Source organism: Ochotona princeps, chromosome 13 (genome assembly GCF_030435755.1).
Source record: "Ochotona princeps isolate mOchPri1 chromosome 13, mOchPri1.hap1, whole genome shotgun sequence".
In the NCBI taxonomy this organism is placed as follows: Eukaryota; Metazoa; Chordata; class Mammalia; order Lagomorpha; family Ochotonidae; genus Ochotona; species Ochotona princeps.
The window spans coordinates 58,331,911-58,403,999 of record NC_080844.1 but is presented as its reverse complement, the minus strand read 5'-3'; the positions used below and the strand labels follow the sequence as shown (position 1 = coordinate 58,403,999).

Genomic DNA, 72,089 nt, shown 5'->3' with positions numbered 1-72,089 from the left:
CTATTAAAGTATCAGTAGGCTGTGTGAAGAAATACATATATTGATTTTTTTAATTCATATGGAAATACAAAGGTTACCGAATGCTGAAGGTAACTCGAAATACAAGCAGATGGTAGATTGTTCTGATGGTTTTAAGACCCATTACCTAAGACTACTACAATCAAGACATCGTGATGCTGACTTAAGCAGCCATGTAGATCAATGGTACAAAACAGAGAGGTAGACCAAGGCACCTAAGCAATCCAATGGGAATAGAAGTCTTTGCAAATATTGCTCAGAAAAGTGGTTTTACATAATGAACTTAAATCCCAAGATAACCACCTACACAAAAATTATTTGAAATGGATTACACACCTAACTGCCAAACCCAGCATTAAAGACCTTTGTAAAAAGAAATCACAGGAGAACATCTAACAGCTTTGGAGTAGATGTGATTATTGAACAAGACACAAAAAGTACACCTCATGAAAGGACAGTGATAAACTGGTTTCACCAAAATTGAAAATTTATGTCCCTCAAAAGTTATTTTTAAAATGAAAAGCCAAATATTCACAGCTCCTATAGCTAACATACACATGCTTCTAGAAATATATAAAGTTCTGTGAATTAGCATCTAAAACTAAATATGATTTTTCTAATGTGCAAAAGATTTGAAGAAATTATTTACTTTCCTGGTACTAAGTTAGGCATTAGAGTTAATTTAACCTCATAATAACAAGCTCAGCACTCTTCTCTCCTAGGTTATTTTATTGGCTTTATGTCTTACTGCAGTGTGTGGTAGAATTCACTAATGAAGCTCTCTAAGCCGTAGTTTCTTTGTAGCACAGTTCCTGGTAATGATTCTTTAATACATGACTGTTTAGATGTACTATTATATTAGCTTTGGTACTTTATGTCTAGAAATTTTTAAAATTTTTTAAATTTTTTAAAATTTTCTTTTTGAGGACAAACCAACTGATACAGAAATTCACGACACTCACTTACACTTAGAAAGCCTAGAGAATCTACGGTGTGGTCCACTTCTCATTCCAGATGTAGGTGACTTGCGTTTCTTTTCTTTTTCATTAATCAAAATTGTTAAGTATGTATCAATTTTTGTTAATCTTTTTAAAGAATCAACTTTTGACTATATTGAACTTTTTCTGTCAATTTTCTAATTAATTCCCATTTCTATGTGTATTATTTTATTTCTTACTATTTTCCGTTTAACATATTCTTTTAAGTTAGGAACTTAATTTCTTTTTTTCTAATACAAGCATTTAAAGCTATTAGGCTATCCCCTAAACACTGCTTTCACTATATCCCACAAAGTTTGAAATGCTGTGCTTTCATTATCACCCAGTTAAAAGTATTTCCTCATTTTCCTTGTGGTTTATGAGTATTTGATTTTTAGAAATTTGCAACATTCCCTAAGTATTTATCATTGTTTTCTCATTTTAAGCTATCTTAGTTAAACATGTTCTATATTATTTCAATGTTTGATAGTTAATGAAATTTGCTTTATGTGACATTCTATATTTTGCTGAATGTGTTAAATACACTTGGAAAAAATACGTATTCTGATACAACTGAGTATAGAGTTCTATAACTTTTATTTGGTCAAATACAAACAATGTATTTCCTCCTTATTTTTTTATCCACTTGTTCTATCAACTAGTGAGAGAAGGTGTTAAATCTTCAATTATGATTGAAGATTTATCTATTTCTTTCTTGAACTTCATGGGTCAAAACAAGTAAAATTTGTTTTAATTGCTTTGGTATGATTCCTCAGTGAGTAAATCATTGGCAACAAGTTTAATTTAATTATAAAATTGCACTCAATGCTGAATACTATAGCAGAAACCATTGTTCACTTCCAGACTTTTGATAACTTGATTAAAATACAGATATGTGCACATGTAGCAGAATAACACCCTGACTACAAGCTCATGACGCATGCGCCTTCTGCCAGCTGGACACAGCAAGGAAGCAGTCTCTTCTAGACCTTCTAGAAGGAATGCAGCCCTGCAGATGTCTTGATTCAGTGAAAACCGTTTCTTACCTCTAACCTCTAGAACCATAATATAGTATGTGTTGCTTTGTGGCATTAAATACAATTATCACAGCAACTATAGGAAACCAGTTAAAATACGTCACCATCCATTCACCAATACCTAAGAGCTACACATGCATACATTTATACACATTATGTATACCTAACATCTATACACACAGATGTTTACACATTATGGTCTGAAGTACCCCATTGTTGCTTAAAATACAAATATATTTTTAAATTCCCCCTTTTCTTAAAGATATACCATGGGATTTCCCCAAATTGATATTAAATATTTCTCAATTGTTAACAGTTGTATAACGTGAACTTGATGCCCATTTTCAAATTTTTTAAACTGCAGATGACGCTGAATTCTATTTACAAACATTCACACTACCTGTAAGTTCTGAGTTATTATAAGTTATTAGTTTTGGTTATCAGTTATAAATTATGAATTTTGTCACTCTATAAATACTGTAACATAGAAGCATGTCCATTTCTCTAATTCACAAATACTGGTATAATCCTTCGGTTTAATTTTTGCCAACTTATAGGAAAACTTTATCTTTATTTGTATACTTTAATTATAAATGAGTTTGAGCATCTTTTCATATGAATATTAGCCTTTGTATCTTTTCCTATTAATTATTGATATCCCATGCATTTTTCTATTATTTCCTTTTTATTACTTTTTTTAGGGTCTCTAAATTATTGATGTCAGCTCTTACTGGTTGTTGCAAATATGTTTTCTTTTCCCAGTTTTTCCTCTGTGGATGTGTGTGTATGGTGTTGGACGTTCTTGGTTTTAAATATTAGAATTATTTGGATGTTGATAAAGTCTATGGCAAAGCATATACCCCATAAGAGGCATTCAATGCATGGAGCTATTATTCCTGTTCTGTGAATGGAGCAGATGGTGGATTCTGTAAGCATCCCACATACTTGTAACACTGAAGTCTTTTAGGAAGCTGACTGCTTCATTTTCTATACATTTCTGACTTAACATGAGACCCCCTACTTGTGAATACTAGAGAACTGCTTCTTAGTTTCACATTCTGTTAATAAAATGACTATAAACTGACACTTTTTACATTGACAGTTTTTTTTAAATATTTTTTTATTTAATTGAAAGGCAGGACGATAAAGAGACACTTCTATCTGCCAAATCATTCCCCAAATGGCCAGGCAATGATTAGGCTGTGCCAAACTGAAGCCAGGAGTCGGGGGCCCAACACTTCCACTACATTACTAGGAAACTGGACTGGAAACAACAGCAGTGACTCTAACCAGTGTTCCAATACAGGATGCTGAGGTCTCGAGTTGCAGCTTAACCTGAAGCTCCAGAGCACAAAACCCCAAGACTGAGTTTTATGGTGATTTAAACTTACTTACTCTGAAACAGTATACTATTCTTGATGTCAAGCAGCAAATAATCAAGTGGCTCATCCTTGACAGCAAAATGCTCTACCTGGAGCAGAGGTAGAACAGAAATCAGTCAGCCCTGTAGTCACTGGCTGATGCCTCTTGGATAAGATACCCTGGATAAGAAATGAAGAATGCTAGTGCCATTTTTGCATTCACTGCATGTACCTTCTTCCATATGAAAACTATTTTAGTGGACTATCTTTCTAGGCTTGATACAGCAGGCCACATTCAATACATAAATAAGTTCCATAAGAGCTAGTCAGATGAGCACTTTTTAAAAAATAACAGGCTCGTGTTAACCTAAATGAAAGAAGCAGTAGAATTGTCAGGAAGAATCAAGGAGAATGAGAGATGTGAGCAAGACAGACCTTGCAAGTCAGAGCTACTAATCACCCTTATTTGCTCTGCTAATAAAAGGCGCCATCCCTTGGCCTGAGTTAATTTAGCTGAAAGCAGTATCTCAGTGAGATGTTCAGGCACTGAGAGTCACAGGCTTCTGAGTGAACATCAGCATTCCAAACGTTATGCGTCCTCATGTTTCATCCCATCTTATCATCCTGGAACAATTTATTTAGCTACTCATTCATTCAAGAAACATCTATTAACTACTTACTACAGGTTTTTACCCTAGCACTGAGATAGGCACAATAGCTGATGTTTATTAGCCATTTATTTAACAAGAAGAAAAATAGTGAGTGAGGACATGCGCTGTGCTGGGCAGAAAGGACATGTTTTAGCACTTACCTTTTCTCATAGCTGCTCACTCCTTCCTTTTTGAAAGTTCTACTTCTAGACTTTGTCAAAGTCACACTCACTCAATGTTTTCCTCTTAGGACAGTTATTCTTTGCTGGCTCTGTGTCATCTACTTGACCCTGAAATTTGGTATTTCCTCTAGAGACTGGTTTTTTTGTTCATATATTTTAATGATTTATCCATCTATTCTGAAATTCAAAGTTATAGAGAGGAAGGTAAGGATACAGGGAGAGACAGACAAGCAGGCAGGCAGGCTGACTGACAGAGAGATTTTCCATCCACCGGTTCACTCTCTAGAAGACCATAATGGCCAGTGCTGAACCAGGTCAAAGCCAGGAGCCAGGAGCCAGGAGCCAGGAGCCTCATCCAGGTCTCCCACATGGTTGGAAGGAGTTCAAATACATGGATCATCCTCCACAGTTTTTCCAAAGCTATTAGCAGGGATGTGGATCAGAAGTGGAGCTGCCTGGATATGAACCAACACTCATATGCAATGCCAACATCACAGACAGCAGATTTACTGGCTAAGCTACAACACCAGCCCCACAGGTTTTCTTCTAAGCCACTCACTCTAAGTAGGCAGTTTCATATCCATGACTTCAGTATCTGTAAATTGACAACAAATCTATTTCCAAGTCTGTTTCCTAATTGAAATACCCTCATATATCCAATCAGTTCTCAATTTCCCTACTTCCATGTCTTGTAGAACTTCACAGTAATCATAATAAAACTGGAACTCACCATCTTCCATCCCACCCTAACCCACTCCCAGTTTCACCTCACTTCAGCCCCCATTGTTCCATAGCACCTATTTCAACAAACAGAACTCCTGTGTAACCTACTGTTCAAACTGGAAGTCATGTATGGTTTTTACATCTCATCATTTCCACTTTCTTCCTTCCAATCCATTACGAAGTTCTCTTAATTGTCGTGCTTAAACGTTCTTCAAAATCTAAAAGTTTTTGCCTACCGAATCCAATCATTTCCATGTGGTCTTGGTGCAAGCCATATTCAATTTTCACTTCCTACTGCTGCAATAGCCTTTAGTATCCTTGCCTTCCAGTTTTTCTCCTCTTCAAATCCTTTCTGATGCTGTGGTCAAAATAATCTGGAACAAACTACTATGTTACACTCTTATCAGATTTTTTGGTCCATTATCCTTAAGGAAAAAACCCAATTTGTCTGTTTATAATACATTACAAGATCTGGCTTACCTTCATAGATTCTGTATTACATGGGATTCAGATCCTTCAAACAGGCCCCTTTCTCTTCCTAAAACAGCACACTATCCACTTCCTCTCCATCCTTCATCATTCCCTCATCCTCTGTCTGCGCTCACAGTGCCATTTAAAAAGCATGTATCGCAATATTTTCTTCTTTATTAATTCACTATCTACACTAAAAACAAGCATTATAGTACAGGAATGTGTACAGTAATGTGTATTTTGGACTCCAATTTTCTTTCTAACATTAGCACTATGTCTGGTACATGGTAACCACTCAATAAATATTTATTGACTAGATGAATCAATAAATGGAATTCACACAAAAATGAAAACAGTCTGTGCCCTCAAGGACCATGGAGGACACATGAAGACAAAAAAAGTTGACTATAATCAAGTACAATTTATGTGTCATAATATAGATACATGCAAAAGTTTGCAATAAATTAAAAGGTTGACTAATGTTGTCTATAGCTGAGCAAGGCACAAAAAAAAGCTTTAGAGAAAATGATCCCTGAATCAAACATTGAAAAATAAGTTAGACATTCAGAATACTTGGAATGTATTAAGTGCTTCTGCTGCTAATATCTAACATTCCTTCTTCCTTCTGGTGATATCAGTGCCCCACTTTCACTCGGAGAAATATGTTTCCCCTTCCCCTTTCTCAGCACATGAGGTTTGTTTTCACGGAGCTGATCTTGCCTGCCCAGGTTGGAATCACAGAGATTGGTTCCCTAGTTCAAAGCCGGTCAACAGTTACGAGCCTTGTAGAACTACGAGAGCAAGGTGCTTCTTTACAGGGCCATGTAAAGCAAGCCTGGAACTCCCATAAATGTCTTTATCACCCTGTGTGTAGTCTACCTAAGACGCAACCAACCTTGGGCAGGGACACTGCACTGGCAACTTTGAGCCCCTATATGCAGCTGCACTTAAGATCAGGCTGCATCCCAAGACTCCTCAGATCAGCGAGAGTAAAGCCTTATATTGCTTGTTTGCTTGTTTGTTTGTTTTTCAGAACTACTTTGAGTTGGGTATGGTCATATGAGTTTGAATTGTAGGCAGTTGCAAATGAAAGTGTCCCAATTTATTCAATGCTCAATAAATACGAAAATGGATAAAGAATTAACAGACAAAAATAATGATGTGTGATTCTGGGTAACAGAAATAAACAGTACAAGCAAAGGTTTTACATAGTTTAAACTTAAAAATGAAAGATGCTGGGAATGTGGGTTTTTGCCTTCTCCATAAGGATATCTGTCTCACTCAGTTCCGCTTAACACCCTCTTCCCCACCCCATGTAAATGCAATGGAAAAACAGCCCCAGGATCACCTCATATTTCTCTGAGTTAATGATTCTATCTGACCTCAGTGCCCCCAAAGCAGTTGCCTTAGATATCTGTCACTTTCAGTGTTAGGACAAGTCTAATCACACTCAAAGTTGAAGCATAAAGAATTATTTGACTCCATAAGCTTTCACTTGAGTAAAACTAGAAACTAAAGAAAAAACCCAGACTATCTCCCTTTTATTATTTATTTCTAGAATAGAAATAGAAATAGAAATAGAAATAGAAATAGAAATAGAAATAGAAATAGAAATAGAAATAGAACAGCCAAGATCCTAGAGACAGAAATGATGCCTTAGCCATGTTCCCATTCCAGGGCTTTGGTTTCAACACAGTAATGTGTCCATTGTAATAAATAATTATTTAAGTGCGTGAATGATCAAATAACTGAAAGAATACTAAATATTCTAAAAACTCTTTCAACATTTTTTGATTCTCCACTCACCTTGCCCCATAGGATAAATGAAGGGATTGGATGGCTAGTTTAACTTGTGCACACACACACATACATACACAAACATACATACATAAATTCATAAACAAAACAGATTCAGGTAAATATACATTGTTTATAATTTTATTCCATAAAGTTTAAGTACAGAAAATAATCTACAGTGGAAAACATCACAACAGTGGTTCCCAGAGGTGGCAGGGGTGGCACAGGGACTGAAGCAGGGAGACACGGGGGCCTTCCTGCCGAGTGCACACCTTGTCAACTGTCCACTTGATTTCTGTGCATTTTATTATGCAATTTACAAAAATCAATTTGCACTGATTTTAAAAAAGAAAATATGGAACTCTATGCTGAGCTTTTCATGTAAGTCAGAAGGTCTTTCCCCTGAAGCACACTAAAAAAATTAAATACTGTGTAATATTGTTGGAGTTATATCGTAAACTACTTCAAATCGGCTTCAAAGAATCGTTCATTAGGCTTCAGGTTCAGACCCAACGCAATGGCTCAGTGGCTAAATTCTCGCTTTTGTGCCCAGAACCCCTTATGGATGCTGATTCATGTCCCAGCTGCTCCATTTCCCATCCACCTCCCTGCTGTGGGATGGGGAACCGGTAGGGGATGGCCCAATGCCTTGGGACCCGGTACTTGCATGGGGGACCCAGAAGAAGATCCTGATTCCTGGCTTTGGATCAGCTTAGTCCCAGCCATCATGGCCACTTGTGGAGTGAACCAGCAGAAATAAGATCTTTCTCTGTATCTCCTTCTCTCTCTCTAAACCTGCCTTTTCATTAAAATAAATAAATCTTTTTAAAAAGTTTCAGGTTTACTGAGCATTACATTCACATGGGTGGCACCTAACAACCCCGGGCCTCACTCCAGGTTCATTTGCTCGGACTGTGTCATTGAGAAACCTTTCCACAGTCTCATTTTTTTGGACTTGTGAGAGTTCACAGAGAGGACACGCCAACCTTGTGCGGAGAGCAGTGGCTTACAAACTGCAGTATTAGCATTACCTGCAGAACTAACTGAAAACTCAGATTTCAGGCCTGCATCTCCTATTCCTCAATCCATACGTCTGGGGCAGGGCCCAAATATTTGGTACCGCCACTGTTGGCTTGCACCCACGCTTTGAAGAATACTGGCCTAAAGGATAAATACGTGACTGTACAAAGGAGACCAAACTTAAAATAAAATGGTTGGGAATTAGAGCATTCAAACACCTGATGCCCTTGTCCAGAGATGCTCCATTTTGTATTTTCCAGAAAACACATGTATAATCTGCCAAGGCTGGGGAGAGGCAGCTTCCAGCTAGAGTTAAGGCACAAGATCTGAGGATGCCATTTCTTACACATATTACACCAATGCCTTTCCATCACACCTTTCTCCCTTCCAGAGGTACTTAGTACTCCCACTTCCTAAGTGTTTCCACAATTCTGTAGGGGCCAATCAACAGGTTCTCCTTTGATGATTTGGAAGCCACTTTATCAAATTTGCTAAATCCTTCCCCACTTGACACTCCACTTACAGCTTTTTACAGTTTTGTTGCTATCAACTCTCAACTTATCTCCTCTTCATCCTTAAGTCTATAAAAGAACTAACTTAGCTACCTTATTAGTGGGCTTCAGGGGAAAGAGTAGAGTCTAAGGTTGTGTTAATTCTGTCACCAACTACGGAAATTTAAACGCCTTCACTTTCCAAAAAGCTCGTTTCCAGACTCTGATTATATCTTCAGTATAAAATAAAGTAGGACTTTCCCAAAAGTAAATTGATCCACCTGCAAGAGTCCCCCTAGGTTGGTCAGTTCAGTTATTTCAGGCTTAAAACATGCCATTTATGCTTCCATAAGGCAATCTGTTTCACAGCTTCATACTCATCTCTATCACAGCCAAGCACCACAGATCTTGGATACAAGCCATACAGGAAGCTCCACTGATTCCAAGCAAGTGATCAAAATGTAGGAAGCGATTAGTCCATTTTACATACAGAGCACCACTGTAAGCATTAATGCCATGCTCAGGTATCCTACTTCCATACTGTCTTCTGCTCAACAACAACTAAAATGACTACAATCCACTGAGCATGTATTGAATGTCAGAATTATGCTACAACATTTATGCATGTTTATACAGACTCTTTAAAACAGCCCCACAAAATACATATTTTTTATAAAGATTTATTTTATTTTTATTACAAAATCAGATATACTGAGAGGAGGAGGGATAGAGAGGAAGTGGAGCTGCCAGGATTAGAACCAGCGGCCATATGGGATCAAGGTGAGGACCTTAGCCACTAGACCACGCTGCCGAGCCCAAAATAGATATTATTTTATATCTATCACTTAGAAAACTAAAACTCAGAAAAGTTAGTAGCTTACCTAATGCCAGATGGGAAGTACTAAGCCAGAACAGAATTATAAGTATGTCTCATTCTAAGGCCATTTTAAGTAAAATGAGAGAAAGCAAATCAATATATTATTTTGAAAATAAAACCCAAACTGATTTTGTTATGTAACACAGCCTATTTGAATTCAAACTCTTTACACATTTGAGCCATTACTACGACTTATTCCAATGATTTATTACTACTTTATTTTATCTCTATTATTTTTGTTTGTGATTCATCCAACACCTACCATAACAAAACTTCAAGAAATATGCATTACATTAAATACTATTACAATATATTTAATAGCTTTGTAAGTTTACAAAAAGAACAAGTTCATTCAAGATTATCGATTATGTATGGTGAGTCATTACGTGGATTTCTGCCAAGATTATCTGCACCACAAAGAACACTTCACAGTCACACAGGTTTTGTTACATAACACTGCTTTACAATATCCTTTGTCTTTTAAAATAAACAGATTCTACACATTTTCATCAATAACATGGCTTTCCCAAAATGTGTTTTCAAGGTGCATTTTCTTACTTTCATTTATATAGATCACATCAAAAAATGCTCAGGTTCCCTAGATCTTCATGAAATACAAATAAAAACCATGTTGAGATTTCACCTAACTCCAGTGAGACTGTCCTACATTCAAAAATCTACTAACTGCTTGGATGTGGGGGAAAAGGTAGCGTACTCCACTGTTGGTGAAAGTGTAGACTACTGCCGACACTATGGAAGTCAGTATGCAGAGTGCTGACAACTGAAAATTGATCTACCATATGACCCAGCTATCCCACTCCTGGAAATACATCCAAAGAAAATGAAATGTGCATAAGGGAAAGTGATCTGCAACTCTACATTTATAGCAGCACCAATCCACAAATCAAAGACATGGAAACAACCCAGAGACCCATCGAAAGAGCAATGGATAAACATACTGTACCTACTCCTTAGAATACTACTCACCCGGCGGCATGGCCTAGCGCCTAAGGTCCTCACCTTGAACGCCCCGGGATCCCATATGGGCACCGGTTCTAATCCTGGCAGCTCCACTTCCCTTCTAGCTTCCTGCTTGTGGCCTGGGAAAGCAGTCAAAGACAGCCCAAAGCCTTGGGACCCTGCACCCGTGTGGGAGACTTGGAAGAGTTTCCTGGTTCCCAGCTTCGGATCGGCACAGCACTGGCTGTTGCGGTTACTTGGGGGAGTGAATCATCAGACAGAAGGTTTTCCTCTCTGTCTCTCCTCCTCTCTGTATATCTGACTTTGTAATAATAATAAATAAATCTTTAAAAAAAATACTACTCACACATTAAAAAGAATGAAATTCAACCATTTGCAACAAAAGGATCCTAACCAAAGATCATTATTCTCAATAAAATAAGCCAATCCCAAAAGAACAAATATCGTGTGTTCTCTATGATATAAGGCAACTTTCGTGCATAATACAAAATGAATAGATACATAGGTAAACATGTATATACAAATATCCTCATAAATAAACTATTTAATGGGGACTACCACACCAAGAAGTGAAGATATGAATTTCTGCTCCTAAATAAAAGTCCCTACAAAATTATTAAATATATTTTGACAATATGATATTAGATTTTCTACCATTGCCTATGCTTACACTGCCATGATACACTTAAATAACAGAATATTGGGCTTGTGCCTGCTGGCGCGGTCTACACTATTGTAATAATATGGGGATTACAGAGAAGAGTGGGGAGGGAGAAAGGAAAGGTAGAGGGGAAATCCCTGTATCTACAAAATGATACCACGGAAAATAATAAAAACTAAGTAAGTAAAGTTGGAGGGGAAAAAAAGAAATACCAAGAAATTTAAATTAAAATAAGATTAATAAAAAATTGAAATTCAGAGCAGCAATTTAGGTATATTACACTGAACTTCTCATAGGTATTTATATGATGTGACTGATATTATCCTTAATAAGACTTTCAAATGTTTTCTAATTTTTAATAAAATTATAATTAGAGGCTGGTGTGAATGCTCAATTGGCTAATCCTGCAGGACACAAACACATCATTGATGTGATATGCAAAACTGTGCCTTTCTTCACTGAGGTCACATCCTTAGCTACAAATCTGTGACTGTGTCCTGTTACCTGACAATGGGAAGTCAGGCTGCAGAGAGAATTCCTGCAGCTGCTCAGCAGATCTTAGGATGAGAAGATTGTCCTGGATGCATCCAGTCTCAACAACAGGAAGGTCCTTATCAGGAGAGGCAGGTAGAACAACCAGGGAAATGCAATTCTGAAGACGGTGGGAGTAAGGCATGCATCACAGAGTGCAAGCAACCTCTGGATGCTGGAAAAATCAAGAACTGAGGTTGTCTTTCAGAGTCTCCAGAAGTAATTTACATCTTGACTTTGTGTCAGTGTGACATCCAGAACCATACTATCTATACATAGTTCAAAGCCACTGTAGTTAACTTGTCATCGAACCAACAGGAACCTACTACAATTGGCACAATATATGCAAACTTGCTGTCTTCTCATTTCCCTTGAAGAAAGCCAAAAGATCCTCACTTAAGTACTCAAGTAAAATTAAAATTAGCATTTTTCTTATGAAAAAATGGTCCTATTTTTCTATATTCTCAATGAAACCTAATCCATGAAGATTTATGAAAAGACAAATTAGAACGGAAGTTAAGCGTATATATGTGTATATAGCCCATTTAATGTGGCATTTTTACACTGGCAGAATGCCGTTACAACCAAGCCTTTACTAAGAACTTCTTCCACTAATCTCTACGTATGAATTGGTTATTTAATTCTGAGAATCTGTCATCAGCCAATCCTTCCAGATGCTTCGTCTATTTTTTTTACGATGTTCTCATGCCAGTGATGATTTCCCTTTTACCATTCTCACAAAGTTCCGGAGAAAGGCAAACAGTAATTGACTGTACAAATCTGAGTTCTCAGGGGAAAAATCACCAGAACAAGCATTTGAGAAAGAAATAAAGGCAGACCTGCTAGTGTTCAAAAGTTTCTAATTTGGTTACCTGAATTTACAGCGTATCTTCTGACACCAAGAACAGTAAAAATAATTAGGCTCTAGGCCAGTATGGAAAACCTAATAAAACCCTTGACAATATAAAGTGTAACTCAATCGTGTGCGTAGTCTTCCACACTTAGCACCTGCTATGTATTTTGGCAAATGTGGGAAACAAAAAGGTAAATAAATGAAAATTCTTGTCTTTATATAATTCACTACCCAATGGAGACTTGTCATTATATCATTCCCAGATAACACGCAAACGTACATTCAGAAAATTCCATGGAGCACAAATGCATGCTCAACTTACCTGACAGAAGGAACATGTGTAAGTAGGAAAGGAACCAATATCTCCATTCCAACAACTTTCACACTTGACTGGAGGGAATTAGCAAAGAACTCCATTCAGTAAGAGGAAGTTTAAAGTTCCCTGGGGCATAGAAAACTGCTCTCTGCAATTGTGAAAGAAATGGTTCTTCACTGCATTTCCAAGCCACACATACTCAGTCCCCAGGTATTCTGAGTAGAGAAATACTGAGTTCAGGCAGTCCTGGGTTCAGCTCAGCTATGAAACTGACAGTGTGTTATCTCAGCAATTTGCTTAGTCTTGCAGGTTCTGTTTGATTCGCTACAAAATCTACCAATCTTCCTATCTTTCAGGCTAATGATAAAGACCAAAATGATTTATTTACAGCCAAATTAAGAAGATCAGGAAATTTTGAAATGAGTTGTCCCCAACCTCTCTGAAACAGAGCACAAAGTTTGGGGGTGGGGGCAAGAGGAAATTCGGTACAGTGGTTATAGAGCGCCTGGGCCCAAGTCGCGACTTTTATCTGATTCCACATTCCTGCCAGAATGTCTCCTGAGAAGCAGCAGGTGACTCTTACACACAGAGAACGAGGGGCGGGAGGCCTGGATGGATTTCAGCTTCCTGGAGTTGGCCTGGCCGAATCCAAAGTAATGCAAGCATATGGAGGGTGAGCCAGAAGATGGAAGATATCTTTCCTTTTGCTTTACAAATAAATAAAATACAGACTAAAACATAAGTTTACCTTGCTACTGAAAAATGTGAAATATATAATTTTTTCATAATATGCATTTTCCACAAACTTCTTCAAGACTTCACATGTGTACCTATTTAAAACTTTCCTGCACCAAAAAACATTTTAAGTCCATTTTTCCACACAATTTATTGAAGTATGTATATAAATAAATACATATATGTACATACACATATATACATGTGTATGTACACACATATGTGTATATTGTATACATGTAAGCACATATATGATTAACATTCATGGTTCAGGAAACAGAATATGAGAATCCTTGTCAATTTCAACTGGTGCCCTTCAGAAAAATAAAACAAACTGAAATGAAGCTAGACTTACCTAGTTTCATTGAAGAATAACCCTAGTAGTTCAAAATCCAGACTGTATCGTTTTCACAGCTCCTTAACATTCTGTAAGAAGATCAATATATTCCTCAAGCACCAAGACTGGGTGTGACTCACCCCTGGTCTTACACAGTTATCGGCATACCCTGCTTAATGGGTACTGGTTTTTCATTTAAAATATAGTAAGCTACAGTCAAATCGAGTGTAAAAATGAAAAAAAAAACCTGATTTGGACATCATAATTTGGAGTTGGCAAAAGTACTAAGAATACTTCCCTACCAATATATCTGAAAATACTTATGTTTTATCTATGAGAGAGTAAAATCACTCAAAGAAAACTGATTCATTGAAGAAGTGAGTCTTAGCATATACCGCGTGTCAAGCACTGTCCAGACACTGGTAGTAGAGCAATGAACTAGAGACAGTGCAAGCACTCATGAAACATACACCATAGTCCTAAAGGCAGATGAAGATAAAACAAAAAAATACATCAAATATGTAAGCTCAAAGAAGAAAAATCCACCATGAAGAAAGACAGGCAGTAACAGAAGCCTGTGGCAGGGTAGTACCCAAACGATGATGAGAAGGGTTTCCGGATTTTGTGAGTACTTTCAATGTAGAAACTAGAGGATTTGCTGATGGGTTGGACACATGAAGCACTGTTGCCTCCATCAACAACATTCAGGTAGAAAACAATTCAGCCATTTATACTCATGAAACAATATCAATTTCCATATGTGTTACATGGTAAAGACATGAAAAAAATGTTGGTTTTTAAATTTGAAAGACAAAGAGAAAGAGAGCTCTCATGCACTGGTTCAAGACCCAAATGCCTGCAATGTCCGGGGCATGTGCCAGGAGCCAGGACTTCAGGTCAGGTCTTCTGCAGGTGGCAGGAACCCCACAACTTGAGCCATCACCTGTGTGCGTTAGCAGGAAGCTGGAACTGAGAAAAGAGCCAGGGAACGAACCTAGGCATTCTTAGATCATATGTGGGCACTGGTCCAAATAACCCTAGTGAGCTGACAATTAACAACAAATTTAAGGAAAACATGTACCCAGTGATAACGTTAATTGACAGGTCAGTTATCAAAGATTCTAAGTAGAATGGCTTCATTCCATTTCACATACCAGCAATCCATGAGTGGATCTGAAGATGAAAGGCTTCAGCACCAAGCAAATCGGCATTTTGTCCACCTTGCTCAATGTGGTGCCAGGTATATCCAGCAGATGGCACTCATATATTTTTCTAAATGTGGTTGAATAAAAACAGGATTGCTAAGACTTTGTACTTCCATTCAGACCAGAAAGACTAAATAAATCATAGAGGCAAACTCATTTCAAAATTTTCTATTACCATGGAGAAATAATGCTTTTAAAGCACTCTAATGCACATTCATAGCTTGCAAGCAACTTACAATTTTCACTTCCTATTCGAGCAGCTACTGGAAAGTCAATGTTCATAACCATTATCTGCCAATCAACAGCTTGATAATAGAAAGCTATAAGTGACCATGGAAAGACTCACAAACTTTCTTCTTGATGGGATTGGGGATCATTATTTTCTTCTACTTTATTTATTGTTTTTTCTATATACACAAGTTTTGAAATTAACAAAGAAACCACTACCACTTTGTTTCAGCCAGGAAAATACAAGCTCAGAAAAAGCAAAAATGAGAAGACCAGGTAATCCAATCAATAAAAGATAATTGGCAATAAGTTAATCCAGTTCTCTAAGCAATAATTTATACTTAAAGCTTCAATTAAGATGGTTTAATATACAAGTTAATTCAAGCCATATTTCAGCACTTCCTCTATTTCAGTCAGTGTTCCATCTGAGAGAAAAGCAGCATGCAATACAAACACTACCCTTTTCTTATGAAACCTATATGTTAATGGCAATAAATTAAAAAAACAAAATTAATCAAGAAAGATATCAGAAAGTCTGAGAAGCATGAAGAGAGTTTAGCTGGCATGTAAGAAAGGAATACCTGTCTGGGAGGGTGACATTACACTGGGCACTGAATGACAGATGCAGACAGCCACGCAGAGACCAGTGGGAAGAACAGCTGAGGTGCAGAGGACACTGTTGGTGAATGATCCCAAGGCCAGGACGAGTTAGGTGTTTCAGAGAGCAGAAAGGAGGTCTGGGGCTGCAGAGGAGTGTGTGGGAATGAATGGCGTGCATTTCTGGGGTAGACAGGAAACGAGATCGTTGGTGAAGCCATGCCGTGCATTTCTGGGGTGGACAGGAAACGAGATCGTTGGTGAAGCCAGAGTGAATTGAACAAGAATGTGAGACTCAGTTTAATCAGAGATTCTTTCACATGTTTATATTTCTGGGAGTTTTCTGTTAGACTATATTTCTGCCTTAGTAAGAACTGAAGAAGAAATACGACTCTTACTATTTGGTATTTCAGGAAGGTACCATTTCTCAGGCTACCACCTTACATGACCACAGGGGAGCACTGGAAAAATAGTGTAGAACATCAAGAGCAAAGAATAGGTATTACATTCAAGAAATACCAAGAAGGTAAATTTTCAGTAATATTTGCTGCTTTCTTCTGATTTATCCTTTATTTCATTTGTTTTAAAGATTTATTTATTTTTATTTGAAAGGCAGATACACAGAGACAAGGAGAAACAGATAAAGGTATTCCATCCACTGGTTTACTCCCTAAACTGCCTCAATGGTTGGAGCTGTGCTGATCCAAAATAAGCAGCCTGGAACCTCTTCCCAGTCTCCCATGTGGGTACAGAGTCCCAAAGACTACGGCCATCCTCCTCCACTGCTTTTCCAGGTCATCAGCAGAGAGCTGGATGGAAAGTGGAGAAGCCAGGACATAAACTGTCACCCATGCGGGATGTCGCCACTTGCAGGTGCAAGATCATCCTTGCTGGGTCACAGCGCCAGGCCCTGAAACATTCTTCATTAATTCAAGATTCATTATCACTGATTCTGAGTAACCAATGTTTTCTGGGATCAAAAGATGATTTAAAAAACTCATGTTAATCTGATACAAGATTGCAACATATACAAAGTGTCAACAGCCATATATTTTTTTTAAATGTGTAAGAACTGAAGCCTAAGCAACTAATCTGGGAGAAAAAAAAAAATCCATCCCCACTCCCCTCTCGAAAAACGCCACTGCTGCTCTCCAAGAGTTCACACAAATCAGATCATCCAGCAAACCTATATCTTCTGTAAAACTGGGCTATGTGCTTAATCTCCAAAGAGTCAACAGAGTCTTGATACTATTGGGTAAAACCATTTTAATATATCCTCGGTGTCTTACTTCGTACCAGATTTCAGCACGAAATTTTGTCGCCAGATATTTTATAGTTGACAATACACTGACTTTTGAACCTTACCCTATTGTCACCCAATCCCAAGTAAGAGCTGTTTTGTCAAAAGCGCATAAAAACTATTTCTACACCACAATTGTCAATGGTGACTTGAATTTGTAAGTACTTTCTCTAGTAATCACAAAGTCATATCCTGGAATATTCATTAGTAATTATATTTGCATCTATTACATTCAGATTAAGAGGATTTTATTTTAATAAGATTTTATTTATCAACTAATTAGAATGACAATTTAGTGTAAGTATAAAAATAATTAACTTAGGTTATTAGAGTAGTATAGCTCTTCTGGTTCTAAGAAAATGAAATTATCTTCTCTAGTTTTATTTGCAACAGCTATTTATCCCAGTCATTGTTACTAATTTCACATTTTTATTTACTCTCTATTTTCTCAGACATCTAAATTCCATTACTGTTGTTTTCACAATGGTGTTAAACATAAATTTGCTATGTATCAAAGGACTTGTTCAAATAGGCATTCAGTTCTGACAGTTCTGTGTTTGATGCCTTTCCTAGCAACAGCCGGGAGAGCACTTTACCATCGGTTATGGTTCTCTTGATCACGCTTTCTTTTTTTCTTCCAAAGTAAATATGTTCCTGTAACAAGCATTATCCTATAAAATTTTTCTTTATGCTTAATAAAATGTCACCTTTCAGACAATGAACAACAAAATCGTGGCTCTCACTTACTAAGTAGGAGACCATTTATACATTATCTCCCTCATGTACTACTCAATACTGTCTCGGTATTTCTTTCGTCAAATGTCATAAAAATCAATAATGAATAAACCTTCTTCATTGATATGATTTGAACATCACCAGATCAAGAAAAAACTTACCTAACTAGAAAACACTTTTAAAAACCACAAGACCAACCATACATTCATATGTCAAATAATTTCAAAAATAAGTTCATCCTTTCTATGTCTACATTTTTTTTAATCTTGTTGTCTTAAGACAAAAGGGTCACAAAAACCCCAAGAGTTAATCCCTGCTTCAGGCTAGTGACAAAATATATTTCTCAATTTTTAGTTCTCATCTTAAAAAAATCTCCTTGATAGAAAATGTTCCCATCTAGATTTTGAGAGACAAATATACTTAGTTCATTTAGGCTTTGCAGAATGACTAAGGGGAGCAGACCGGCCAACAAAGGAAAAAGAAAAACTATCCTAATATTCATCAGTTTCAAATGTTAAAATTAATTTTAGTTCACTGAACAACTTCAAATTTTAAATTTTATGTTATAAAAAATATTAGAAGAACAGAACACCCTGTCGCTTTACAACCAGGATTAAAATCATTTCATATTTATTTCTAATCATGTAACTAAATTGCCACTGTTTTCTGGACTAGAAATAAATGATTTATTCATAGTAGTGTGACACAGTTACGTATGATTGATTGGTATGAAATAAAAAGGGACTTTGTCCCCAGACAAAGCTTAGAACTAGGCCTGTCCAGCACATACATCTGTCCTGCAGTCAGCCAGTTGAATGACCACTTGCGCTTCTGGTAAGAAACTCAAAGATTTTTCACAGCACAATTCCCATTCTACAATAAATCACCAATCCCAGCTGACTGTTGTTAATTGTTCTGTGTTTTAAGATTCTGTTCAGTATATTACAATGACCTCAAACTTATCTGAGAGCTTCACAACCTCATCATGGTTTTTCAAACTCCAAGAAACAAGCTAGTGGGCAAAGTGCTCTTTGGTTCTTGATTGTGTTTTGTTTATAACATGAGAAAACATCATTCTGGACAAAACACCCACAATGTAGAAATCTTCTGATTGTTCATACCTTAAAGCTATATCTTTGCTTTTTCCTCCCGTATCAGTAATTAGGCCAAGAAAAGAAGAAAAGAATTTCTAGTCCAGTGGTCACGCTCCATATCCTGTAATTTTGCTGCTGTTTTCCCCCTAGCCAAATGGCTCCATTAATCAGCAGGAAAGAAATATGCAGCAAAGTCTCTATCTATGCTTTCTATTATTATCCCCAATGGAGAACTGAAAATCCACGTTTCTTGAGATAGAACTTGTGTTACGTTAAAGAACTATGGTGACACAGTAGGAAGCCCAGAGCAGCATCAGTTTACTTTGGTGCAATTTGTACTTTGGTTATAACTAAGCCTACGGCAAATTTTATAAATGTACTTTGTGAATGGGCATTCATTTGAAATTGCCTTTCTATACAGCAAAGTCTCACTTCCGCAGTAATTAAGTTCATTCTGAAACATATTTTTGCTCAAGCTAATTTCAACTATTTTTCCTGTTAATTTGAGTCTAAATCTTTAAAAAGCTAAAAACAAACCTACTCTCCTGGTGATGCCTTCCATTGATGGTGCAGTTCTGCTCTGCACACGCTGACTTCTGTTGATGGCTGTACATCCTCTGCTTAAGACAGTTCCTCCTTTGCTTACACTGATTCTAAAGCTGCCAGTCATTGTGACTGGTGAACACTGGCAGTGCTTTGCATTATTTTGTCATCGAGTTCTAAAATAATTATTCATTGGCATATCTTAAAATCATTTTAAACATGAATAGATTTATTTCAACATAATTCAAAAAGAATTCATTCTTTTTGCAAATTTAATTTTTTATTTTAAATTTTCAAGTTCTTCAAAATGAATTTTTATTCTATTAATATTTAATCTAGACATTGTATGTCAGACATGTGAAAAAGCAATGGATCAATAATACAGCATCACTCTGAATATGTACTCTATGGATTCTATTATGTGCTTGTAATACAAACATATGACACATCTCGTAAGTTAACATCTTAGCTAAAAAACCAGTAATGAACAAAAATGACTGGTAAGTGGAAAGGTTTTAAATCACTTCTAAAAGTGATTTATTTAGATACAAGTTTTTGCATGACTCAAAGGACAGTGTTTTAAATTTGCTAATTTTTTAGAAACAATACAGAACAACATATACAAAACATTTATATCAAAGTAATAATCACTATGAAACTAGAACTAAGTATTCCATCTTCATATTATCAGATATAAGGCATTTGAAAAATATCATGTTTGACATTAAATTAATTGCTACTACAAAAGAGAAGATGGTTCTAACATTTGCACTCCCAGACATTTCAGCATGGAGAAGCGGAGCAGCCTGGGCAAACGGGCACCCATATGGGCTGCTAGCATCACAGGCAGGGCTTACATATACTACAACCCGTGCACTGCAACAACAGTGTACAACAACATTGGCCTTGTGGCCTTTCTCTTTTTCTCTCTTATTTTTCTAAAAACTGGTGAAAATATATTTGTCTGCCTAGTCATGCATGAATGGTATCAGCAGGAAGATAAGGGACATTGAAAATTTTGTGGCACATCCAAATTTGATGAGTGCACTATTTCCAATCACAATATTCAGGCTACAAGCCACGTTCCGGTAGCTGTTAGATTATGAGCCTCTCTGAGTGGACGGTTTATTTCATTCTAACCAGCACTGGCTCTAGGAAGAAAATTAGCAAACACTGACTGTTGAAATCAGCTGTGGGGGCCGCAGACCTTACAGATACACAGAGCTCCGCAGAGGAACTCTGTCAGCACAGCCTTAGAGTGAAGAATTAGAATGAACTAAGCAGAACTGCTGGTGGAAATGGCACCCACACTTGGTCAATAATCTGTTTTGTTTGTATAGATCAGAAAGGAAGAATAAGCTTCAGGGTCAGAGAGATCTCAGAGGAAGCCTGAGAACACAAAAATCTGTTTCTCTTTTCGCTTCCTTTAGAAACAAAACCAAACTACACAAAAATTCCTAAGTTCCAGTGAGTAGCAAGACAAAAAGTAATTAATGTTCTCTTAATTTGACATATTAACAATTTTGGGTATTCAAGGCCTCGTGCTTTTTTCTAATAATCTTTTATAATGGGTGCCAATCATGCATCTATTACAATAATTTGATTCTATAATGCTTTCATCCAAATTCTGATTGATTCTCTAAAAGTTACTCATCTTCCTGAAGACCCTTCTGTGCCAATGTCTGAAAAAAAGTGAAACAATGATTCTTAAGAAAACTGAATTTTCAGTAAAGCAATTTTATAAAATTTACACAAATTCAGCACAATAGCCAAGCATTTCTTTTTTTCTAAATGTTTATTCACTTACTTTCATCTGCTTAAAATGCAGAGTGACAGAGAAACAAAATAGAAAGGGAAGGAGGATAGGAGAGATACAGAGCAAGAGACAAGGAGAGAGGGATGCAGAGGTCGTCCATCTGCTGCTTCGCTCTGAACGTAGGCAGTAGTCAGGGCTAGGTTAGCTAAAGCCAGGAGCCAAGAACTCCACCCAGATGTCCCAGACACCTGTTGCCTCTTAGCATGCACTATCAGTTCAACAGATTGGAAACAGAGTAACTGATACTTGAAATAGCATTCTAATATGGCTTGAAGGCAGAGGAAATGTTGGTTTAACCTACTGTGCCCAAATGCCCACCCTCAAACTCTGAACATTTCTGAATTACAGTTCTGATCTTTTTTTTAAGTATAAATCCAAACATAAACTACTGGAACATATTTCAACAAGAACAGCAGGGAATAAACACATAGCAAAATGTAAAGTATCAAATTAAAATTATGTTTTAATATACTTTAAACTTATGTATGTCCTCTATCAAAACATATGTACGGTGGCAAATACTATGTTCATGTTATTAACAACCAAAGTGAAAGCAATAAATACAGCCTCCAATAAGTTTCCAAAAATCGAATCCAAAGATTTTCAGATCATAGAAATCTACACTAAGAAAGTTATAGAATCAAATATAGCAAAAATACATTTAATACCTATCAAAAAAAAAAAGAGCTTCTAACCATGATAATCAGATTCCTTAGCGCATTAATCCTGTAAGAGCACCTTCAGTGCTCAAGGAATTGCTGTGAGGTCAGATTTATATTTTTTTCCTATTTAGTTTGTACATACTCTCTTTAACTATAACTTGCTTTCTTTGGCACCTGACAAGGAACCCAAAACAATTCATGGCATCATATCTTGACCTAAGTTTTTTTTTTCATTGTTGCATTTTGGTTTTTTTGCAGACGAGCAAGACAGCAGTGCAAGGATATGTACATCAATAAAACCATTCCTAGCAGCAGGCAAAATAAGGATGAACAGAAAGTAAATAATCAATGAGAGCTTACCAACTCCAAAAATTCTATTTCTCTTTGGAGAGCTTCATAAACACTTTCCAAGTCATCTTCCTTATAAAGTTCTAGTTCTTTTTTAAGTCTTCAAAAAAAAAAGTGCCTTATTAGCTCAAGAGTAAAGTGTTTCAAAATTTGTTCTTAGTACACAAATAATGGCAGACTGTAGGTTCCATAATCAGCAGTTCAAAATTTAAAAAATAATAACTTGGAAAATTAAATTCTCTATATAACACTATAAGGACCACGAAAAATTCCATGCTGGGGTCCCAGCTCCACTGTACCTCCAGCTTCCCATTAATGCTGCACGCTGAGAAGAAGCAGCTGAGGACTCGTGTACTTGAGCTCCTGGTATCTATGTGGGAAACAGGGAGTCAGGTCCCAGGTTCCTGCTTTTGCTCTGGTACAGTCACAGCTGCTGTGGGCATCTGGGTACTGAACACTCACACAAGATCTCTGCCTGTCTTCCTTTTTCTCTCTCTCTAAAATATTTTTCGGCAAAAAATATTTCAAAGGAAAATGAGCTATGTTGAATAAATAACAGACAGTATTTTAATATAATTAAAGGAGCAATTTTTTAAAGATTCATTTATTTTTATTGGAAAGACTGATACACAGAAAGGAGAAGAGACAGAGAAGAAAATCTCCCATCCGCTGACTCTCCAAACAGTCTCAATGGCCGGTGCTGCGCAGATCTGAAGCCAGGAGCTTGGAATCTCTTCCAGGTCTCCCATGCAGGTGCAGGGTCCCAAAGCTTTGGGCCATTCTTGACTGCTTTCCCAGGCCACAGGCAAGGAGCTGGATGGGAAGTGGAGCTGCCGAGATTAGAACCGGTGCCCATATGGGATCCTGGCACGTACAACCACAAAATGCCCAGAAGCAATATTTTTTAGTGGAAAAAAAATATAGTACTATGTTTGAAGGTCTCTAATTTAGTCCTGGCCATTAATAAACTTAATACATTCAGTTAAGTAATTTCATTTCTTTGCAACTCACCTGAAAATCTTCAAAGTACAGAAAGCTATTTCTGAGATTATTTCTTGCTCCAACATTAAATGTCAATTTTGTAATGCACATATAATTAAAATACATTTTAATTTGCGAGTGAGAAAACAATGTTTATTTCACCCAACTGTCTTTAATCCTTCAACTATTCTGGAGTTTTTAGTTGCTTAATGCTTGTATTTCATACAAAAAAGTCTTTTATTCTAGCATGATAGCTAACATTTTCTCCAAACACAAAACTGTGAACAAAAACCAAAAGCCACAGCTGAAGAGGTAGACAGCTGAGGACTGCCCCTGGGAATCTGGGAGTGTGGAGCTTCCCCAAGGGCAGAGGCTAGACAGCAACGCTCTCACCAGTCTCAGCTACTCTTGCGCCAGCAGCATGGTGAGAAGCACTGAAAATCTGAACCTATGCTGAGCCACAAACCCCAAAGGAATCTGAAGGAATCCTAAACCGGCAGTATTCCCTAAACATAAGCAGACACAAAATCAAATCCACTCCAGAGGAAACCTCATTAGACCAAGAGGTCTCCCAAAGATTGAAAACAAAAGAAAATCACCAGCCACAATTCAAGAAAGGCTACTATGAGCAAAGGTCAGCACGGAAAAGAAATAACACAAGATATCCTTCATACATGAATAGCTAAAATTCTATAAGAAAAAGAGAACATAATTTGAGATGGGCACTGAGTAAACAAACAACAAAAAAAGAGTTTTTATCAGCTCATTCATTGAAAGGTTTCCAATGGCTAATAAAACATGAACTGGTGCTCAACTTCATCAATAATCAGAGACATACGATAGAAAGTACAAGGCAATAACCTCTGAAAACATCCACCAAAGGAACTAAAGTAAAAGGTAGGCAATATTAAGTGCTGACAATGATATGAAGAAACTAGAGCTTTCAAAACTTGCCATGGAGTAAGTTACATTCTTTTCATCTATGTATGTTTTTATATTTAAAGCAGGTTTCTTATGGAAATCATAGTTGCATCTTATTTTTTTTATCTAACACGATAATATTTGTCTTTTAGTTGGCATGTACAGATAATTCATATTTAGCATAGTCACATATACGACTGGATTAAAAATACAGCATTTTTTGTCTTCCATTTGCTCCACCTGGTCCTTCATTTTGTTTGCCCTGTTGCTGCTTACATTTGGATTATTTTTCATGGTTGCATTCTATAGCTTCTATTATTTATACCTATTATTAAAATTTCGTGCAGTTTTAGCTGGTTTGTAACACAGAAGGTTAGGCTGCTACTTGCAAAGTCTGCATTCATAGCAGAGCGCTGACTTGAGTCTAGGCTTCTCTGCCTAAACCTGCTTCTAAACCTGCTCCCCGCTAATGTACCTGGGAAGGAAGTGGAAAACGGCTCCAGCACTTGGGAACTTTTCACCCAAATGATAGACCCAGAGGAGCTTCTGACTCCTGGCTTCTGCCTGCGCCTTGAAGCTCTTTGTGGAAAGAAACAGTGGATGGGAGATCTCCATCTCTCCCTCTGTGTTTTCTGTCTTCCAAAGAGCTCTTTAGCATATTACTGTGTACTGTCCAGTAATATAATGTAGCTACACTTACAGGGTACTCGTAACAGTACTTCTCCAATTCCACCTTTGCATTTTTTCTATTACCATCACACATTTTTCTTTTATATATGCTATAAACCTAGAATATATTGCTACTATATTTGCTTTAGCCATTTATCTTTCACAGCAATTAAAAGTGAAAAGGGACCTTTTATATTTATCTTCATCTTAATTCTTCCTGAAGCTTATTTCTTTGTATAGTTCAGCTTCTAATATCATATTACCTCTTTCTGAAAATTTTGCAGTACCCTATATTTGCAGTACAATTAGTTGGCAAGGAATTAAACCTACATGTGTTTGTCTAAAAATACATTCATTTAATTTCTAAAAGATATTTTCACGACAACTTTGAGCTGACAGCTCTTAATTTCATTAAGATGTCTCATGATTTGCTTGGCTTCTAATCAGAATCTATTGCAATTCTTTTAAGATTTATTTATTTAAAAGGCAAAGTGATAAGAGAGGGAAAGAGACACACAGAGAGAAAGAAAGGAGATTCTACCAACTGGTTAATGTTCATGAAATCTGAAATAGCAAGGGCTGGGTCACACTGAAACCTGGAGCCAGAAACTCCAACTGCATCTCCCATACAAGTGTCAGAGGCTCAGGCATGTGAGACATACTCTGCTGTCTTCCCAGACTCGTCAGCAAGAAGCTGGATCAGAAGTAGAGCAGCTAGGACTTGAATTCCAGTAGGAATGCTGGCATTGAAAATGCCAGTAGGCTGCCCCCAGTCTACTAACATCCTCACTTTCCTATAGGTATATAATGTATTTTCTTCCTTCATCTTCCCTGTTTAGCTTTCTCAGAAGTTCACATACTGTACATATACAGATTGTTTTATGATACTTGGGGCACTCTGATATTCTTACATCTGTGGGGTACAATTTTTCATTACCACGGTACAGTTCTCTGTCATTTCACTGACATACAGAACAACATGTATGAACCTCAAATACAATATGCTAAATTTTCAAAAGCCATACCCCCAAGAGGCCAAACTGCGTATCATTTCATTTGTACTACAAACCAGAAGGGGTGGATTGGAAAAAGAAAACAGATTAGTACTGGGAGTGAATTGCAAGCAATTCTTACCTGTAGCAAAGGGTAAGATCAGGAAAAGAAGATAAATCAAGCAATGGGGGAATCTCAACTGAACTTGAGCTGTGGTTATGCAACTAGGTGGAGGAATCCACCATGGTGGGGGGGTTTGGGGAGGGGTGGGGAGAACCCAAGTATCTATGTAATTGTGTCACATAATACAATGTAATTACTGAAGTTAAATAATAAACAATTAAAAAAAAGAAATTATTATAAATGATCAAAAGGAAAAATTCTAGCACAATTTTGCTCATTCAAAGTGATGCACTAAACTCCTTTGTCAGAACGCAGTCCCTGCAGGCGAGCTCAAGAACCAAGGCAAAGAGCAGCTCAGACCAGGCCAGGTTACAGCACCCACCGGCATACCTATGGCTCAGGTTTCAGGGCAGGCTAGGCTAGGCCAATTCATAACACCCACTGGCAATTTGAGAACCAGCAAAGGGTGCACAACAGGTCAGGTTGGGTCACAGCGCCAGCCAGTAAACATTAGGGCCAGGACTGGGGGCTGGCTAGGCCAAGTTGGGTAGCACCCGTGTGGAAGCTCCTGGCTCCTGGCTTCGGCTCAGCTCAGCTCCAGCATTGTGGCCACTTGGAGCGTAAATCAGCAGACAGAAAATCTTTTTCTGTCTCTCCTCTCTGTAAATCTGCCTTTCAAATAAAAAAATACATAAGTCTTTATTAAAAAAAAAAAGCCTTCCAAAACTAAGAGAAAAATCACACAATTCAAAAAGAGTTCACAGAAGATGAACATCTGCTAACCCACACAAGCAGTCAAAGCGCTGAAGGTATATACTACAAAACATCATCTTACAACCATATGATTGGCAACAATTAATTCATCTGAAAATTATTTTTGGAAAACAAAAATCAACTGAGAATTGTTATGTGGTATAATCACTTAGAAAAAATATGAAGTTCAACATTCATACGCCCAACAATTAGAAATTACAACACATACACACACATATCTTAAAGAAATTCTTGTGTTTGTGTACCAGCTTGGGCACATCAGTACTGCTTACCACAGCATAAGTCTGGAAAGCCAAATGTTCTTAAAAACTGATGAGAAAGTTGTGGTATATTCACCAACATACTTAAACTCAGTAGTGTTGAATTAAACAATCCTGTATAGTACAACACCATTAGCACATAATTCAAACATGCAAAATCAACCAGGATATTGTTGGGTCATGTATAAACATTCTAAATAAATTATATGTAAACATATGATATAAATTTAAATAAATAACACTATAATAAATCAAATTTAGCATAAGAAAAATTAATCAAATAAGCCTCATAATACTGCACAGGACATTATTTACAATATTTAGAAAACCTGCGGTAATAAACAGAGTATAAAAGAGGAACCGCAGCTAAATAGAGTTAGTGGTAATATTCTGGTTAGTTCACAAATGTTCATTACATTATTACATCTTAGAGACTATTTATCATTTATATACATTATTTTAAGAACTACTAGGAAAGACAAATACATTATTTATAATAAGAATTAATGGGAGAATAATGTCTAAGAATGTGAGGCCCACCGTTTCCTGAACTTTTAAGAATTAAATAGTAAATAGGAATCCTAAAGTAATGCATAATTAGGAAAGAGAACTTATTTGCGTACTAGATGTTTACACAAAAATAAAAACTCTTGTAATCAATATTTTTAAAGAGTAAATGGGAGACCAAACGGAGAGTTACAATGTGCCATGGCTGATACAATGTACCAAGGATGCTGTTACCACAATGTAACTAAGGCTTAATTTTAATATTAAAATGTTTTCAAACAGAATGATACATATCTTTCTCCCCATTATGTCAGTACTGTTCATCCCCCTCTTCAATTCTAAAGGGCTGCAGATTCTTCAAGGTCTTTCCAGCCCATTGAACTGGATGGTGTTCACTTTCCTTTTCAGCTACCTAACAAAAATGAGAGACTTCCAAAATTAAGAAGGGCATTCAGAGAAAATTATAGAAAGTATTTCTCTATTCAGCATATAATCAAGCTGTAGAATTTAGAATTTCGCTTAAAGATTGCTGTTGCTAGCTTTAAAACAGGCTAGATGATAATGGTATGAATATTAACACATTTGCAGCTAGCGGAAGCAGTATAACGGTGAGCACATCTCTTGCATGCTCCAGTGCATGGGCTGATTATTTACGGGACTCAAGGAGGACTTCGCTCACACACTGCAGGACAACTAAGGTCCGTGATCACCGCCTTTCTCTATATTATCAAGTACCTGCCAGAGTGGGTCAGCATCACTGGTTTGTCAAAATATATGTTCCCTATATTTTAATGATTTCCTGCAGCATTACAACATGTTTTTTTCAATTGCTTCTCAGTAGAAAAGCCTGAAAAAAACAGTACAAATAGTAGTGTCCTTCTTAGCTAGAAGACTACACAAAATTATCCAAAGCCCTAATACCCACACTCAAATGTTGTCAAAATGTAAGTAAATTTCATTTCATTATTTAACTTCCATATAATAATGATTACACAATTTTACCTCCTGGCTCGTTCTCTTGGTTAGTGCTATCATATCCATTTCCTCCAGTAAACTACATGTGTCAATCAAAGACATTTAATACAGATATGTAGTTATCTACCTGGCTCTGTCACAATTAACTTACTAATTTATGGTAGGGCATTTCAGTTTTTCATATTTTTTTCTACCACAACAACATCACCATAAAGGTATTTGTGAATTAAACTTCTATACCTAGCATTGCTTGCCTCAGGCTAGAGCTAAAGAGTGGAGTTTGCGGGTCAAATTGCATTAACATTACCAAAATGCTTGGCCATAATTTATATCTGTTAAATTACACTCCAGATATATGCCAGTAATAATTGAGCTACCTATGTACCACACTTTTGTCAATTAGAAATATCACCAAAATCTAATATAAAAATGAGAGCAGTGGTTTTAAATAAATATAACTAAATTGCCTTGCTTTATTTGTCTTAGTAACACAACAACTAGCATAACGCTTGCTACAAGGTAAATGTTTAATATGACACTTGATAAATTTCATGGAAAACAGGAATTAAAGGGAAGAATAGCTTTTAGCAAAAAATGTCTGATATTCATATATAATTTTTCACATTATACATTTTCCACTAACTTTCTGGATTGCATCCAAATGTATTTATTGGACAAATGCATGCAGGAAAAGTGAGTGATTTTAGTGTTTCCTTGCAGATTTCTCAGCAGTTGATTTAGTAAACTACCATCCCTTGTTATGAGTTTAATTTTCCCTCAATTTATTGTTCCACACTGATGACTTTTTTCATACGTGCAACCTTAACTCTTTGGTTTCCATAACCATACTACAGACTTAATAAGTAGTCCTTTCTACTTTCCACTAGGTCTCCATGGCTTGACTTTCTTTAATATTATTTCTCAATATTAATGCATGCAAAAAACATTTAAGTGCCACTTAAACACAAACTTACTTTTTAAAGTTAGAGGTGATTCTCTTTCATAATCTGTTTCTGATGATGTGTTTTAAAGATGAATGTGTGAAAGCAGATTTTTTTATTTTCTAATTATGCTGTCTCAGTCCAGGCCATGAGAGAACCGGTAAGAACCTGTGCAGGTGTAGGTCAAAGCAGAGGGCACTGACGAGAAGGTGCTGGGAGAACGAGGGGTCCTCACAGCACCTCCCCCACTCCAAATCATGGGCTGGGTGGGTCTGGCATCTCCTCCCACATACGAACTGTCATCTCCCCTATCCCCGCAACCCTTTGCTTACAAAGGTAAACTTGTGTAAATGGGGTGGGGAGTGTAATGATATTAAATATGCCAATGAATTTAGAAAACAATTGTTGCCAAATATCACATAATTAACAAAATTATTTTAGAATATGGGGATAAACTGGCACATTTATTTCAGAATATAACTTTCAAAATAATCAACTGAGACTATCACCAAAATGTCCTTTCCATTTACTTAGAAGCTTTAATAACTACAGTATGTGCCAAGAATTATAAAACAGGAGATCTCTATTAGCTTGAAGGCTACATAATCAATGCTGTAGAGACACTTTTGCTAGTGAATAAATGATGAGGCTTTACCAGAAAAGATGCAGAGTCAACAAAAATTATCCACAAAACACATAGCTAAAAATTATCCCGGAACTAAACGGGGATTTGTTTATTTTATTAGTTTTCAAAAAAGAGAGAATATTATCTAAATGTAGACTGAATAACACGTCCTATTATTCCACCAAATGGTGATACTATAAGTAATTTTTACAGAAACACTCCTGCAAGTATTGAAGGACACATCTACAAAACACGTTCTAATTGTAAATATTTCAGAACCACCTTGTGCATCCATTCATGAAACAGTATTAATACAAACATGGCATACTTTTACAGTGATGCTGAGCAGAACTCAGTGGATCAGAACAAGCTCGAAAATTGTATTTAATAGTTTGCAAAGCAAACTGCAGGCCAGTTACTTTGAACCTAGGATCCCATTTTTACAAAATATACACACAGACATATGTCTATGGTGTGCCAATGACACATCCAGACAGAGAATAAGTAAACTCTGACAGGACATATGCCAAACTTTTAACAATGGCCATACCCTAGACAAAAAGAACAAAGTAATGAAACAGAAACTTCTTCGCAGTTTCATGGTATTTCAATTGTTTATGCAATCAATGTAGCCCATCCACTCTAATAATTCAGACAGATAGACAAATGTAATTCCATAGACACAAATCCATATTTGGCCAACTAAAGATTTTTGCATGTGCAAGTATATAATCTGAATAGTATCCTGCAAAGAAGTGGAAAGTATTTTCAAATCATAGTACACTATGCTTTCTTGTCAATCAAGAACCATCAATCCGACCCCTAAAATCAATTTAATTATATGGGTTTTTTTTTTTTCACTGAAAAGGCAAAGCACTGTCCTACAGTGTCCCATTAATACACAGAAGAGCCTCTGAGTAGCAGGTATAGATCAACTTTTGTGTAGCTTCCATTATAACCATACTTTTTTTAAAAATCACACAATCTTCAAATGTTGAGAATGAAAATCCGATGCTATTGACTTTTCAGCTTTATTTCTAGAACAAGCTTCCTGCTGTATTAAATAAGCACAAATATTACCTATAAGATGTAAAACCTTTCTAGAGAGCTTTGTGGGTTACAAAAGAAAACAGCTGAAGTGTTTATTAAAATTGCATGTTACTGTTTGAAATAAATTAAAAATTAGGATCAAGAACTGTATTTTATGTATTCAGTAAACATCCAAAATAACAAAGACCTGTTTAACTGACACCATGAAAGACAGCACTGAGCCCCACATGCTTCCCTCATTGAGTCCTGCCACTATGACATTTCAGGGATGGTGAAGCAGAGTCATCTTCACACGCCCAGAGGCAAGCAGATTTGCAAAAGAAGGAAAAGGCAGGGGCTGGCTCACAAACTCCCAGGTTAAGTCACTCATCCACACGGTAGGATAAGCGAGGGAGGCTGGGGAATGCCAGAGGGGTTAAACCGAGAATATTTGTTTCCAAACTGAAGAAATATCAGGACTAAAAAGAATTCCATTCTGAAGTAAAGCCATCACATTGGTCTGAATGTATTACATCTTTGAAAATACATGAAGAATTTTAATAATTTTTGTCATAAGCATTTAATGAAGGTAGACTCAAAAACTGGAGTATATGTGTATTAAAATCATGTTTTAGTATTTGAGATGAAAATTTATGATCAAGAACTATATTTTGGTAACTGTAACACTGGATAAAAATTAAAAACAATAGGTTTGGAGTGTTTGAAACAGTTCAACATACAAGACCTTTATGAATAAAAAAAGACTTAGAGACTGAAAAGTAAACAAGAAGTGAAGGGAGTTTCCAGGTTAGTGAGACAGACCAGTGAGATAACTATCATAGAATAGGTAACCAGTTCCTTTGAGCACAGAAAACAAATCAAGACAGGAAACTACTCATAATTTGTAACACTCATTTACACTTACTCTTATTCAACATCTACCATATATTCTAGTCTGTATCAAAGTATATTTGGTGAACAAAATAGACTGTATCATTCCTACTGAGCACTTTATAGTGGGCCCAGCATGGCAGCCTAATGGCTAATGTCCTTGCCTTGTATGCGCCAGGATCCCATATGGGTACTGGTTCTAACCTCAGCTGCTTCACTTCCCAACCTGCTCCCTGTTTGTGGCCTCGGAAAGCAGTGGAAGATGGCCCAAAGCCGTGGGAGACCTGGAAGAAGCTTCTGGCTTCTGGCTCCAGATCAGCTCACCTCTGGCCGTTATGGTCACTTTGGGTGCGAACCAGCAGACAGAAGATCCTTCCCTCTGTATCTCCTTCTCTCTGTATGTCTGACTTTCAATAAAAATAAATAAATAAATAAATAAATAAATCTTAAAGGGGGGGCTGTTAGCTAGAACCTGATAGAAGCAATGACATAAAAAAGCGGAAAAATACAATAAATATTTCAGAGATAAAAGCAGTAAATCAAAAAAATGAACTGTGGGTAGAGACAGAATGAGATTTGTGACACGTCAAAAATACCTGCTATACTTGATATGAGCAATATCCAGAAAACAAAAAGACATGAATGCTGGTCTGTAAAGAGGAGCTGAGCTTCGGCTGAAGCTTGAAAGTGTGACAAGCTCACTCCTACCTCCTTTATTCAGATATTGTGGTCTCCAAACATATTCCTTGTGGGTAAGTGGGGAATATTATACTGTTTTTTCCTATACATATCCATCTAATGCATAACTTAGGCATACTCAGATACTACCAACAATTAACTTAAAATCGAACAATTAAAACAATGTACTCTAGTAAAGTTATATGAATATGGTCTCATTCTCTTGAAAGAGTGAAGAAAAACATTAACATATTTGAACTGCAGTTTTCTCAAGAAACAAACTTCAGAAAGAATAATCACAGGTAAGTGGGAACTACTACAGAAAAAATAAGCTCAAAGAAATGAACTAATCTTAAGATTCTCATGTTGATATGAGTAGAATTATAATATCTTCAGAAATGAAACCGATTTTTTCCTAGAGGAACTTTTGCCACATCCCACTTCTGTCCCTGGGCACATGTGGCAACTCCTAGAGACACTGGTTGTCAAAACTTGGGGGTGGGGGTCCAATTGTCCTCAGGTGGTCAGAGGCTAAGGGTGTTACTAAATATCATACAATCATAGGGAAACCCCTCATATCAAATAATCTGACTTCAAATGTTAGCAGTGTCAAATCTGAAGAATTCTGCCATAAAAAGTAATATTCATTGTAGTACACATTAAACTTGAAAAATTAAAAACAATACAACTATTAAGGAACATAAATTTAACAACAGATTATAAGAAGACCATGATGTTTCAAATTTTTAAAACAAAATTAGCTTAATTTTGGTCTTCATGATGAAGTTCTTGCCATCCTGAGCTTCCTGTTATTATACTAATGATAAGATTGACAGTCCACTATTGTAAAATCTTCACACTCAATAATTTTGTCGTGCACACTTAGGAAAAGCCTTCATGAAACATGAGAATAGGGGAAATACACATAAGAAAAAATGGAAATGGGTAAATATTGACATTCCATTTCATTTAACTGCTACGATACAATGAATGGACTAAGTACACAACCAATGGTGTTTTCCATATAAATTTCCTGTGTCACCACTGGTGATGGAAAAAGCATATCCATAAACTTTGTGTGTTGAACCCAACTAAGGGAAAATTTCATAATAAACTCACCAAACTGGAGTTCACATTGGAAGTTCTTATGGTATAGCAATAACAATACCAAAGGGAACTATCATTTTCAAAAATTTAAACCAATCAATGAACAGATTATCATTACTGAAACTTTCTCCATAGAGCATCCAAGCGATTAATATTTTATGCTTATGAAACTTAACATAAAATTAAACTTAAGAAAATTTTCTCACAATCTACTAAAATGTTGGACTAAGGCAATACATTGCTAATGTGCAGCATTTGCTCAGCTCTAGTACACATATTTTCCATATGACTTATAAGAAAGCAAGCTTCACTTGATTCCTCAGATTCAATAATGACATTTCTTTTTTTGTATTCAAATGATGCCTAGGAGGTATAGGAAGGAGTGTCTTTAAAATGAAACAATGAATACTAAATTACTGATAAACAATACCCAAATTTAAAAAAAAACTGCAGTATTCTCTTCTTATATTTATGAGTATGTAATTTTAGAAATCAGCCATTATCTCATTATTTAAACGTATATAAAGCAGCTGAACATTCCATATTGAAAATACATTTCCATTATTTAGTAATAAAATCACAGTAATGAATTTGAATACAAGATTAGACTGTGATTTTTTTCCCTGAGAATCTAAAAGTATTAAAGATAATTTCTTGTCTTAAAATTTTTATTAACATGAAGAGAACAGATTTCATATATTTAATAAGCACAAATCTAAGAAGATAACCATATTCCCTTGTCTCAATTTCCCTCCTTCATTCTCCTTTAGCTTCTGCAAAGACATAATTTTAATTCACTCTACAATCACAGGCTTAATTCACCACTACCTGCAATATTCAACAAGTAAAATAGGAAGACCACAGTTCCACAGGAGTGTAACTCATCCCTCCCTCACCCAAAAATTAGGAATAAAACAAACAAAAAGCTGCATTATCTACTGGCATGAGAAATGCAATATAATCTTCAGTTCTGGCCAGGCAGTGCTGGCATGTTTCAGATTAAAGAAATCACGTCTTCATTTGAAAATTTTTAAAAAAATACATATCTATACGTTTATCTTTATTTTCAAACCTATTTAAGCTGAAAAGTTACCAAATTTTATAACAACATAAATTAAGTAACTCACCTTAGACATTCAGCATCATTTTGAGGTTTTTCATTAATTTTTATCTTTTCTTCCTCTAGGTATTTAGTAGTGTGGATGGCTTCATTCTCTTCATCTTCAAAAACTAAACAATTAAGGAAATTCTTAGAAAATTAAATATAGATATTAGCTTTCTTTACTGAAAAACAACACCATAAATGTAGGTGCTTACATGTAAAATGTATATAATAATAATAATTATTTTTTACTTTATATAGTAATTAAAGACACCAAGCATTCTAAACATGTCTAAAATTTCTGACATTCAAAAATACCAGCTCTTAAATAAATTTCAGCTCTAACAGACAACTGAGTGCTTTTTCTACTCTGGTGTAATAACCATAGTTGCACTAAATTCCACTGAGCTAATACATTTTGGAAAAATATGATGCTAACATGGGTATATAAGTTGATCACTAAATTATTAAACTGAATCATGAAAATGATACCTTTAAGTTTTCTCTGAAGCGTAAATAATTCTTCAATCAATTCACTCTTTTGTTTCTGAAGTTCATTTAACTGGTCACTGTCATGTTCCATTGATTTCATTTCTAGAAACAAATTTGAAAGCATAAAGAAATCTGAAGAAATTTAACCAAGGAAGTGAAACATCTGTACACTAAGGCTGTAAGACACTGATGAAATCAAAGAAGGTACAGACAAATGGAAAGATTCCCCTTGTTCGTGGACTGGCAGAACTAATAGTGGCAAAAGGCCTACAATAACAAAGCAATGTACAGATTTATCTCAATGCCCATCAAGACTATAATAGCATTCTTCACAGAAATGTGGGGGAGAAATCCTAAAAATCTTGAAACAAGACAGTATTGTCAATATTTTCTCTTTGTCTTAATTACATCAACAATCATTACCACTTTGTCGTGTAGTGAAGATTTATGCAGCATAGAATCAATTTTAAGCCCCACTGGCTTCCTTTGATCAGCTACGAACTAATACTCAATATTTCAACAGCAAATACAAGGTTTTTCACATAGGTTCATTATCAGAATTCTAAGGAAGTTGCTTTCTATTTCCAGTTTTTTGAGAGGAATTTTTTGTTTTGTTCATTTTTGTTTTACCAGAAAGGCAGAGACAGACCTTCCATGTGTTGGTTCACCTCTAGTTGCCACAAGAGCCAGCACTTGGCTAGGCGAGGCAGAAGCCAGGAGCCAGGACTCAGGCCTTCACACTCATTTCTTCCCAACTCCCGTGCCGCCACTCCACTATGGGATGTGGGCATCTCGACGGGCAGCCTAACTTCCATGCCAAATGTCCACCCCTCGGAGAGTTCATTGTGCATGAATCTTGAATTTTGTCAAATAATTTTTCTACACTTATTTTTATTTTTTTAAAAAATAATTGATTCATTTTGTTACTAAGAAATATTCTACTGACTGTTTTTAAATGTGAGACAAATTTGTAAATATATACCTAGATTGACATCTACTTGGTGGCCATTATATATTATCATTTTAGAACTTTGGTGGCTTTTTATTTACTAACACATTGTTGGGCTTTTCTATCTATATAAAGGATGTATTTCTGGAGTTTTCTCAAAATGTCTGTCTGGCTTGAGCTTAAGGTAATTCTGGCTTCATAAAATGAAATGTGTTGTGTCCTCACTGTACTCAGGCTTCTCCAGGGAAGTAAAACTAACAGAGTGCATCGGCGTACACAAAGACACACACAGGTTTATTATAAGGAATGGGCTGAAACCACTGGGGAGACTGGTCAGTCCCAAGATCTTTGGCTGAGAAGCCAGAGCTCTAGGACTGCTGACAGTACAGCTCTACCTTCAGTGTGGAAGGCCTGGGAATCCGGAGCCGAAGGATTAAGTTCCATTGGTCCCAAACCAGCAGGCTTAGATTGTAAAAGAGCCAATATTTCAATTTTATACAACACCAGAAAAAAAAAAGTCCTCCTGCTATAAGTACTGGCATCCCATGTGGGCACTGATTCCTAACTTGGCTGCTCCATTTCAAATCCACGCCCACTGGGAGGGCATGGAGAATGGTAAACAGCCTTGGGACCCTGTCCCATGTGGGGGACCCTGAGGAAGCTCCTGGTTTCTGGCTTCAGACCAGTTCAGCTCCAGCCACAGTGGTTATTTGGGGAGCAAACCAGCAGATGGGAAGATCTTTCTATCCTTCCTCCACTCTGTTAAAAAAAAAAAAAAAAAAAGCCTTTCCAAATTAAACATAAATTAAACAAATTTGAAAAAAATTAAGAGGAAGAAATGATATTGTAAGAGATTTCAAAAAACCTAGAAAATGGAGTTAAAAGATTTTCTTTGGTGTGAATAATATTGAAATCCTTGCATAATTTTTATATAATAAACATTTAACAGAACTTTCTGAAGAGTCCCTCATATCTCAAAAAGCCTTGTAGGTTTTGTCTTAACGTTATGAACCTCATTAAGACGCATGTGATGCCCACAAGTCTTAACAGAACTATATTTGCATAAACACCACCAAAAGCTTGGAATGAAAGGAGCAGACAGTCAAACATGAAAAAGGGGCACTTGAAGACTCTTCTACAAGAGAAAAGCAGGCTGAGAAAATGAGCAGCTGCAAGCACATACCTTCATTTTAAAAAGGAATGATCAAGAAACGGAAGCCAAAGCAACAAGGTGGGACCAAGAGCCTTGCAAAATTATTCCCATCCAGGAGGATGACCAGTACTAACTAAGACATTTCCAATTTTAGCTGGGTTGGATTCCACAGTTACTAGTGATCAATGACTCCCATGTTTCTCCTAATTTTTCTCTAAGATATGCGTATCTCAACCGAATATATTGTTACAAGAAAAATAACTACTTTCTTCATTGTGAGGTCTTAAAGCCAAAAGGAAATATATTCAAGAAGTTATACAAGGAACTACAGTCAAGAAAACTCATCTGCAACTGAACCTGATTTAAATGAGGAGATACAATAGCTAATTATACAACAGAATCATAATGTCTAACAGAAGATGTGATTTATCTTTGATTTTCCCTATTTCTGTATATATCAACCAGCGATAAAGTACTATTATTCTTCCTGAACACCTCTGTAAGTTATTCCCACCTCTTCTTGTTGGTACTGCTTTAATTTGGCATCTTGTCACAGATCACATCTACCGGCACATCAGTATTTCTGAGATGAAATTCCCATCCCCTCATCCTCCCCCCACACACTTGTGTAACCTTATTTAAGATCATACTGGACTGATGATAAAACAAGGAGCACAGGAAGAGCCCAAACCTTATCACAGACTGCATCACACTGTCCTGTACATATCTGCTTACAAACTTGCTTCTTCCACGTGAGTTCTACACCCCAAGGACCTAGAACAGTGCCTAGCTCAAACAGCAGTTATCTGCCCCTTGAAAGAATGACCAAATGCTCTGTTTTGTGCACTTCTAAAGAATTTAAGAGTGCTTACCATATAAGACACATATCCTAAAGAAAATCAGGATAAAAGTTTTAAAATAACTATACAATAACTGAATTTGCTTATGAAAAAGTTAAATTCTTGGAAAATTCATTTATCCAAAGTCAATTATTTCGATTAATACCAGACAATCAAGGCAGTATTATGTGATTCATACCCCTTTTCAAAGTGTCTGCCTGGTTTTCCAAGACAGATATTTCAATTCTGACATTCTCTTTCATCAGAAACTCTCTCTTCCTGGTAATGTCATATTCATTGTTAAAATCTGTGATTTCCTTAAGGAATTTTTCCTCTTCATGTGCTGCTTTCTTTTTCGTAGTCTCCTGAAAAAACAGAAATAAAAGATCAAACATAGGTAGTGGGTATGATAATTATTTAAAATATCATTTAGAATTATTAAAAAAAGTACTTAAGTTCTATTTTTTAATAAGCCTGAAGCATGATAATCAAAAAGTTAGGCTTAAAATTCTTAGTGATTTTACTGAGATAAAATCATAACACTCATATATGCCATTTTATTATTATAATATAAAATTGGGTGGTAAAATAATTTCATGATCAAACACGAAAATGTAAATCTATACTCAAGAGAATTAATGCTTTACAGAAAAAACATAAGCAGGATCTAAGGGGGGAAAATGCTTTTTATTTATTTTAGTTTGAAAAGAGACTCAGAGAGTGAGAGATTTACAAAGAGTGGCAAAAACAGAGATGTCTCACTCACTGATTTATCCCCCAACACCTGCAGCATCCAGGTAGAGGCCAGGCAGAGGCCACTAGCGGGCAGCAGCAACGCAGCTGGGCTCAAACCCAGGCTCTAGTGATGTGGGCATCTTAAGTACCATTTTAACCACTATTACAAAGGTCCACACTCCTAAGGAAACTTTTTAAAACGTAGATATGAGAAGTCAACTTATAGATTCATCTGGAAATCAGTTCTAAATGACTGTTTACTATACATCAGTATATATATGACTGTTTTAGTATATATCAGTAAGGCATGAAAATAAGAATTGCCAAAACTTTAGTGAGTACAATAACCTAATATTTTTTACAAAGTGAGATTCTAAAGTCTAATTTACTTTTTTGCAAGTGATATCAACTAATCTAGAGAAACATTCAGAAACTAGCCATGCCATTCCAAACTGTTTGTCAGTTCTTTGTGTCTGCACTTTTAATATCTTCAAATGTATTTTCTTTAAAATGCCAATTAATCACTTCACATTTGTAAACTTGCCTTGTCATCTTGCTCCAAGGTAAGATGAAGGCTAACAAAGCCCAGCCTCTCACTAGCACCATGCACAAGCCTGAAGCGTGAACCGCTCTGTCTCAAACCAAACTCCGAGAGCTGGAAATGTTCAAAATCAGCTTTACGGTTTTTTAATGCTCATTACAATTGCAAATAATTCCCACCTCTCCTCCTGCCAATCGAATTCCTTCAAACTATATCAATTGATTTTAAATATCACTCAATGCTTTTCTGTAGACACTAAATAGCAATATTTGCCAATACTCTCGAGGATAATTTTGTGAAAGTACACCGAAGTACATTTAAATACTTTTGACACAGATATTAAACAGATTTGTCTAAGTGGCTGGAAACTTACAAAGGCTTGGAGAAGCATATTTCTTTGGTTTGTAATCTCACTGCATTGCCTTTCTAAAGCATTTTCATGAGCTTTTAAAAGCTGCAAGAGGAAAGATTTTTCAGAAAACTGCTGAACCTTCAAAGTAAAAAGAAAAAAATAGCAGAATGAAACAATTGGACATTGTGAAGTGTCTTATCAATACATCAGACTGACACAGGATAAAATAACATTCATATTAGACAGCTTATTTTATATGAACTACTTTGTATTATTGTATAAATGTCTTATAATTGTTTAATCTCTTTCCTCAGACAGACTCAAGGGCAGACAGTCTGTCTTCCTCTTCAAACAAATCTCAGTGCTTAATTTAGGAATCAAGCTACTTGTCTAAGCACATTGAAACTTGTTTTACAGATTTAGCTCCGATTCATGCAATTTAAAAGGAAAACATTGACAAATAAGTCATTTACACAATATGACTAATAAATTCGTGAAGATAGTATCTGCAGACTACAGGCAAACCTCAGTACCATGATGATTTCTGACAAAGCACTGATCTGTGAATGCCCTGTACTACAGCTCAGGAAGTCTTTTTTTAAATTTTGGTATCTCAATTATAAATAAAAAGTATAGTAAATGTTATTATTAGATATATAATTTTATTTCGTTTGGTCTTTAAAACGCAGTATCTCCTGAGACATGAACATTGAAATGGAAGCTAGGAAGCTTTGGAAGGTAAAAGCTAAAGATGATGTTGGACAAGTCATCTTTCCACTACATCACTTCCAGCTGTGGCTATTCCCTTCTCTAAGGAGAGGGGAAAAAATATTGAAATTCAACTTAAATTGCAGAAAGCAAGATTTATGTTGGTTATAAGAACTTCCTCAAGGTGAGAAACAGGTTGTGAAATCTCTGTCCCAGAAGATACTGAATAGTAAAGACTTTAGGACCAGCCTATTCCACAGGCAAAGGGTTGGCTTCAAGACATTTTGAAATATTATAGCTAAAAAGTCCTAGATATATTTGCACTAAAAGAGAGCCAAAATAAAACAGAAAATATGATCTTACATTTATATAAGATCATAGCACATCTGCACACACCTTTAGTGCTATTCTTGCAAGTCCTATTTTAAGAAAGACATCACCAGAGAAAGATTAAAGAGATTTAGTTTACACAACCAAAGGAATTGAGACAAATTAGGGGAGGAAGAGGTGTACTGGTTGGTATTTCACTAAGAAGAACAAATTAGAAAACATATTACCCTCTATAAAACAGCATACAAATGGATACGAATTTTAAAAAGTATGATCATGTATTCTGTTACACTTATTTACCAAAAACAAACAAACAAAAAACCCTAAAGGGTATGGGAGATGGCCCCTGCATTTCTGGCTGCCTAGCCCATATGGGAGGCCATAGGCACATGGCACACTGTGCCCTTGGCTGACAGACTGCAACATGGCCTATTCACTGGGCATGCAACAGGAGCCATGGACTGCACTCCAGTCTCCCCTACTCTGCTAGGACTTGCTTTGTAAACAACTCTAGGAAGTCAAATGTTACATTCATCCTGCTTTTCAGCAGGTAATGAGTCTGCCCTGAGATAAAATTTCTTCAGCTTCCTGACCTTTAACTTCACTGGAGGGTCCAGAAAGATAGACATATCTGTTAGGCAGTCATAATATTGTTGTTGGCTGAAAGTACTGTCAGGACAGCCCTTCTGCCTGCCCGCTTCTCCTATATAAGCTTGTGACGTCTCTCAAATAAATGAACATTCTTCACCACTGATTTGTCTCCGGTGTTTCTGCTGCAGAAGAGCACTGTTGCTCACCCTTTGGTGATCTCAGGGCCTGATGGACAGAAGACCCCCGAGGAAAGGGCTATTTAGTGCTTGCTCTATCAATCAGAATAAATGAGGTCCAGTGAAGGTATTATACTAATTAGAAGCAAACCTATGAGTAAAATCTAGGCCTTCTGATAAAAGGGACATCAATTTCTGACAGCAGAAAGGGAAGTATGCAAACTTAAGAAACATTTAGAGATCACAAAAGTTTATGAGACTGTATCAATAATAGAAAGATTTCCTATCCTAGGTCCATCGGAGCTTACGAGAAGGGGCCACCTGTAGGATTACTCCTGTGAACAAGAATCATGGATGCCCACAAAAATGTTTCTGAGACCAAAGACTGGACTTTAATATAAATTTACTTGAGTAAGGCATGTCACACATTATACCCTTCAGAATCAACTTCCTCAATCCTAATTATGTTCCTGCCAATGGTCTGTTTTAAAAATGTGTGTTGGGCCTGATGTGATAACATAGTGGTTAAAGTCCTCGCCTTGCATGCACCGGGATCCCATATGGGCACTGGTTCTAACCCCGGCAGCCCCACTTCCCATCCAGCTCCCTGCTTGTGGCCTGGGAAAGCAGTTGAGGACGACCCAAAGCTTTGGGACCCTGCACCCTCGTGGGAAACCCGGAAGAGCTCCTGGCTCCTGGCTTCAGATAGGCTCAGCTCCAGCCGTTGCAGCCACATGGGGAGTGAATCATCGGATGGAAGATCTTCCTCTCTGTCTCTCCTTCTCTCTGTATATCCGCCTTTCCAATAAAAATAAAATAAATATTAAAAAAAGATGTGTGTCAAAACCCAAAAATGAAGAAAATGTTAGCTAAAATGAAGCAAACTTATTAGTCAAATTCAATAAAATCTTGTTAAGGACTAAGAAACAAAAGTGCTTTGTTTCAGCTATCACCAATTAAGAGTCAAAACTACTCTGAGTTCATACCTTCTTTTCTAACATACCAGAGCTAACATTACAAATTGGAATTTAACTAAAACTTTTACCATGAGTTAAAAACTGAAATTACATACCAAAAGCTAAAACTTATGTTTATACAATATTCAAAAGATTTTTACAATGCTTATACCCATAATTTTTACCTTCCCTAAAATTCTGTTAATTGACCATTTTGTGGTTCTCCGTATTTCTTTTATAGCGTCTTCATTCCCATTTCCTGTCTTGTCCTGTGTGTACCTTGCATATCTAAATTTTCTTCTTTTAATCAAGATCTAAAAAGTCTGACAGAGTCAGATAACAGAAAACAGTAACAGTAATTTTAAATTTCACATAGGTTGTGTTACAGCTTGAACAGGATTTGGCTCCTCAAACTCAAGCAAATATTTATACCTGTATTAATGACTAATGAATTCATGATAATATTTGATGGATGAGCATGGAGGATTGATTCAATTATGGAATAAGAGGTAGGAGATAGGAGTCTCCTTTGTGATGGAGCAGCTTAAGTTGCCACCTGCCACACCAGCATCCCACATGAATGCTAGTTTGAGTCCTGGCAGTTAACACTTCCAATGCAGCTGCCTTGGTAACATTCTTGGGAAAGCAGCTGTCCCAAGCACTTATCACCCCTACTACCCAAGTGGGAGACACAGATGAAGCGCCAGGCTCTTAGCTTCAGCATGCCCTAGCTACCATGAACCTTTTCGGAAAAGAACCAAGACATGGAAAATCTCTTTTTCTCTCTCACTCTTCCTTCCAAGAAAAAAAAGAATACTTTAAAAAAAAAAGTGCAGCCTTTGGTAATGACTGGATTAGGGTAACAGTTTTAGGGTGGCGCCCATGATCAAATCGTGATGGCTTTATAAGGACAGATCACAACGAGGGTAGAAAGATGAGTGTGTTCCCTGCCTTGCCTCATGTATGTCTGTCCATATACGCCCCCACTGGCAACCTCCACCAGATCACAGACCAATGTAAGTGAAAATATCATACCCAACTGTGATTTGAAAAGTCCTTTATTTGCTAGTGGTCCAGAGTAGGCTCATGTCACCAAATATCTTTCAACCTGAACTACAGAACAGCAGGGTTTATAAGCGTAAAAGCCACAACTGTGAGGGGTTCAGCCAGACTGAGCTAATGCTAAACTACCATAGCAAAGAAAAATTACTAACTTTGCAAGCTTTTGTTGCTGAGCCAGGTGAATCTCATTTCTCCTTAGTTATGCTTGAACAGCCTCACCAGGGATCTGAGTGTTCTTGCCAAACAGAATGTGGTTTTCTCAGCCAGGCTACAGTTTCACGGGTAAGGGGTACTTCACCTAAGCTGGAGCCCTACTCAATATGGAGTCCCTTAAGTCAGGTCTCTTACTTCAAAATTAAACCTCTCTTAAATTTTCCCTCTCAGGTATTTTAGATAAAGTAATATGAAAAGTAAACACAAGATCTATGGTGAAGACTTCTAACACAAAATGGTCTTGATAAGTAAGGGAAACAGTATAATAGAGAAAGTGGCAAGAGTTCAAGAAAGCTAAAGTTAGGAAGTGCGCACAAGAACAGATGTCTACAACGCATGCTGACTCACACTGCTAAGGACATGAGTCGGTTAAGGCTTCAGAAACTTGGGCAGATTAAGCCTCTTTTTAAAACACAGACTTCCTAATTTAATGGGACTCAAGGGACCAAAATATTTGGATTTGCCTAGTTCTTCTCTGTCAACTATAAATTATTAACCACAGCCACCTACTTGTAGGATGTTTCAAATCATTCCTTTTGTCCTGTTATCCCAACAAATTTCTTAAATACATTTTTACATTCCTGTATTTGAAAACCAGACTTACTGTTGTAACAAATTTAAATATTCAAAAAACCTAGGTCATTTCACGGAATAGATAATCACCAGAAACTTTTCTCATTTCTTTATTTTTCTAAAAGTTATGAATGATTATCACAATTTTGAAAGTTATAGTAAGAAACATAAAATTGTGACATAAAAACTATTAAACAGCTTTGACTCGGGCTTGAATTGAAGTGTGCAACTATAAATTCACGGTGGCTTGAACCATTCATTTTATGACAAATAAAAACTTAAAAATGATTGACCTGACTCATAAGTCATCTAAAAGTCCAAAGAGGTGATAAACCATATTTTTTAATGGATAGAAAGAACAACAGGAATACAAGTTTCTCCGTCTCATCTTTCTCCATTCTCTAACAAGAAATGTAGTGAAACTATTCACATGGAGCCTTACAGCCACATTCTGGAACTACACAGCCACGCTTTGTCAGAAAATATTGCTGTTTTGGAAATTTTTAATTTATAGCAATGCCAGCTCCCTGGTTAGTTCTGCCTCTCTCAGCAATAAAGATCTTTTTTCCTTTCCCTATTTTATTCCTCTTGGGATATATATTTTAAAGAAGTTTCTAGTGTTCCCAGTGAGCTGACTTTACCTGGTCAACTAGGTCAGTTTTTCAACAAAGTCATGATTGTGACACTTCTACACATGCTGCTTGGATGTTTTTAAATATTTTCTATTACAAAAACCTGAAAATTGAAAATGACTGAATATGTTAATGTTTCAGTCCAAGCAAGCAAAATACGGAGCTGCTTTTCTTGTGTAGCTGGTGGTGATGCTAAACAATAATCTCAGCCTTAAGCAATTGACATTTTGCTCATTAAATGCTCTGCCCAATAGCATGAGCCAACTTTACATGAAAAAACAAAAGGGTGTCTAGTTACAAGCTTTCATACAGCTAAAATCGTACAAAGGATGTAGTTGGTATAACTATGATAAAGCATTTTAAAACTAACAGTACACCAATGAATAGTATATCAACTGCCTATGTCTATGCCATATTTTTAAAAATTGATCAAGGTTCATTAATGTTTCTGCACCTTAGATGAAATAGAGAATAACTCACAACGATGTAATAATCCTGAAATAGCAAGCAAGCAAGGCAGAACATTAGGAAATATCAATCCTTAACATGTTTGCAAGGCTAATTATGTCCCCACTTCTTCTCTAACCACGTATCCCACTCAGCCTCCTCCTCACTCATGCTCTTGCCCTGAAGGCTTCGCTTTGCCTAGAACACAGCGACTCCTTCAGAGCCTCTCAACAGGCTGTTTTCTCTCCCTCAAAATTCTTGCCCAGACTCCTCAGGGCTCATTCCTTTACCTCAGTCAAACCTCTACTCAGCTCAAACCAAACATTAACTGATAACATTGCTATGTATTTGCAAAAAAGTCATTTCTGCTTTACAAGCCATTAAACTGGGGAATCATAACCTGGAAAAATCTCTCTGGAAAAAAGTTCAGAAATCATCAAAAACCTTAGAGATAATGTATATATTGACAAAGAATTTGATTTCTATGACCACTCACTTAAAAATGGGTAAGTGCAGAAAGATTCATGATTTTCTCTAAGATATTTATCAAAATGATAAATCAGTAACAGAGCTTAATATAAAATAACTAAAGACAGAAAATCAGTTAACTAAAATACAGTATATGGTACTTAATATAATGCCATATAGCTATTAAAATTGTTTATTTAGGTATATATTTATTGAGATCTCCAAGACACAATAGAAAAAAGCAAATCTTAAGAAAAATGTACATACATTTAAACAATGATAATGAAATGACAATACTATATGGTGAAATATGGATGATTGTTCTTTTGTTTTTTAAGTATTTCAGGAATGATTTATAGTAAACAGGCATTGTTTTTATGACTAGTCAAACATTAAAATTATTTTAATTTTGAAAAAAATGTATATATATATATATATATATATATATATATATATATATATATGGTAACAAATAAATAGTAGAGAAACCCTGGAACTTTTCAAGAAGATATTCTTTCATCCAACAGAGACACAAGCACACATTCCTTTTAAAGATGCAGAAAAGCAGACCTCGTGAGGAAAAGGCCATGTTGACGTCACAATCTTAACTACTTCCTCAGCGTGATGGTCACGTATTTCCCTTTCTGAACTTATTTTCTCTTTTCTCTTGGTAGAAAAAACAAACAAAACAGCAAAAACTTGACTACATTTGAAACATCTGAACTAATCTAAATCAAAGAAGGTAGAAAATGAGGCCTTTCACCTTATGTAGAAGTATTAATTCATAAAGTAACAATTCCAAAGACCATCTAAGTACCAACGCCTGTATGAAAAACTTTCTAACAGCACTGCGATCATGGGCACAGCCATAAAAAGTCAATTTGGCGGGCCCGGCGGCATGGCCTAGTGGCTAAAGTCCTCGCCTTGAACACCCTGGGATCCCATATGGGCGCCGGTTCTAATCCCGGCAGCTCCACTTCCCATCCAGCTCCCTGCTTGTGGCCTGGGAAAGCAGTCGAGAACGGCCCAATGCATTGGGACCCTGCACCCGTGTGGGACACCCGGAAGAGTTTCCTGGTTCCCAGCTTCGGATCGGCGCAGCACCGGCCGTTGTGGCTCACTTGGGGAGTGAATCATCGGATGGAAGATCTTCCTCTCTGTCTCTCCTCCTCTCTGTATATCTGACTGTAATAAAATGAATAAATCTTTAAAAAAAAAAAGTCAATTTGTCTTTGACTTCTTCCATTCACCTTTTCTGAACTCATCTGGTATTCCAAGGTTCATACCAACCTAAATCCTTCTGATAATAATCCTTGCACTACAAAAAAATTTCTTCCCTTTTCTTCAAATAAAACCCCCATTTTCCAAAAGCTGCTGATCTCAGCTAGATATTAATCTGATTAACAAAAAGCAGTAAAGCACAAATACTGATTTTGTGATGATGCTTCTTAATCTGAAAATCTCGGAGATTTTCTGAAGTAAGGTGACTTTGTGTCATCCAACAAGTCAAACAGCAGTCACTTACCATCACAGCATTTTCCTGCCCAGCCAGGACATAAAACAGTAGAATGCTGAGATCGTGATTTTTCACGCACTGCTTTAATGGAAGAGCTATAAAATGCCACAGTTTCTTTCAGACATACATTTTCACGCTCATAAGAACACTTGGCACACTGGTGAGGAAGGATCAAATCTTAGTCAACTGAGGCTATTCCACCTAAGAGGCTGTTCCGCAAGAACATAGAAAATGTGTATAGAGTACTACCTTAAGGGGCCAGTGCGATGGCTCAACTGGTTAATCCTCAGCCTTCAAGCACCACATTCTCACAGGGTGCTGGTTCATATCCCAGCTGCTACACTTTCAGATCTAGCTCCATGCTGATGGCCTGAGAAAGGAACAGAGGATGACCGAAAGTCTTGGGAACCTACACCTACATTGGAGACCAGAAAGACGCTCCAGGCTCCTGGCTTTGGAATGGCTCAGCTCTGACTATTGTGGACATTTAGGGAGTAAACCACTAGATGGAAACCTTTCTCTCTGGTACCTACTTTTCTTTGTAAATCTGCTTTTCCATTAAAAATAAATAAATCTTTAAAAGTTTATTACCATCAACTTGTTAACAAGTTTTAGCTCTAAAAAGATAGTCTATTCTTCAGTAATGCAAAAAAAAAAAAAAAAAGAAAGGACAAAGATGTATATGTTATATCTGATGGAAAACTGAAGATCTGAACAGGTCTCAGCATAACCACACAAACCCTGTGAAATGTACTGTAAGCATAAGGGAACGATCATGAGCTCACACAATCAGTGCATCTTTATACTACAGGGTACAAATCATTATCAGGGAGTTGATGTCCTCAAGAAGACACAAAGATATGTTCACTAACTACAAATTAGTAGTTCAGCAACTACCAATAAGTTAAAATATATCCAAATCAGTTTTTAAAGGCAGAACAATTTTAAATATGAAAAAAGTTAATGCAAAATTTAATTTGTAAGGAGTACGAAATAACTAATAATACAGAAAATGCAATCGGTAACATAAACTCAAAAAAATTCTCTCAACTTACAGAAACTAAGTAAAAGAAAATAATAAATTCAGAGAACATGGAACAAACAGGGGCACTTGAAAAATAAGAATATGGTAGTGCTTAAAATGGTATAGTCTTCCTTGTTCATACAAAGATAATGGATGACATATTTGAATATGAAATTATAAATATAAAAATAATGCTAAAAACAAACAGGGAAGAAAAATATAAAAGTCGGGCCCGGCGGTGTGGCCTAGTGGCTAAAGTCCTCGCCTTGAAAGCCCCGGGATCCCATATGGGTGCTGGTTCTAATCCCAGCAGCTCCACTTCCCATCCAGCTCCCTGCTTGTGGCCTGGGAAGGCAGTCGAGAACGGCCCAAAGCTTTGGGACCCTGCACCCGCGTGGGAGACCCGGAAGAGGTTCCTGGTTCCGGCATCGGATTGGCGCAGCACCGGCCGTTGCGGCTCACTTGGGGAGTGAAACATCGGATGGAAGATCTTCCTCTCTGTCTCTCCTCCTCTCTGTATATCCAGCTTTCCAATAATAATAAAATAAAAAAAAAATCCAAATTAATTCATTCACTTGCGAAATACTTAATATTTAATGCAATTCAGGCACGTTCTAGATGCTGGGAATAAAAATAGTAAACACAAGAGATGAATTATCTTTATTTTAAAAATTATGACTATTTTAATTATATATATTTATGGGATATAGTGTAATGTAAGTACATTCTAATATCCTTAAATATTTGTTTTAAAATGAATGAGTTTCTATTTCTTATTTCAGTTTACATTCTACTAATAGGAGACAAATGACAGCCTATTGGCTAAAACGTTCTCCTTGCAAGTACCAGGATCCCATATAGGTGTCAGTTCATGTCCTGGATTCTCCACTTCCCATCCCAGCTCCCTGTTTGTGGCCTGGGAAAGCAGTCGAGGACGGCCCAAAGCCTTGAGACCCTGAACCCACATGGGAGACCAGGAAGAGGCTCTTGGCTTCAGATTGGCTACTGGCTTCAGCCATTGTAAACACTTGGGGAGTGAACCAGTGGATGGATGGTCTTTCTCTATCTCCTTCTTTTTGTAAATTTGACTTTCCAATAAAAAATAAATAAATCTTTAAAAAACTAAAGAAATAAAGAGATCAATATAAAATGTCAAGAGGTGATAAATGCTAGTAAGAAAGTAAAGCAGAGGGAAAACAGGAGATAGGCTGAGATGGTGCTGGTTTACACAGGAAGGTCACGGACAGGCTCTCCACAGAAACTTCTCCCATGTTTTCTGGTCGTTATACTCCCTCTTAGATTAAAAACAAATGGGGATTTAAAAATTTGTTGTTATGCATATTAATGTTTCTGTATGAAACATTAAAATTGGGAAATGCTAAAATACCTAATTCATTTAAAAATAACAAGAAAATCATTGCTAGTTAAAGTAAATATATTTATGGAAAATATTTCCAACACAAAAAAAGAATTAGCTATATCTACACATCCTATAAGTACCATTTAATGTCTGGTAAAATTGAAAATAGCTAGATTCTCCTATCAATTTCTATTTATTTTTTTGTATTTTTCCCTTTGTTTGCAGTATATGGAAAACACAGGTATGTAGTTACAAATAAGAGGACTGTTCTTACATTATTTTCAAACAATTACATTTTTTTCCTTGGGTAATACAGCAGTTGTAGTTCCTTAAAATGCTAGCTGAAATGTGAAATATGAAATTATTTAGCTAAACAGTTAAAAGAATATACAGGATCTTCTATCTTCCCAACTTTGTAACATCATGTAGCAGTCTTGTGAAAAACATCACCTCAGCGAATTATGCATTTTCTCCAAATGATGATACCTATGATATTAAAATATCCATATTCATTAATATCTATAATATCTATAATATCTATAATATCTATGATATTAAAATATCCATATTCATTAATATCTATAATATCTATAATATCTATAATAAGCTACAAGTCCTCGCCTTGAATGCACCAGAATCCCATATGGGTGCCAGTTCTAATACCAGCAGCCTCACTTCCCATCCAGCTCCCTGCTTGTGTGGCCTGGGAAAGCAGCAGAGCACAGCCCAAAGCTTTGGGACCCTGAACCCACATAGGAGACACAGAAGAGCTGGCTCCTGGCTTCAGATTGGCTCAGCTTCAGCTGTTGTGGCCGCTTAGTGAGTGAACCATCGGACAAAAGATCTTCCTCTCTGTATATCTGCCTTTCCAATACAAATAAATAAATCCTTAAAAAATAATAATAATAAGCTACACTAAGAAAGAAAAAAAAAAACCTCTACAGGCTGGAAAACCACCAAGATTACAATAGCAGATATCAATCTTCCAAAACCCTAATTTTTGCTTGAAAACTTAAAATATATTTTAGGAAAAAAATGCCTTACTTTATTTTTGAGAAGATTTTTTCTGAATACCTAAGTTTAAGTGACTAAAATCTAATTATCAAATATCCAAACTAAACCACTGTTACAGAAAAACAGCTAGTTATACCCCAAGCAATTCATATGTACGCTCTCTCTAGAGACAACCATTGTACTCTGGAATAGAGAAACAGTTTAGGCGAACTTCCCATTTCATCACATAAAATATTAAAGTTGTTATATATATATATATATATATCACTTAATCATCAAGTGAGGCTGGTGGTTTTGTTTTCTCACTGTGAGTGCATGCCAGTGAAGACCACAATGACTGCTGGGATAGTCCAGTGCTACTACTTTGATTTGCCCTAAGATGCTAATTTTATGTCATATCTTTTGCATCATCAATGTACACATTAGCACAGTGAAAATGTTAAAAGCATTAATATCATTACAAAAATAATCTGATCTCACAGAGTTCTTCAGAGTGTCTCGGGGACTCCTAGGACTCTAACGATTTGTTTCTCTGAGAACCCATGCTCTAAGGTGCCGACTGTGCAGGTAACCACCCATCAAGGTTTGCACAGGGCTGCACTGGTGTTAAAATTGAAAGTTTGCATCTCAGTGGGATAGTTAGCCCATCAGGATAGACGTAAATGAAATAAATGCACATGATACAACAATGGCTGACAGAAGAAATAATCTAGAATATAGCCATGTCAAAGGTACATACTCCTAGAAAATTCAATCATTCGCGGCAAGTGGGGTGTTTGATTATGACACCCTTAACTCTTTCCAGAGTTCTCACGACAAATGTAGTAAGGTTTCCTTACAGAATTAAACAGGGAAAATCAAAACCAATTGCAAACTTTTTAATGAGAATATCAAACTCTTAAGTTTACAGTCAGGTTTATATATATCTGAATATCAAAATCTTAAGTTTATAGTTAGGCTTATACAGATGAAGTTTATATAGCTTAATATCAGTTCTCAAAGGAAGAAAGGTATTATGCAAGTTATTTGTCAATTACTAACATCTCAAGCTAAACAATTTATTCACAGCAAGTCTTAAAAGAAAAAAATGGGAATAGAAGCACTGACAGAATTTAGAGCTAGAAACAGTACAGGGATTTTCTACTATGCAGATTTCATCCAGAAAGTATGCAACTTTTATAATTTATAAATACCTGCAAACATACAATCTGGTATATTATTATATAGAGTTTGCTATAAAATGTTATTACCAAGAAATGTTCTTTGCATCATCTTATGATCATGAAACCAAAGCTGATGAGAAATGTAAAGACCCAATAAATGCTCTGTATTTCAACTCTAGCCATTACTGAGAGGCCTTGCAAGTCTCATGAGAGAATTATAAACATAAACACGATCATTAGTTAAGGAGTTCATGTTAAGAATAAATGTGCCAAGTGGCTAAGAAGTACTTCAAAAGTTATTAATTATCAATGTCATTAGGGAACTGGAGATACAAACAATAGTTACCACTCTCCACCCACTAAAATGCTTTTTAAAATAAAGCAAAACAGAAAACAACAAGTGTTGGCCAGGATTTATAGGCTCTGAAACCTTGATGCACTGATAGAAGGAAAATAAAAATGGTGCAGCCATTGCGGAAACACTCTGGTATTCCTCAAAAAATTAATCCTGCAATTACTGTGGAACCCAAAAATTGCATTCACAGATGGAATTTTCACTAGATTCTATAAAGTATATCCTATACTAATCTTCATAGTAACATTATTTATAACCAAAAGGTGGAAGCAATACCATGGTCAACTGATTAATAAATTTACAAAATACATATGCAAATACACACAATGAAATAACATTCAGCCATAAAAAGAAATGCAGTAATGATCTATGCTATATCAATGACCTTGAAAACAGGCCACGTGAAAAAAAAGCCAGCCACAAAAGGCCACATAGAATAGTGTTTTATTTATATGAAATGTCTATAGACAAAAAAGTAGATTAATTATGACCTAGGACTGGTACAGTTTAGAGACAGATGTAAAGGTTATTGTTTTGGGGTAGGTAGAGTTTATTTTAGGAGTTACAAATTTTTCTGCAATTACAGATGGTTATACAATCTTGGGAAAAGAAAACGTAATGCTTTGTGACTTACAAAATGTATTTTTATCTTTTAAAGTGACCTAACAGTTATGTCCCCAGGCTAAGCCTAATAAATAAAACATTAGGGTCCACCATGGTAGCCTAGTAGCTAAAGTCCTTGCCTTGCATGCGTCAGGATCCAATATGGGTACCCGTTCATGTCCTGGCTGCTCCACTTCCCATACAAATTCCTGCTTGTGGTCTGGGAAAGCAGCAGTGGACAGCTCAAAGTCTTGGGATCCTACACTTGTCTATGAGACCTGGAAGAAACTCCTAGCTATTGGCTTCGGGTTGGTTCAGCTTTGGCCATTGTGGCCACTTAGGGAGTAAACCAGAAGATGGCAGATCTTTCTTTCTGTATCTCCTTCTCCCTGTAAATCTTTCCAATAAAATAAATAAATCTTGAAAGACAGCATTATATATAGCTTAGGTGTCCTTCTTGATTACAGTTATCTTTTACTCCTAACAGCATAATCATTATCTTGATATGCTGTTTATCATTCCAATCATGCCATTAGAGTTCACTGTACAATTATATATCTGATTTTTCTGTTTTGCATATTTTTAAATACTATCATACTCACACTTTTTACTTGTATAGATTACTTTTCAAAATCACATTTATTCTTCGGCAAATCTTTGAGAGGCAAGAGGGCAGAGAAAAGAGGAGACAGAATTGTTCCGTTCACAGGTTCATACTCCAAATGCTGAAATCGGCCAAGGCGGGGCCAGGGTGAAGCCAGCAGTTGTAATCTAATTCAGGTCTTCCACATGGGTGGCAGGAACCCAACTCCTAGGGACATCACCTTGTGCTTTCTGCAATAGCAGCAAGGCTAATCAAAGTAGAGTCACGAACTGAAATCAGGTACTTCAGTATGGGTTACTGGCAGCCGATGACGCATTTTAAAAATCGCATCAGAGACCTACCCTATTACCGTATTAGGTCACCATTAAGTGGCTTTTTTGCCATCTAGGACTTGGAATTCTGAGGTCATATTGCCAGTGAAAATTGATTGATAGGTAGCTAGTGACTGGCAAAGAGCCAGGGACTGCCATCACCCAATCTGTGTTCCCTGCCCAAATCCCATCACCTTTTGTACTGATTCAACATGATTGAATATTTGGTAAAATAGTGTCCCATCCTACAGGTAAGCCAGGACATCCTGCATATCAATCACTCCACCTCCTTTGAACATTCAAATAAGACCCTGTCCCAAGCACCAGCCCTTATCCAATCAAAAAAGACTACCCCACCCTGGATGGTGGCAACTCTACTTCATGAGGTTGGCCACCCTCAAGTCTGAGAGTGTACTATCCCTGTGTTGCTCAATAAATCTGGATTTTCTGCGTATCTATGTCACTCATTTGTATTCCTACACTCCCAAAAGACAGGAACAAAGATTAAATCTAACCTAGGATTTGGCTTTTTAGACCTCATTTGGGGGGTCCTGATTCCCACAACACCAGAAATAATTTTGCCTCATTTTTAATCAATTCAATCAGGTTATTTTTGCAGCATTCCAAACTACGATTAATTGAGTTCCTGTTCAAAATAGAAGCAAATTTCATAATATGAAAGGTTTTTTAAGGACTTTAACATAAAACAACTCCATCTTAGCTAAGAGATAATTTAGAGGGGAAAATCTCATAGTATATTATGTCGCATATGATAAATCACACTAAAAATAAATGATAAACATAAGCAATAATTAACTTGAAAAATTTAAACTAGCTAAAGGGAATTTCTACATGATCTCAACTATCAAAACGTTCATTCCAGACACACATACATTCCTCCTTCTGATAGCAACTAGTTAATTTAAAAAAAAACTGAATATCCCAGATAACTTACTGAATTTGGGACAACTTTGCTACTCTTTAACCATAATTATTGGTTCAAAAGTAGGCAGGCACCACAACTTGTGGGAATGAGATCAGAAGAATTAACAGTGAGAGCCTGGGAAACAAATATTCTTGCTCTTCAGAGAAAGCTTCTGCAAACATTTCTCTCTCTCTCTCTCTCTCTCTCTCTCTCTCTCTCTCTCTCTCTCTCTGAAGAAGAGAGCATCTTACTCCAGGGTTTGCTGGTAACTCTTCATGGAAAGCAAGGGTCATCACCCATTGTACAATTCTACCTGATTAGTAACATTCTAACTTTGTTCATAGCAAAATGTGTGCAGTTAAAACTATCCCAAGAGACTTTGCCAACATTACCCATGCAACACAAATCCCAATCACTGTGACGCAGACCTAAGCTCCAGCAGAGGACTTCCCTTCCCCGGTCACAACACAGTCACGTGAGGCCTTGAGATTTTTATCTTTTCCTCTTTTTCCAGCTGCAATTCAGGAGAGAAAGAACAGTACCTGTGCCTAAAAGAATAAAAATCCAATGTTAAGGATAGAACAAAGACAGTAGGCTGAGGTCTTTCAGATTTCTCTGAGTAGCTTTAGGAAACAGCCTGCAGTGCATACCCCTAGACTTTGAATTTTATGAGAAAAAATTAACCTCTATCTGATAAAGCCATGCCTAGATTTTTCATGTAAGTAGCCTGATACAATTCCTGTTGGTATAACTGTCTGATCAAATGTTGTATTTGTAGTTACAAAAGTTAGTAATTTCCCAATATTGCTGAAACTATTTTGAACTGAATTTCTACTTCCTGCCAACAAGAACATCCTAAGCTGATGGAACCTTCCTTCCAAGGAAGTGGTAACACCTCTGATCATAAGTTCCTTAAAGGACAGATCACAGACTTATGTATCTTGCTGCCTGACTGATATGGACGCTTGGCAATTTGGCATCCACATGAATGTAGGGAAACTTTTCCAAACTAAAGATACTACCTTGCTTGCATAAAGCAACTCAACTGATAAAGCAGAGCAATGAAGAAACGACATGTTCTTATGAACAACTTTTTAAAAATATTTATTTTTATTGTAAAGTCAGATATACAGGGAGAAGGAGAGACAGAGAGGAAGATCTTCCATCGGATGATTCACTCCCCAAGTGGCTGCAACAGTTGGAGCAGAGCCAATCTGAAGCCAGGAGTCAGGAGATTCTTCCAGGTCTCCCATGTGGGTACAGGGTCCCAAGGCTTTGGGCCATCCTTGACTGCTTTCCCAGGCTACAAGCAAGGAGCTGGATGGGAAGCGGGGCTGCCAGGATTAGAACCAGCACCCATTCGGGATCGCAGTGCATTGAAGGCGAGGACTTCAACCACTACGTTATTGTGCCAGGCCCATGAACAACTTCTTTAAACATAATGTTTCATACACTTACATTGTCTTCAATTTTCTATCACTGAGTCTTCAAACTTTCCTGCAACTGCTCTCTTCCTACTTTTTATACTACAGTACGGTGACAAGAGTCAAAGAGCTGCAGCCAATCCACATAGATTTAAATCTTAGCTTTACTACTTCTTACTTACATAAATTCATGCAACTTAATGAATTCCTCCCAGTTGTTGTTTCCTCAAGTGTACAGTAGGAATAACAATTCTACTACCCTTATAAGGGTTTTGTAAGATTTAATTAAGATACTGTTAATATACTTCACATAGATCCAATATATAGTTGTTTACTAGATGTTACCTATTTCAGTACTACAACACCAGAGGCGTCCCTCCTCTTACATTAATGTTCTGGATCCCATCCCACTCCTACTCCTCAGGGATTTTTAACAGAAAAGCTTAAAGGAATTTTATGTGAAGCAGACACAAAGAGCTTAAGCAATAAAGTATAACTACGAGGGCTAGTGTTGTGGTGTTGCGGCTTAAGCTGCCACTTGCAATACCAGCCTCTCATATTATAGTGCCAGTTGTAATCCTGACTACTCCATTTGCAACCCAGCTTCCTGTTAATGCTTCTAGGAAAACAACAGCAGATGGCCCAAATACTTGGGCTCCTGATACCCACACTGAGACCCAGATGGAGTGCTGGGCTCCTGGCTTCCGGCTGAAGCCATGTGGAGAGTGAACCAGCAAATGGAACATCAATCTCTCACTCCCTCTTTTTCTCTGAATTATCTGCTTATAACTAATGGAAATATATAAATGTTAGTAACAATTTGCACTTTATTTTCTAAATTATGATTAAGTAATTCACAAGCTTTTAAAACACATGCTTATTAGTGATGACAATGTCCCTTCTTTCCTTTATTTTTAATCCATTTTAAACAACTTCTAAGCAATAATGGATTTAGATTTAGATAGATCTAAATTTTTCTCTGATTCAAGGTAAACAGAGGAAAAACCACCTCCATTTTAGTGTTCTAAAGAAGCTGTGATCAGGCTTTTCCTTCTGTGGCTCCATCCTGTACTAGCTGGCAGGACTCCACCGTTATTCAGGGAGAGCTCAATTTAAAAAACATGTATATGTTTTTGAATAAAGAATTAAACTGAGCCACCTTAAGGTCCTTTTTAATTTCAATAAAATGTTCCTTTGAAAGTCCACGATATTCTTTTATGATGATGATGATGTTTATGCACTAAGCAGAAATTAGAAGAAAATATAAAAGTATTATTCACAAAATAACTTCAAATTTTCCTCCATTTTCTCCTTCTCAAGGGAGTGTGGTATTATTATGAAGTTAAAGTAATACTGATTACAAAAAGTAAATGCACAAATGGTTATAATAAGCCTTACAATTCTTCTATAAATCCTTCACTCAGGCTTGCTCTGTCAAGACTATGACATCTTTGGTTAACTATCAGCAGTTTTAGTTATTCTGGTAAATATTAAAGTAAACCCTCACTGCATTCTCATATTTCTATTTTCATGCTACTAAACCTAAGCAGCCTTAGTGTAGCTGCCCAGGCACCAAGCACACACACTGTAGAATCTGATACTATCACCATCATATAAAGAAGTCCTCGAGCCCTGAAAGGCAAATACTGCCATTAGTGTTCTAATTACACGCTCCCTGAGTTTCACAGAGCAGGAAAAAAAAGTGAATAGTGTATTTCCTAAATACATTTGGGTCACAAACAACCTCCCAAAATATGTAAGTGCACCCAATACTTTCTTAATGTATCACTGCATAATATCTCAGGCTCTGCCTTATTCAATTATTTTCTTATTTTTCCTTATGCTGCTACCACTTGATAAATGGGTCAATAGACGCCAAGTCAAATATACAAGTAAATATATTTTCATTGTTATTGGCAGACATATAATTAACTCTGAAAATAAAATATACAAAAAATCAATTTATGATTACTTCTACCATTCTTCCCATTAGTTATTTACACTATAATTGTGGTTCCACTTTAAAAATCTTTAAACACACACACAATCCATCTTTAGTATAATTATAAATCAAATTATTTCAATTATTAATTAGTATTGTATGAACTCTGAACCTTATATACTAATTTTGTTAGTAAGATACAAGTGCATTATTAACTACATATATGAGTTGATTAAAAAGTAATGCACATTTATAAGTCTATGTTAATTAGTAATTCAGCAAATGTTTCTAAACAATGTTAGGGATTTGCTCTGTCATTTAATACAAACAATTGAATCAATATTTTATGTATTTGAATATATCAACAAATTACACTTCCATTTTCAGGCAAAACAGACTCTAACAAAGAACACAATATAAAGAATAAACCTATTTTTTAACAAAGGAAATATTACAAAGAATAAACCTATTCTTTTAAATGACATTTATTATCTGTCAGGTCAATATCATCACCAATCCAGGAGAATGCACTTTATATAAAAGCTTACATAAGTGACCTTTTAGAAATATTTCCCTAGATGCAAAGCTTCAGATAAATGTGAATTTCATGAAGAAAAAAGTTTAAGCTCAGAAAATCTGCTTTAATAAAATATTTTGTCATTACTCAATTGTTACTTTCATCATAGTAGTTTAATTGTTTTCAAATTGTATTCATGAACAAGTCACTTAACCTCTGTCTCCTCACTTATAAAAAGGAGAAATAAGGATGGTGCATACCACCGAATTCCTGTTAAGATGAAACGAGTTAACAAAAGAACCTATAATAGGTCCCAGCATGGAAGTGTTCACCACGTTCAGCTCTGCATTACTTAGTCATACATATTGTACCACCTGTTACATGAGCTTCTAATTATCAACTCAGAAAGTATCGATTCATTTTCGATAAAAAGGAAGCTCTAGCCTGACAGTCTTCTTTGAAAAAATGAGTACTTATTTGAAAGGCAAAGAGACGGGGGGGGGGGGGGCGGGGGGGAGTGAATAAGGGAGAGAGAGAGAAATTCCACCTACTGCTTCATTCCCCAGAAGCCCACAACAGTTAGGTCTGGGTTAAGCCAAGCCAGGAGGAGGGAATCCATCAGTTTCCACATGGGTAATAGGGTCAGTCACTTGGGTCCTCATCCCAGGCACACTAGCAGCAAGCTAGACCAGAAGAAAAGCAGCAGGAACTCCCATATGTTACTCCAATATGGGATCTCGGGTCAAGAGATAGTTTCACTTACTGCCTGAACTGACATTCTTAATGTTTTGCCTATCCCACCAGCTTCTAGAATTGTTTGTAGCAGCTCCTGTATCTGTCATTCACAAACAAAACAGCAGTGAGTATCCTACCACAACCCCAGCTTCAAGTTCTATTTTAGAAAAGACAGCACTGCTCCCCGAGCAGGGCTGGACAGATGCTGAAAGGCTAGTCAGCTAAGGTAGTTTGATAAAAGGAAGACATTCTGGTGTTCTGTTGCATGGCAGCTGACTCGGGACGACGACAATGTACTGCAAACTTCAAAAATGCCAAAAACAAAGCTCTGAATGTTTTCACCACAAAGAAAGGATAAACGTTTGAGGAGACAGATAGGCTTAACCTTATTTGAACATTACACACATACACATCTACCAAAACATCACAGGGGCTCCAAAAACATATAAAATGTCTCTGTCATTAAGAGGGATCTTACCTACCACAGTCTTAGTAGTCACTGATTTATTCGACACATTTAACATACAGCACATGCGAGGCACTGGATACAGCAGTGGAGGTAAAAGGCAAAAAGGAGTCCAGAAACTCTGCTTGCCAAAAAAAGCAGAGGATTCAAGCACAAGTTACCGAATAAAAACGTTTCACCAAGATGGCCATGGGAGCGCCTTATGGGTGAGGTTTGAGCACGACTAAAAAGAGCTGAAGCTCAACAAAGACAGGTCCTTTCATTACAGGTTCTATGATCATTTTATCCACAGAGAAAACTGCAAACTTCTCACAGTGGTAAAGTTAAAATAGACATATTTAGGACAAACAAGACTCCTTCCAACAGACTTCCCATTGTATATGGCATGCCTAGTTCCTTGTTTGGAATGGACTATTTTCTGATACCTGTCTGTCCCCACCCATAGGGAGGCCCTCCTTCTGACATACTTAAATGATGTTTTCAGCAACTTCGTTAATTGCTTCCATTGTCCTATTCAGCTCAGAGAAACCTTCCTGACACCGCTTTCCTCACACTGCTGCCTGACCAAAGCCAGCCCCAGCTCCCAGCTATCAGTCCTTGGCCTCAAGGAGATTCCTCTTCCAACGCATCTTGGGCAATTCTGCTTCAAATGCTCTTCTCCCATGACGGACTCCAAAAAGTTCACAGGAAAACTGAATTCAAAGGCGAAGGTTTGTTTGGAGCAAAAAACGCTTTTGAAATATACACCGAGCTTTTTTTCATACTAGGCATTTTCCACAATGCTTTTGAGGACCCTTCATATATTTCTCCTCCAAAATTACATTCTCCCTTCAAAAATCCTCCTTTGAGAAATAACCTGACTCCTTCCTCCACTTAAAATAACAGAATGACAATACAAATGCTGCAGGAAAGAGAAAAGGTTGCTGCAGAAAGTATGTCCTGGTGGATGAAGCGGGCAGAGCCCATTCCACGCCATCCCACCAACACAGCACACTTACACAATTTATTCCTCAAAAAGTATACAGCACCCCAGCCCCTTATCGAATACTGTTCAACTGAACTCTTCCAGGGACACTGTGGTCTACGAACACCTTAAGCATGCTACAAAACGGACAAAGAATTCATTACTTAAAATGGCGTCTTTAGGGCAAGCTCACTGAAAACGGCAAGTGTCACTGGATTCGGTTCTCTAAATATTACCAGGCGCCACAGACTCGTATTCAGGGACACTGCCTGAGGGACAACTGGTTCAGCGATAATGAGAATGTTCTGCTAGCCATACCTTTGATTCCAACTTCATCTTCCCTTCACTCAACTCCTCTGCTGCCTGCTTCATTCGTTCACGACATCTGGTTATGTCCGCCCTCACTGCAAGGAACAGGAAATCCGTACGTCAGTCTAGTCTCACGTGCCATTTCCAGGACACCTCAGCGGCAGAGGACAGCCCCACAGCCTCACCACGGCCCCCCAGTGCACGCCAGGGCCCCGCAGGGAGGGTCAGCCCAGGGCCCCCAGTGCACGCCAGGGCCCCCCAGTGCACGCCAGGGCCCCCAGTGCACGCCAGGGCCCCCAGTGCACGCCCAGGGCCCCCAGTGCACGCCAGGGCCCCCAGTGCACGCATAGGGCCCCCAGTGCACGCCAGGGCCCCCCAGTGCACGCCCAGGGCCCCCAGTGCACGCATAGGGCCCCCAGTGCACGCCAGGGCCCCCAGTGCATGCCCAGGGCCCCCCAGTGCACGCCCAGGGCCCCCCAGTGCACGCCAGGGCCCCGCAGGGAGGGTCAGGCCAGCCCCCACCTTCCCGCAGGGCGCGGCGGCTCTGCTCGGCCCGATGCTCGCTCGACAGAATGTGCTCGAACAAGGACTCCAAGCTCATCCTGGACGGCTCCGATACCTCCCCGGTGTCTTCCTGGAAAACACAAGGAAGCTTTTCGGGGCTCCTCCCAGACAGGCCGGCCTCCAGCTCCCTGCCCACCGCGTGACCCGGCCCGGGGCCCACGCAGGGTGGAGGATCACGGTCACCCTACCGCCCATGCCACCCCTCCCCACACCGCGTTACCCTTTTACCAACCCGGGTTCCCAGCCTCCCCTTAGGCCCTGGAAAAGAGTCTGAAACATCGCCTGAGGGGAAGCGCTCCGGAAGCTTGCTCTGACAGAAAAACATGGAGGCCCGGACTTCTGAGGATCTGGGCAAGAGCCCTCCCTACAGCCGGGCTGTTCCTCCCAGTCCCCACTCTTTTCAGGGCAAGTGTCCCCTCCAAGTACTCTTTTCACAACAAAGTCATACTTCAGTGACAAGGCTGTGAGACACCACCTCCACTGGACAGAGCAGCGCGCAAGGTCGGACTTGCCGCGTGATCCTCAGCGACGGCGGCCCACGAGGCTCATTCTAGTTCACTGCGGTTCGCTAAGGCCAAGCACTCCTCTGGCACCCACCACTTCCGGTAAGCCACTGTTATTGGAGTTGGGGTGCTCTGTCTTCGGGTCAAGTGTTCTGAGCATATAAAGTAGGAAGAACTCGTGATTCTAAATATACACTTTACAAAGTCTTATCCTTTGATAATGGCAAAGACGGCTATAAATGGGCGATGTCTGACATTCCACCTTAATCATCCCTTTGTAATCAAGGCATATCTTTTTTGTCTGCTTTACGATTAATCATTGCCTTTTGTAATCAAGCTGCAGTAATAGTAACACTTCAATATATGTGCCGTGTGTCAGAGACCAAAGTGGTTGCTAATTAAAGCTTCAACGTGAAAGGCACCTTTGGGACTTCTGCATGGATTGTATTTTTGTAATTTAAAAATAAAATAGTTTTAATTTTACTGAGTCAAAATATTGATATTTTTAAAAATATGTGAGTTTACTTCTGAATGTAAACCTGATATTGGTTAAACTGTAAAAAATAATTTCTACTTAGAATATATTTATAATTAAATAAAATAATGCAGCACTGAATTTTATCACACCTTCTTTTATATGTAAAATAAGATAAATTATCCCATCCAATAGGCTTAGCTAGTACCTCCTTAATTCTGTAGTGTAATTCATTTAAATTTCAACCCAGTTCAAACTTACACCTTAATTTTCATTGTCATGGAGGCATAAAACTTAACTGGTCTCTCTCTCTCTCTCTGTCTCTCTCTCTCTCTTTTCATTTTGTGAAAGGCAGAGAGAGAAAATAGAAGACAGATCTTCCATCTGCTTGCTGGCTAACTTCCCAAAAGGCCACAACAGCTGGGACTGGGTCAAGAGCCAAGAAACTCCAACTGGGTCTCCTTTCCTAGGCCTATTAGCAGGGAACTGGATGAGAAGCTGTGTAAGAGACCAAACCAGACACTCCAATATGGAATGAGGGCACAGCAAGTGGTGGCTTAACCTATGAGCAACAACCCCTACCCAATAAAACTTAGGGTTTTTGTTTTTGTTTTTGTTTTTTAACATGATTATAGAAGAATACATACAGGAGACTAGTGCTGTGGCACATCATATTAAGCTGCCACTCGTAACAGCAGCATCTCATGTTGTAGTACAAGTCTACCTTTGTATGATCTAGAAATCTATCAATGTGCCTGGAAAAGCTGGGGGAAGTGGCCCAACTACCTGAGCCCCTGCCATCCCTGTGGGACCACTGGACAGAGTTTCAAACTCCTGGCTTTGGCCCCAGCTGGGTCACTGAGGAGTAAGCAAAAAAGATGAACGATTCTCTCTCTCTCTCTAACTCTCAACTCTCTTTCTGCCTTTAAAATAATTCCTTCAAAAATCTTTTAAAAAGAGAAGGGGCAGCAGTGAGGCTTAATCCTTCAAGGTCAGCATCCTATATGGGTGAGGACTGGTGTTCTGACTCTCCACTTCTGATGGTCATGCTCCCTGTTCATGCTCCTGGAAACGTAGAGGAAGATGGCCCAAGTGCTTGGTTGGACCCCTGCACCCATGTGGGAGATCTCCATGAAGCTCCTGGCTTCGGCCTGGCCCAACCCTAGAAAGTGCAGCCATTTGGGAAATAAACCAGTGGATAGAAGATATTTTCTCTTTCTTTGTCTCTCTCTCTCTCCCGAAAACTTTGCCTTTCAAAATAAGGAAAATAAATCTTTTCTCAAAAACTGAGCTTTTTTTTTTAGTACTGCATATTGAAAAGTGTAATGAAGCTGGAAAAAATTGCCCACGAGGACATCAGAAACAAGTACCAGGGAAATGTTGGCTTTGCCTTCTAAGGAACCCTGCTTACCTAGCATGTTTTCTTTGCAACTTGAAATTTTTGTGAATAAGTAATAAAAATTACTTTCATTATAATTATTATAGATTATTGTGTTTGTTAGGTAACATTTGGGGTGTTATAGATGCTTATGATGACTTTTACTATTGCCTTTCTAGAATAATTGAGGAAACTGAAGCACAAAGCAAGTATCTTGTCACGGTTTTGTAGCTAGCGCACAGCAGAGTGAGACCCGGAACCCAGAAAGCTGAGACCAGAAGCAGTGAGTTAATGCTGGAGTCTACTCTTACTCTCTCACTACATCACCAATGTTTTACTGTTCCATTGTAAAATCTTTATAAATAACATTTTTACAACTTAGCAATCCTTCAGCATTCATATGCATGTGTACAATCTAGATAGAAATAAATTCAACTGTTTTGTCCATTCAAGGGTGGGAAACAAAGCTGGAGCTGACTTGCAGCCTTTTCTTCGAGCCCTTGCTTGGAGACTTATGAACTAAGCCATGAAGGCTATCAAAGGAAAAGGCTTCCAGGAGATAAATTATGTTACTAATTAATATGACTCCCTTCAGAATTATCTCCCACGGACTTGCACAGGGAGCATCCTCACAAGGAGGCTGGTTTTCAAAAGCATGCTGCTATTTAACATTCCCATTTTATTAGTTTCATCCAGACTCACATTTATTATTTAACATGTTCTTTGTGAAATGAAACTTGGCAGAGGGAAACTTGGGCAGCCTGTGGGGACCCCAGTGGCCTCACACACACAGCAGCACGGAAGAGAAAGCTGCCGGAAGTGCAGGAAACGGGCTGTGGGGAGAACTGGCTGCTTCATCTTCTGTACTCATCTTGTTCACATCCCAGAACAGTTTGGTACTTTCACAATTCAAGTTAGAATCTCCTTAGAAGTACTACTACTATAGATGCTGGCAGACTTTATGCCCTTTTTGTAGTTGTTGTGGAAGCAAACATGATTAAACAAGCCCGTAGTTCATATTTTAGGTTTTATCCTAATAAATAAAAGTAACATATTAAGATAGTAAAATGTTACTATCATATATCTGGCTGTATTCATACATTTTCTTGAGTGTTAAATTTTTTTCTTAACAGCTGTGTATGCTGATGACATCCTATAATATTCAGAGCTAGAGTTGCATTACAGAAATTTATGCCAAATAAAAATGGTATACGACATTATAAAACACGGGCATATTGTTTTCTGAAAATGTATCTTATAGCTCTAAAACAAGAATTGATTCACTCAACAACTGTTTAATGAGTTTCTGCTTTTCATTCAACATTCATTCAACAAATATTATTGAATATCTCTTATGTGCAACAACAAGATTTAATAAAAACAGAACTACGGAAAAAACATTCTTCTTCCTCTGGATATTTCTAACCTCATTGGAGAATTATTGTATTTTTCAACATTTTGGCAGCAGAATAAACAACTGCTTTCAGATGTTTCAACAGATGTTCCTTAGATAGAAAGCCAATTATTTGCATTATGATACCCACATATGATTCTCAGATCTAAACTTTCCATCTGCACACATTTCATTGAATTACATACCTATGGAATATAAAAACTGAGATCGCTCTGTGTCTGTCAACCTCAGATTTTTGTTCATAATAACATCAGTACCTGGGTTATTGAGCCATCGATAATTGCTTTGCTAGAAGGCCTTATATAAGACTATATTGCTATTGTGATTTAAAATATATTTCATCTCCCTTCTGAGATTGATGGCTTCCCTAAAATCTAAACCAGGATTGCAAATACCCACTAGCCCAAGGCATACGCAATGGAAAGAAGAGTAATCCATTTATTTTATGTTTTACTCAGGGCATCTCCCACAAACAAAAAAAAAATATGCGGGTTCAACCAAGTTTAACAACCCTGTACTGAGTATTTACTAAGTGTAAAATCCTCTTTTGGGTAGAACAGGGATACAAAGGTGTAAACTTACAGATCCTCCCTCCCTAGAGATCATAATCTAAAGTGAAACATAATATAAACAAATAGCTCCTAGGCGGAATGTGCGTGGTAGGACTATGGCAGAGGAAGAGAGAACAAGCTTGATGTAGGTGACTTAGCAGTATAGAAAAGAGCTCAAATTGAGATTGGAGAGTAGAATGTCAGTACAAAGAGCAGAAGAGGCAGGGGACAATGCAGGAGGTTAGATGAAGTCAACACCTGGATGGTGCTTAACATTTTCACAGATAACATGGGGAACCATGAGATGTTGAACTGGTCTGTGACATGTCAGAGCTGCTTTATGCAGTCAGTTCTAGTGATGGCTTAGAAGCACTGCAAAGGAAGAGAGCAGCACTTAGCGTGCCTTTAACAACTTGAGGTCTTGTCTAGACTGTGATAACAAAATGCCATAAAGCTGGTAGGTTAGGAATAATGAAGATGGTGTTTCTCATGGTTTTGGAGACTGGGGAGTGAAAAAAGACAAAACAAATAGGAGGTATCACATTCTGAGCTGGGTGAGGACCCTCTACAAGTTCATGGAGGCATCTTCCTGCTGCACCCTCACATGATGGATGGGCTGAGAACTTGCATTCTGCCATCAGTCCTGTAAGATACAATCCCACTCATGAATATCTTGCTTTGATACCCTAATCACAGCTCCAAAGCCTACCTCTTAATTGCATCACCTTAGGTGTTAGGAGTTACGATTTCAACATATAAATTTGAAGGGACACAATAGTCAGACTATAGCATTTACTGTGTGCCTTTTTTTTTAACCATCTGAAACCTTCATGTGTATCAACACTTTTTGATCAACACAAAAAATTGCAAGGGATAAATGCTGTTGTTGTTTGTGAGACTGAGGCAGAGAGGCTAAGTAATTTGTTCAAGGTCATACAATAGCTAGAAAGTAACAGAATCAAGATTTGAACTTTGATAGTCTCCCAATCACTTTGCTTTATTGCCCATACATCCTCGAGGCTGGAGACAATGAGATGATTACAGTAACTGTGTCTCATTTTAAGGGAGCTGTGTTTTCTAAAACAGGCTTATTGCCAATATATTAATATCTTTGCAGAATGCAAGGCATCTGTAATGAATTAAAATATGATCTAAGGAAAAATAATTGAGAATAGATCATGCCCCACTGAAAATGTTTATTTAACCAACTGTGTATATCTTACATGTAAAACTGAAAATGAAATTGAGATAAAAAGAATTATATTAGATCCCCAATGTTTATGCTAGTTTCCTAGAGCTACCATAATAAAGTACTGTGGCTGGATATTTTAGAGTAAAAACTTATTCTGTCACAGCTCTGTAGGCCAAAAGGACAAAATCAAAGTGTTGGCATAATTGGTTCCTTCTACGTGGTCTTTTTTTTAACTTTTAAAAATTATTATTATCATTTTATGATATAGTTCCATAGGCATTGGAATTTCTCTTACCCCCTCCTCAAATTCCCTCCCTCCACCACTGAGTTCCCCTATATTATTACAATAGTATAGTTCTTCATAAATAGTCATATACCCATCATTACAGGCATGGACAATGGCAAAGAGTCCGGCATCCTATTGTCAAGATATAGTTAACAGTTTCATTAGGAGTCCATCTTTGATCTGGAAGTAGAAATGCATACTACATTGCATCTTCACATCTGGATATGATAGTTTCCATTATACATATACTATATATCCCTTTAAATAAAAAGCCATAAAACAAAATCAACAACAGGAAGAAAAGAAGAAATTTAAAATGTCATGAAGTTAAATAACATGCTACTGAATGACTAATGTGTCACTGTAGAAATAAAAATCAAAAACCTTCCTGAAGAAAATGATGCTTCTGTATGCTCTATGAATCATTGAAGAATTTGATCATAAGAAAGTGTTTTTGAAAAGATGAAACTAAAGATACAGTTTCTGCTGATCTTTGTTGGTGAAATGTGTCTCCTGTAGGCCACAAATAGATGGGTTTTTTTAACCCAGTCTATTAATCTATGACGTTTGATTGATGAGTTTAAGCCATTTTCATTCAAGATTAATGTGAATGGGTGATAATTTGGTCCTGTCATTTTAGCAATGGGTTGCTAATTGATTTAGTCTTCCATTGTTATTTTACTGGGATGGTCTTCACATTTGCCTTTGGGTTTTTTTTAATTAATTTTTAATCATCTTACTTAGTTGATTAGGGTACAAAGGGTCAAGGGCTACAGGGTGAAAGTGGGTAATACCATTGTTTCCACACTAATATTATCATTTTTCCCTGTATCTGGGGTTAGGGGAATAACAAAGGGAAAAGCCCCACCCAACCTCCCACCCATCCCAGATCCCCAACGGGAGGCACGCTCCAAGGGTCCTGCTCAAACAGTTTTGATAGTTCATCAGTTCTGGATTGCTACCAATCTCGCCGTTCCAATCGCAATGAAACCTATTCAGAGTCCACTGGCTGACAGCCTCTTCATGGTTGGGGTTCTAAGATCAGCAGTTCAGTTGGAGGGATCTCCAAACAAACTTCACCTGAGATGATCCCAGACCTGGTTCTTGCTTGAGTTTGCTAGTACAGACTCCAACACTGTCCGTCACACCAATCAGCTTATGCACATGCTGGTCATTGCGATTGCTGGGTCCGTTCTGTTTCCAGCCCTGTCTTCCTCGTGAACCAATGGGTGTTGTAGTCCAGCTCAATCCTGCCCACTTCATACTTGGTCCTCAGGCTGCTTTGGTTTTGGTGGGTGCTATTCCTCTTCTCTGTCAAGAGAACATCTTTAAGTACCATTTGTAGGGCAGGTTTGGAAGAGGCATATTCTTTTAAATTTTCTTGCCTGTGGAAGAATTTTATTTCATTTTCAAAGACAAAAGAAAGCTTTGCTGGATATGTTATCCTGGGCTGATAATTTTTTTCTTTTAGAATCTGGAATATGTCGCTCCATTCTCTTCTTGACTGTAGAGTTTCCTGTGAGAGGTCTCCTGTGAGTCTAATTGGCATTCCTTTATATGTCAGTTGGTTTTATTCACATGCACACTTAAGCATCTTTTCCTTATGTTCGATTGAAGAGAGCTTAATTATCATATGTCGCTGTGGAGATCACTTTTGGTCAACCCTGTTGGGGGTTCTGTGCCACTCTTGGATCTTGTTTCCCAAGTCTTTCTCTGGATTAGGGAAATTTTCCCTTATTATTTTATTCAATACACCTTTAATCTCAGTTTCTTTCTCTGCACCTTCTAAGACTCCCATAACTCTTATATTTGGCCTTTTAATAATGTCTTTCATTCTTGAATACTTTTTTTTAGCTTGACCCAGTTCTGCTTCCAACTTTTTGTTTGTTCCCTCCTGGTGACGGGAAATATCTTCTAATCGTGAGATTCTTTCTTCTGCCTCCTTCATTCTATTTTGGAGACTCTCCACTGTACTTTTAATTTGCTCCACTGTATTCTTAATTTCTGATATATCAGATTTCATGTGATTCATTTCCAGTGTGACATAATCCTTGAATCCCTTGAATGCCTACTTTACATGCTTCTTGTTGTTGATAAGAAGCTTTATAACAAGTGTTTTGAATTCTGTATTCCCCATTTTCTCGATGTATTCTTCAGTTAACTCTGAGATTGGCAAAAGATTTTGTTCCTTTGCAGGGGAGTGCTCTTGGTCACTGTACTGTTGGTTATCAGAATCTTCCCCTTGGGGCAGGTTTCTAAACTGTGTCACCCAAAGGCCCATAATTCGATTTTACATATTGTGGTTGGTACATGGCTCTTTATTTGCAGTCACTTGCACCACTCCCTCCAGCAAGTTCCAGGTCTGGGTTCATTTATTTGTCTTAGTCGTTAATATATTCTTTGCCTGCTTTATAAGTTTATGCTTACTTACCCATCAACTACTGACTCTTAATTGAGGGGATATAAACTTAAATCAATAATTAACATATTCTGCTCTGTCTAGTACCTATTTTTTAAAAAAAGATTTACTTAATTGCTTGGAAGACAGAATGATGCACATAGAGGGGGAGATGCAAGGGAGAAAGAGGGAGAAAAGAATGGAGAGATTGAAGTAGAACAACTGGTCCATTTCTCAAATGGCAGTGATGGGCTGGGTCAAGCTGAAGCCCAGAGCTAGGAACTTCCAGCGTGTCTCACATTTGGGTGGCAAGGGGACAATTACTGGGGCTTTCTTCCACCGTTTTCCAGGATACATCAACGGGGAACTAGATTGGAAATGCAGCAACTGGATTTTGAACCTGTCTAATATGCAAGCAGTAATTTAACTTGCTGCACCACAATGCTATCCACTCCATCTGGTCTCTTATTATAATTTCAATTAGTAAAGATTTATATTAATTTATGTGAATTAATCATAGTGATCATTTGGACATTTGAAATAAACTTTAATATTTATATGGCTTTCTCTAAATTATTTATAATGATTCTTACAAAATGAGTATAAAGTTTGATGTACATATATACATGTATGCACATAGGCAGCATGAGCCATAAATTCTGAAAGCACCTTGCTAAATTGATCATTTATCAGGATTAAATCACATTATGCCTTCAATGCTTAAAATGACTTTAGTGGTCTTAACACAATAATACTATGTTATAAAAACCAGCCACTGCCATTATTTTCTGTCCACAATGCCAATAGAGAGTTTGAGATGTTTTATTGTCGTTTACATGGCTCATAAACCTCATCTTTTATTTGACATTGCAACTGTGTTGATAATAGAACCTAGAAATCCCTGTAAAATCACTACAGGAAGCAACTAGCTAGCATTCAAAGAAAAAAACTGAGAAACATTTTAATCAGAGAACAAACTAATTATTTCATAGGTACTAGCAAGATGTTCTGGAATAGAATTGAATGGAGTTAGGAAACAGTGAAAAGAATTTAACTATCTGCACACATATAAGGATATCTTGCAAAATTTAGAATTGCTGAAGAAGTTGCATGTGTCATCATTTAACATTTACTATTCTGTATGTTATATCTCATCATTCTACTTAGAAAAATGGGGACTTGCGTAGGTTTCCTGAGGCACTTGATTGTCTACCTTTTACACTTCCTTTCTTGAGTTATCACCATGGAGAAAAGCAGGATGCAGCTGAGGTTCAACACTGTCTTGTGCCTTAGCCTCCAGTAACCAAATGCAAAGTTTGTACACATAGAATCCAAACACCCATAAAGAAGATACATGGCGATGTTCTCACAGGAAATTAATAAAACCAAAGAGAACTTGTCAGGAAAATGTCCTAAAGATGATTTTATTTCAGCAATTGTTGTATTTTAGATGCTTTCATTCTCTTTTTTGATGTCTTTTATCTTACTTTCAGATGCTATTGCTCATAAGATATGATACCTCATTCCAGAAGGCTATTGAGAGCAAATGAAACATAATATTCTCATGGAGGAGTAGAAACAACGGTACAGACCTCCTGCCCAACGGTGTAAGCTGATTAGCACAGAGGCCAGAAAGCTAGTCTCCACTTTGTGAGCCCCTTCCACGATGTGTTACCTAACTCACCAAGCATCTCTACTGTTTTTGGTTTAGCCGGAATAGGAATTCCATGTCTTGAGAGTGATGTTGTGACTTTAGG

General features: G+C 37.3%; 1 protein-coding gene across 1 annotated transcript; it reads right to left on the bottom strand.

Moving 5' to 3' along the window:
* Positions 1-21,366: 21,366 nt before the first annotated feature.
* Positions 21,367-62,226, bottom strand: CCDC172 (coiled-coil domain containing 172). Its single transcript, XM_004580214.2, has 8 exons — positions 62,094-62,226; positions 61,581-61,666; positions 40,205-40,321; positions 38,755-38,920; positions 35,615-35,716; positions 35,148-35,250; positions 22,559-22,646; positions 21,367-21,402 (listed from the first exon to the last, which is right to left on the bottom strand). The coding sequence occupies exons 1-8, from the start codon at positions 62,170-62,172 to the stop codon at positions 21,367-21,369; spliced, it is 777 nt and encodes a 258-aa protein (XP_004580271.2). The 5' UTR covers positions 62,173-62,226.
* Positions 62,227-72,089: the final 9,863 nt, after the last annotated feature.

Coding starts and splice junctions, on each gene's coding strand:
- CCDC172 (XM_004580214.2), bottom strand. CDS start 62,172: ATGAGCTTGGAGTCCTTGTTCGAGCACATTCTGTCGAGCGAGCATCGG. Junction 38,921..40,204: donor ATATGCTTCTCCAAGCCTTT/GTAAGTTTCCAG, acceptor CTGTTTTTTCAG/GAGACTACGAAAAAGAAAGC. Junction 21,403..22,558: donor AAATAGAATTTTTGGAGTTG/GTAAGCTCTCAT, acceptor ACTTTTTTTCAG/ACATTGGCACAGAAGGGTCT.